General features: G+C 36.7%; 4 protein-coding genes and 1 long non-coding RNA gene across 5 annotated transcripts; 4 read left to right on the top strand and 1 right to left on the bottom strand.

Annotated features, from left to right (window-relative positions):
* The first annotated feature begins 492 nt into the window (after positions 1–492).
* On the top strand, positions 493–1,572 carry LOC142174348 (uncharacterized). The gene is made up of 2 exons (XM_075240130.1): positions 493–1,153; positions 1,223–1,572. Exons 1-2 carry the CDS (start codon positions 493–495, stop codon positions 1,570–1,572), a joined length of 1,011 nt encoding a protein of 336 aa, XP_075096231.1.
* A 751-nt stretch (positions 1,573–2,323) lies between these two features.
* On the top strand, positions 2,324–3,074 carry LOC142174347 (uncharacterized). The gene is made up of 2 exons (XM_075240129.1): positions 2,324–2,408; positions 2,518–3,074. Exons 1-2 carry the CDS (start codon positions 2,324–2,326, stop codon positions 3,072–3,074), a joined length of 642 nt encoding a protein of 213 aa, XP_075096230.1.
* A 434-nt stretch (positions 3,075–3,508) lies between these two features.
* Positions 3,509–23,567, top strand: LOC107790516 (AP-1 complex subunit gamma-2). Its single transcript, XM_075240504.1, has 18 exons — positions 3,509–3,873; positions 10,133–10,435; positions 10,701–10,842; positions 11,261–11,434; positions 11,657–11,836; positions 12,795–12,949; positions 13,609–13,699; positions 13,996–14,159; positions 14,450–14,504; positions 16,023–16,145; positions 16,236–16,331; positions 17,142–17,269; positions 17,868–17,972; positions 18,067–18,326; positions 21,505–21,753; positions 21,833–22,014; positions 22,647–22,751; positions 23,044–23,567. The coding sequence occupies exons 1-18, from the start codon at positions 3,842–3,844 to the stop codon at positions 23,137–23,139; spliced, it is 2,640 nt and encodes an 879-aa protein (XP_075096605.1). The 5' UTR covers positions 3,509–3,841; the 3' UTR covers positions 23,140–23,567.
* A 2,398-nt stretch (positions 23,568–25,965) lies between these two features.
* LOC107790517 (RING-H2 finger protein ATL46-like) lies at positions 25,966–27,824 on the bottom strand. The gene has a single exon (XM_016612450.2). The coding sequence runs from the start codon at positions 27,252–27,254 to the stop codon at positions 26,253–26,255; it is 1,002 nt and encodes a 333-aa protein (XP_016467936.1). The 5' UTR covers positions 27,255–27,824; the 3' UTR covers positions 25,966–26,252.
* Positions 27,825–59,093: 31,269 nt separating this feature from the next.
* On the top strand, positions 59,094–59,786 carry LOC142174153 (uncharacterized). Its single transcript, XR_012703489.1, has 4 exons — positions 59,094–59,201; positions 59,290–59,370; positions 59,502–59,567; positions 59,641–59,786. It is a non-coding gene; the product is annotated as an uncharacterized LOC142174153 (long non-coding RNA).
* The last annotated feature ends 1,162 nt before the right edge of the window (positions 59,787–60,948 follow it).

Genomic DNA, 60,948 nt, shown 5'->3' with positions numbered 1-60,948 from the left:
AAGAATTCAAGAAAGGGAAGATGCTAGTTTGGCATCAAAAGAAGAAATAGTACCTTTGGTTCACCCCCCATGATTATTAGTTCATGGAATATTAGAGGGCTTAATAAGCCCTATAAGCAGAAAGAACTCAAGGCTTTTCTACTTAAGAATAAAATCACAGTGTTATGGTGCCTTGAGACTAGAAAAAATGGAATGAAAAAAAGTTAGAAAGAAGATTGAGACTGAATGGGAAGTGTTCTCAAACTATTCATATGCTTCCAATGGGAGAATATGGGTACTGTGGAAGGCTCAGCAAATAGATATTAATATAATTCAAGCTGGAACTCAATTGGTGCACTGTGAGATCAAGGACAGGAATTTAATTTTTAAGTGCTGGCTTACTTTTGTATATGGTTATAATACTGTTGCAGAGCGACAGAAAATATGGAATCAAATAAGATAGATAATAGCACTATGATGGAGGCCTGAATGATCCTGGGAGACTTCAATACTATGCTATCTGTTAATGACAGAATTAATGGTAATCCAGTTCATCAGAGTGAAGTGGTTGATTTTCAAACTTGTGTTGATGATACTAGTTTGGGATTGTTGAACAGAAAAGGATGTCAGTGGTCTTGGTGCAACAAAAGAGAGGGTACTGATAGAATATACAGTAATATTGACTGGTCATTGGGAAACTCTTACTGGTTCATACAGTATGGTTATACAGAGGCAATATATGAGAACTATGGGGTCTCTGATCATTCACCCATAGTATTATGTACTGAGATTATTAGAAACCACTTACTAAAGCCATTTAGGCTTCTTAATGTGCTTTTGCAGGAAGAGGAATTCAACAAGCTAGTACAAGAGGTGTGGGATCAAAATATAACTAGATACACTATGTATTCAGTTTGGCAAAAACTGCAGAGACTGGGAAGCAGGGCAAAAGGAATGAATAGAGTCTATAATTCAATAGACAAAAAGGTTGAAATGCTAAAAGATCAGCTGCAGGAAATTCAGAAGAGGATAAATAATGATCTATTCAACAATACCTTGATTTTGGAGGAGAAAGAACTACTGATGCAAGTAGAAAATTGGCAAGTTATACAAGAGAAAGTATACAGGCTATACAAGAGAAAATATACAGGCAGAAACATAATTTCTACTATCTGTAATGAGCTTGGACAAAAACTGACTGATCCTTTATTAGTTGAATAAGAGTTCACAACTTTCTTTGAAGGTCTTCTAGGAACAAGGGTTTCAGAATTGCCCTGCCTTGATGTAAACATAGCTAGGAATGGTCCTTACTTGAATAGAGAGCAGAATTTGAACAAGATCAAGAGTGTATCTGATACTAAGATCCTACAAGGGCTTAAGGAATTACCAAGTGACAAAGCACCTGGCATTGGTGGATTTCCAATAGAATTCTTTAAGAAATACTGGAATATAGTTGGAGAAGAGATGATAAAGGTAGTCAAGGAGTTCTTTGAATCGGGGAAGCTATTGAAGAGTGTATGCAGTGCAACTATTACATTAGTGCCAGAAATGGCTAGTCCTTATTTTGTCAAAGAATTTCGGCCTATAGCATGATGTACCACCGTCTTATAAACTCATTGCCAGAATTCTCACTTCAAGACTAAAAACAATGGTGGACTTCATTGTTGGACTAGCTCAGTCAGCATTCATAGAAGGAAGAAATATTCTAGACAATGTTATCCTTGCTCATGAATTGGTGAAAGGGTATAACAAAAAAGGGATTTCACCTAGATGCATTATCAAAGTGGATATAAGAAAGGCCTATGATTTTGTTGAATGGTCCTTCTTACAAATGGTACTGTTGGAGTATGGGATACCTACTAAGATAGTGCAGTGTATTATGGAATGTCTAACTAATGCAAACTATTCTATATTGATCAATGGTGGACTCACAAAAAGAATTCAAGCAAAAGGGGTTGAGACAAGGGGATCCTATGCCCCCGTACTTATTTGTTTTAGTGATGGAGTATTTGAGCAGAACTTTGAAGACTCTCAAAGATATTCCTGATTTCAATTTCCATCCAAGATGTGCCAAAATGAATCTCACTCATATCTGTTTTGCAGATGATCTGATCATGTGTTGTAGAGCTAACAAGATCTCTATTCAACTACTACTAGACAATTTTAACCATTTTTCAAAGGTGACATGGCTCATGGCTAATTTAGATAAAAGCTCTATCTATGTAGCTGGAGTTAACCCGGGGTTTAAAGAAATGATATGCTCTGACTATCAATTCAAGCTGGAATCATTGCCATTCAAGTACTTGGGAGTTCCTTTATCCTTAAGGAAACTATCTATTCAGCAATGTATGCCATTAGTGGAGAAGATTACAAACAGAATAAAGTGCTGGACATCAAAACTCCTATCATACAGTGGCAGACTACAACTGGTAAGAAGTGTTTTATTTGAAATGCAGACCTACTGGGGGGAGGTGTTTTTGATACCAAAGAAGATTATACAACTAGTAAACTCTGTCTGTAGAATTTTCCTATGGACAGGAAGCTATAGTCCTTCAAAGAGAGCTTTGATCTTTTGGGACAGAATATACATGCCTGTATCAGCTGGAGGTTTAAATGTTATAAACTTTGAATGGTGGAACAAAACAGCACTGTGTAAGCTAGTATGGGCAGTACATTCAAAGAAGGATGCTCTCTGGATCAAATGGATACACTCAGTGTATATAAAGAAGAATGATTTCAATATTATGCAGACTCCTAATCAAGCTTGCTGGCTGGTAAGGAAGGTATTTGATATTAGAGACTGGTACAAAAATATTGAATCCTTTGCAAATATTAACAAGTTTTGCAGAAGGGGACAATTCAGTATTCAGAAGATGTACACTCTATCAAGACCTCGGTATCCAAAGGTTGGGTGGAAAGCCTTACTACTGGGTACAAGTGTCCCTAGACACAACTTTATACTATGGCTAGCTCTAAATCGCAGATTTACTACTATGGATAGACTAGTGGCATGGGGCATACAAGTTGATCTTGGATGTGTTCTATGTAAGAATGGGAAAAATGAAACTATGACTCACTTGTACTTTGAATGTTAATACTCAAGGAACATATGAGACACTCTGCTTAACTGGATAGGAGAGAAGCATCAGATTGGTTCATGGGAAGAGCAAGTTAAATGGCTGAGTGCAAGAACAAAAAATAGTCGAGCTTATGGTAGTATTCTGGCATTTCTGTTTGCAACACTAATATACCATACTTGGATAGAAAGGAACATGCACACATTATAGGGAAAGGAGACGATATGAAGAAGAAAGACACGTGACATTGTCCTAATTACACATCAAAAGACAACATAAAGCAAAATGGAAGATGTACTTAGAAAGAGTGAATATATTACTGGTTAAATAAAATTTGATATTTGACAAAAAAAAAATGACTCAAAATTTATTTTTTCCTAAAAAGAAAAACATAGAACTAAACTTAATTAATTTGTATATACATATATATATATATATATATATATATATATATATATATATATATATGTATTTCCACTCTGTAATACGTTCTTTCTGTCTCCCTCCCTCCCGTTCTTGTTCTTATTTTTCCATTTCCAGATCCAAACCTCTGCCAAGAACCCCACTGAATTCCTTCTCAGATCCTTCAATTTTCATCTCCAATCCAAAAATTTTCCTTTCATCTCACTGAATTTTTTTCAATTTTATTGAGCTGTAATGGCGGGAGCCTAAAAACTCCATTTATTATTGCGGGGTTGATCAAGTTGGAGAGAAAACAAAACAGTTAAAAGAATCTATACACTTTCTGGATCTGATCCATATATTTCTCTGCAATTTCACCAATCATGAATCCCTTTTCCTCCGGCACGCGTCTTAGGTACCAACACCCCCCCCCCCGAACACCCCACATTCAAACTCCCTATTCTTGTATTTGTTATTGGATTAAGTTTGCACATTTTTATCTGGTTCATTGTTATTTTGATGAATTAAGATGATTTAAATAGAGTAACATGGTCAGTGAGGATTCATATAGCTGACCCAAACTTGTTTTAGACTAATATTTAATTGTTGTTGTTGTTATTATAATAGTGTTGATATTTGTCTGTTTTTATTTTTGTTTTTGAGTTTCGTCGAAAGTTGCTTTTGAGTATTGGAATGAAAGGGGTTCAAATGGAGGGAAATGGGTATTGAGGATTCATATTGTATAATTCTAGCTAGTGTGGGATTGCAGGATGGTTGCTGTGTAAAAGTATTGGTTTGTTAGTAATGGTTGATAGATATTTTCGGGTTTGATGGTCTCACCTAGCTATAGATATTGGTGAGAATATGTTTTAGACTTTGCACTTTTATGGTCTTATGCTTTCTAGGAGTGCTTTAACCTTTTCCGAGATATTTACGATTAGAAAATATACATAACTTCTAGTACTTAATATTTGTATGTGCTTATTATTGGCATGAGATGATTTAAATGGAGTAACATGGTCAGTGAGGATTCAAATAGCCGAACCGAACTTGTTTGGGACTGCAACAATTGCTCATCAGGAAAGGTCTCATTGATCACACCTCCCTCAGTCACATGATTCTGAGTTTCCGACCTAGACATTGGATCAACCACTTGATTCTCTATTCCTTTACGGTCTCAGATCTCCAAGTCAATTTCATGCAGGAGTAAAACCAACAAATTAGCCTCGGTTTAGCATCTTTTTTTTTCTCCAAATAAATACACGATTGCTAAATAGTATGTGTAGACGATGACTTTGGTGCCAACCAAGTAAGCTCGAAATTTATCAAATGCCTAAACTACAACAAGCAACTCCTTTTCGGTCACAGTATAATTGATTTGTGCAGAAGTAAGAGTTTTGCTTGCGTAGTAAATGGAGTGAAACACTTCGTTCCTCATTTGGCCCAACACGATTCCAATTGCACCACCGTTGGCATCACACATTAGCTCAAATGACTCATTCCAGTCCGGAGCCACTATAATTGGTGCACTCACTAACTTCTGTTTCAGCTCCTCGAATGCCTTCAGACAAGCATCGTCGAACTTGAGAGACACATCCTTTTCTAACAACTTGCACAATGGGGATGAAATTTTTGAGAAATCCTTAATGAATCGACGATAGAAACCTGCATGTCCTAGAAAATTTCGGACTCCTTTCATGGAAATTGGTGGTGGCAACTTTTCAATTGCTTCCACCTTAGCCTTGTCAACTTCCAACCCGTCTTTGGACACCTTGTGCCCCAACACTATGCCTTCGCACCATAAAATGACACTTCTCCCAGTTCAACACAAGATTAGTCTCCTCACACCTAGCAAACACTTTAACAAGATTGGTTAAACATTCATAAAAAAAAGGGACCAAACATAGAAAAATCATCGATAGAGACCTCAATAAATCGTTCCACAATATCGGTGAAAATTGCCATCATACACCTTTGAAAAGTCCGAGGTGCATTGCATAACGCGACTGGGTATTCTCTTAAATGCACAAGTGCCATGCAAGCATGTAAAAGTGGTGTTCTCTTGATTCTCCGGGGCAATAGCAATTTGATTATACTCCGAGTAGCCATCGAGGAAACAATAGTATTCCTGTCAGGCTAACCTGTCAAGCATTTGATTAAAAAAGGGAAGGGGGAAGTGATCTTTACGTGTAGCATTATTCAACTTTCTGTAGTCTATGCATATTTGCTAACCAATTGCTGTTCTAGTTGGGATTAATTCATTTTGTCCTTTCATTACAACAGTCATACCTCTCTTTTTAAGTACACATTGGACAAAGCTTACCCACTTATGTTGGAGATAAGAAATACAACACCTGCGTCGAGCCACTAATCACATATTTTCTTACCACCTGTTTCATGATCGAACTTAGGCGGCGCTGATGTTCCACGCTAGGCTTATGTCCTTCTTCCATGAATATTTTGTGCATGCGGGGCTAATACCCTTTATGTCAAACATTGTCCATCCAATGGGGTGTTTGTGCTCCCTTAGCACCCTCAACAACATCTCTTCCTGCAAGTTAGACAACAACAACAACAACAAACCTAGCTTAATCTCATATGTGGGATCTGGGGAGGATAGAGTGTACGCAGCCTTACCCCTACCCTATAAAGGCTGAAAGGTTGTTTCCGATATACCCTCGGCTTAAGGAACAAAAATAAAGCAACAAGCAATATCAGCAGTAATGTAATAAGGTAATGGAAGCGAGTGATATAACAAGTAATAAAGAACTAAGAATAAAAGAATACAAGAATAGTACTAGTACTACTGGTAAGCCTAGGAGAAACTCACAACTACCTGTCAACCTATCACCTTAATCCTCGACCTCCACACCTTCCTATTGTGACTTGCGAGTCATGTCCCCGATTAGGTGAAGCAATAACATGTCCTGCCTAATCATCTTTCCCCAATACTTCTTTGGCCTACCCCTGCCCTTCCTCAAGCCCGCCATAGTCAACCTCTCTCACCTCCTGAAAGGGACATCTATGTCTCTCTTTTTCACATGTCCAAACCATCGCAACCTCGATTCCCATAGCTTGTCTTCCACAGAGGCCACTCCTACCTTATCCCTAATAACTTCATTCCTAATCTCGTCTTTCCTGGTATGTCCGCTCATCCATCTCAACATTCTCATTTCAACTACTTTCATCTTCTGGACATGAGACTTCTTGACGGGCCAACACTCAGCTCTATACAACATAGTTGGTCTAGTAGAAGTAAAATGCAGTAACATATATACATTTATTGGACTTTGCAAAACTATCCTGTTTAAAGAGTGATGAATTAAGAAAATATGAAAGATGGCCAGAGTATAGATTTATTAACTATTCTACAACAACTTAAAAGAAACTAAGTAGAGACAAAGAAAATATAAATCACACGAGTGAAAAGATATTAACCAAGTTGGGACTGAAGAATAAAGTCTATAGAAGATTAAATATTCAAAATGATAAATCTAAATCATACGAAAGGAAACATATTCAATACATTATAGTTTGCTACTCATAATCGTTAGAGTACTTTGTGTCTTTCTAGTGAATATGCTAAAAATAATTTAGTTTCAGTAGGAGCAGCATAATAGGTATGAGAATTAGGATTTTGAGTTTAATTACTTGTTGGCTTGTAACCGTTTTCATAATTCTAAAGGCCAAAAGAAAAATTTAATGCTTTATTATTTTTAAACTTATATATATATATATATATATATATATATATATATATTTTCCACATGTAAATTTATTCGGTACGGTTTAGTATTTTTTCGATTTATTTTAATAAAATAAAAAACCAACTCTAATTATTGGTACGGTTATAAATTTATATAATACACCCTTAGATCTAACCACCATCCTGTAGAATTTGCCTTTTAAGTCTAGGCGGCGCATTCTTATCGCATAACACCCCCGAACCTAGCCTCCATCTCATCCACCCCACTTTAATGCGGTGAGTAACATCCTCATCAATGTCCCTGTCGCCTTGGATTATAGACCCAAGATACTTGATACTATCTCTTTTGGGAATGACTTGAGTATCACTCTTCACTTCCCAAATATGCATAATGAGATGAGAGGGTAAGGGTTTAAGATCCAATTTCGGAGCCTCCTCAACGGAAGGCTTGGGTGGGGCACCACTCAACCTATCTAGAGGCTCAAATTTTGGTTCATCTCTAATGTACTCACATAATGCATCCAGAATGTGTATCATCTCCTCAACCTGTTCTTTTCCATGTGATTGAACAATATCAGTTTTTTTTCTAGTGCATCATCTTTAAATGCACTCATCTAGGGCTGTGCATAATTTGGTAAATACCGAATTACTGTACTGAAACAAAATATTTTGGTATTTGGCATTCGATATTTTGATATTCGGTATGGTATTTGGTTTAAGTTTTAAAAAAAAATGGTATTAGGTATGATATTTGGTATTTTAAAATGAAATACCGAAATACCGATATCATACCGAAATATATATTATATTACACAAAAACACATATTATTAATTATAACATAAATATAAAAAATCTAAAATTTTACTTTCCTTTATTCTCTAAGTTCATCAGTTAACTCTAAGCAAGTAACAAGACATTTCTAAGCAAGTAACAAGACATTTCTCTAAGTTTTCTCTCGCTAGGTTGGTATTTGTTGGTTTTGGATAAAACTTTTGTTAACAAACATTTTTAGTTTTGTACTTTTGAGTACTTTAATTAAGAATATTACCGTCTATGACTCTATGCACTAGTTAGTATTCAAACCGAATAAACCGAAGTTACCGAACCGAATAAACTGAAACCGAAAGGAGAAAAATCGAACCATACCGAATTTAATTAGGTACGGTATTGGTATAGCATTTTAAGAAACCGAATACCGAACCGAAATGTCTAAATACCGTACCGTACCGACCGACGAACACCCCTAACTCATCCCCAGGGCTGGCTCGTCTACTTTCACTACAGAAATTATAGCAAGAAAAGCCATTGACTTCAATTGCTTACTACTCCAAGCCTCCATTAACTACTTCAATTGCTTACTACTCCAAGCCTCCATTAACTTTGCCTCTTTAGCAGATGCATCTCTCTGTAAGGCATTGAGTTGATCTCTGTGTTCCCTCTCCATCCTTTGAAGAAAAGCCATTTCCTTCACGTAAACACCTCATCGTTTCTTCTATTTCCTTCATTTCCCTCCTTTTTCTGCCCTTCTCTGACTCTAGTTGTTGCTCCAGCCGGTTCAGCCTCCATGCTTTGCCTCCTTCTTATGCTGTACCCAGTTTTGTTTTCCTTCTTACAGCTCTTTGCAATACTGGATTAAGGTACCCAGTTGCTGAATCGAATAGAATCAATCTTGTCAAACCCAAATCCGAGTGAACCACCTCATCCAAATGTAACACCGATTCAAAGTGTGCAAGGGCGAGAGTAACAGAAGGGGATAAATCAGAAGATGATGAAGTTAAAGATGATATCCACAGTGGAGAACAGATGAAGGTGGTGAAGTAGTGGTGGAATTCACCGGTTCATTCACAGCCACTGGACTTGAAGATAGAGCTGGTGGCAGTTCAAGATTTGGCATGATATATGGATGGCAAAAGCAAGGGGGGTTGAAATTTGAAAAGCAAAGATCTCTGGCTGCACGTATTTCTCTGCAAAAGTCTCCAATATGTGATTGTACTTCCCTCAGATTCCTCCTTGCAGTGACCCACTACCGAAGACAGCAGGAACAGAAGGCGGGTCAGTGTATTCTTGAGTCTTGACGTTGCGGGGATTTCTGAAGCTGTTTAATCAGTTTTTCTTTGAGAACTTCAATCACTTGCCTAATTTTTAGCAGTATGACAAGGGACTTCAGTGGAAATTTTCTTACTTGTTGTCCTGCTTTGCTTGAAGGCAGATGACAAGATTTTGTTCTTCGGGATTTAAAGATCCCTTCTTGATCCCAGGTTTCAAGTAGTTTTTCCAGTGTTCAAGGCAAGATTTTGGCTCCCTGTCAGGAGTTTTTCTCATATTTAGAAATGATATTCCGTTCTTTGGGTTAATATTGCTTCATGTAGGCACGAAGTAGTGCAGCTTCTTCTGGCCGCCACCTTTGACTCTCCTTCATCTCCAAGCCGTAACAATGTCTGCTAGTGCTACAGTCTTCCACAACCCCAAATGGCTTAATACATAATTTATTGTTTATGCATTTACTTCTAAAGCTAAGGTTCATGTATAGTTTCAGTTAAAGAGTGGCACTTGTGACACTTTTATACCCCTGAAGCAGCATTGGTGCTTTGCAAATTATCTGTACCAGAATATTTTTTTTTCTTTTTTTTTTCTGTTGCATAAGATAAAAAATTTTAAAGGGCGAGGTGGTTCAACCATATAAAACATCTTAAGCTCTTCCAGAGGGAGCATTCACAGGTTGTGAACTGCCTCAATTACTCTATTTGTCTGCTTTGAGAAGTTTGATATTTTTCGTTTCTGACAATCCCATTTGAATCCCTTTTAAACTCACTACCACAGAAAGAAATGTGGTGTGGTTAACAAGTTTCCCTGTCAGACTTTAATTATGTCAACTTATGATGTCATGAGATAATAAGAGCTTATAATAGAAGATTCCTGAAAAAAGCCTACAATAGAAAATTATATGCGCTTATTGGTCTAATGCAGGGACATGATTCGGGCTATCCGTGCTTGCAAAACTGCAGCAGAGGAGCGTGGTGTAGTAAGAAAAGATTGTGCTGCTATTAGAGCTGCAATCAGTGAAAATGATCAAGATTATAGACATCGTAATATTGCGAAGCTAATGTTCATTCACATGCTGGGTTACCCCACACACTTTGGTCAAATGGAATGCTTGAAGCTGATTGCTTCTCCAGGATTTCCAGAGAAAAGAATAGGATATCTTGGCCTAATGTTGTTGCTTGACGAAAGACAAGAAGTTCTAATGTTGGTTACCAATTCTATAAAGCAGTATCCTTTTCTTGTGTTTCACTATTTCCTCTTCAAAAGATGTCTCTTTATATGTGCACTCGAACCAGATTAAAGGGCATAATTAAGAAAGAGATACTGGTGAAGGTCTTTTTCTTTTACCTTTTCTTTTTCTTTTTTCCCCAAAGCACTTTCAGTTGATTAGGCTATTGCTCTTTGATTTGTACAACTTTTAAAGGTAATAGCTATTGTCGCTCAGTTTATTCCAAATTCTCAGTTACATTCAGATACCTTAACTTTTGAATAGAGATCTTAACCACACTAACCAATATATTGTTGGACTTGCTCTTTGTGCCCTGGGGAATATTGGTTCTGCAGAAATGGCTCGTGACCTTGCACCAGAAGTTGAAAGGTTGTTAAAGTTTAGAGATCCTAATATCCGAAAGAAGGTAAGTCTCTTAAGAAAAGGAGCTGCTTATTAGCATTTCTTCTCCTTATATCATTGTGCATTTATGTATTTCTTTCCACAATCAACTTATTTAAGGTTTTCATGTGAACTCTATACTTGGACCCTCATTGTTGTTGTTGGCTCTGTCATTTTCTCTATGGGTATTCACTTAATCATGCATTTGTTGTTTACACCAAACGCACTTCCAAATACCCTTTTTCAACTTTAGCTTCCGATACTCTTTCAGTCTTTCTTTTCTACTTCAACCAACCAAATATTGCCCAAATGCCTCTTTAAAGTCTTTTGATTTTTCTCATGACATGAGTATTTGACTCAGTAGAAATTTGATGTTTCTTTTGTGCTCTCTCGCAAATGGTTGCTTTTTATCAGTGTATTCACTCTACTTTGCTCTACTGTAGGCAGCGCTTTGCTCTATAAGAATTATAAGGAAGGTCCCCGATCTCGCTGAAAATTTTATAAACCCTGCAGCAGCCTTGTTAAGTGAGAAACACCATGGAGTTCTCATTACAGGCGTCCAGCTTTGTATAGATCTATGTAAAATTAGTACGGAGGCTCTTGAATATTTCAGAAAGGTAAGTCGACCGTTCATTTAAAGGATGTAATCAAAGAGCTTCATTCCTATTGTACTTCTTCCAGCCTCCTTTTAACTAAAACAGGATTAGTGTAAGCTGCACCTACACATGCTGGAGTAGATATTTGAAATTTGATAAAGTCAAGAATCAAAAACTTTACCTTCTATTTGATGTGGCATTCATATTGTTTTTAATTTTTCTTTTTTCCATGTGTGGTTCTAGAAATGCACAGATGGTTTAGTCAAAATTCTGAAGGATCTCACAAACAGTCCATATGCGCCTGAGTATGACGTTTCTGGCATTACAGATCCTTTCCTCCATATAAGATTGCTTAGGCTCTTGTGTGCTTTGGGACAAGATGATGCCAATGCCAGTGATGCTATGAATGATATTCTCGCTCAGGTTGTGCCTCTTTGCGTCTTGATGTGTATCATATCATGGAGTTGTTAGATCTTGAAGTTTTCTAAATGCTTTCCTGCTAGTGATTTTTGTCAATGCTTTGGCAGTGCATCACTTAACTCTTGCCCTTAGCATAGATGAAATTTAATTAACAGTTTACTCTATGATTACAGAAGCAAGAGTATGGTTAGTTTGTGCACTGTGTAGTTTAGGTTTGGAATTGTCTTTTTTGGTAAATAAATCTAGTCTTTTTTGTTTATCTTTTCGTATTCTTCTACGTGCAATATTGACTGGCAGAATTATACTCCTCTCAGTTTGGGCTTAGCTTCACTTCTTTTGAAACTTTGCCACGGCAAAGGCTTCATGTGGTCCTTGGCCCGGAAATATCTGAATACATTTAGGTGCCGTTTGCTTCAAAATTTTGAAAAACTTGTTTTGAATCCCCTGCCCCCCCCTTCCCCCCCCCCCCCCAAAAAAAAAAAAAAAAAAAATTGTTAAAACTTAAAACTGTGTTTCAACCAAACACCAAGAAGGCAAAAAATTGTAATTTATGCAAAAACTGTAAAACTTTTCTTTTTGGTCTTTGGTTGAAAACAACTTTTGCAAAAAAATGTTTTGGTTGAAACTCTTCAAATTTTTGAAGCAAACGCCTTACTTGCTTGTTGTGGAGATCTAATGAAGTTTTCTCAAAGAGGCTTGTATTTAAAACATGCAACAAAGTGAGAATATTCACAACAATAAGTGTGTGCCTGAATGGGTCTACGAGCTTATGCAACACAGTAAGGAGAATCTTTTTTTTTTCCACTTCAAGTGCTTGTTCTCTGCTTACTATCACGGTACAATCATATCAATTGTATTTTATGAGTAAGTAGCAGTTTCTCTGGTCGTATTTCAACCCTTAAGAAGGTTATACTGTATGATGAAATATAGATTTTCCTAACAAGTCTGAAATCTTCTCTAGGTGGCAACAAAAACCGAATCAAACAAAAATGCAGGCAATGCTATTCTTTATGAATGTGTTGCAACCATTATGAGCGTTGAAGATAATGGCGGTTTGAGGGTACTTGCTATTAATATTCTGGGAAGATTTTTGTCCAACCGTGATAACAATATCAGGTTATTCTCAATCTTCTATTTTTGCATATTTCACCGGCAATATGTTGGGGTTATCTTATCTGGTGACTTTGTCTTTTGGGTCCTGGTGTGATGACCAGTGGTGTCATACACTTGAGAAATTGCTTAACCAAAGAAAAATTCAGTTATAAACAGCCTCTACATTCAATATGCACTTCTGTGTCCAAACTCTATTAATCTCGTATGTATTTAGCAATTAAGTGGTTTATACTATGCTTCTACTTGTTGTGTGCCTTCAATCTATTGGGTATTCTTATACTATAGTTGTCCAGGTGTTAATGGTTATTAGAAATTCTATTGTCTCTTTGAACCCCTTGTTTATTGTGATTGTGATATACAGGTTTTTCTTTTGGGTGAGAAAATACATGTGGCTGTTCACTGCTTATATTTGCAGAATTTGGTGCCGTGACAGATCTTTGGCATGCCCCTAAGTCTGCACCACATGCTAAATACAGTCGCCTGTTTATTTCTTTGCTTTTGCCCTTTTCTTTTGAGGCTATAGAAAGGAGGGGATTCTTTCCTAGTCACTTCTCTGTATGATTCTTGTACTGTTAGATATATCTGTGTGATAGTCTGTTGCTATTTGTCTTGTTAGCATGGGTTCTTTTTTAATCTTAGTGAGTGAGGTCCAATTATTTCAGATATGTTGCACTGAACATGTTGATGAAAGCTCTGGCTGTAGATAGTCAAGCAGTGCAGAGGCATCGGGCAACAATTTTGGAATGTGTGAAGGTATTTGACCTTTACCATCTATTCTTTCTAATAGTTTTTCCACTTCGTCGTACTCATTGTTCTTTCCCTTTGACATGTGAACTACCTCTGTTCAAATATTTCTAGAGCATAAGCTGTAAATGATACCCCGACTAGCCGGATCATGTAATAGCTTGTGCTTCCACAGATTGATAATGGCATTTCTACTTGTCAGATTATGTGGCTTCTTCAGTTAAACTAGCATATTAGGAAATACTATTCGCTGATGTTCCACTTATATCAAACATACAGCAACTTGTGCCTTGTTCAATTTTCAGGATACCGATCCATCGATTCGTAAAAGAGCCGTTGAACTTGTGTATCTCTTAGTAAACGAGAGCAATGTGAAGCCTATGACGAAGGAGTTAATTGAATATCTAGAAGCAAGTGATCCGGAGTTTAGGGGAGATCTCACTGCCAAAATCTGTTCGATTGTGGAGAAGTAAGTGAACACTGAAAATGTTTGTGGGAACTATGATTTTGATTCTGAGAATTCACAGAGTGCATCTGCTTTTACTGTTAGTGAGGGAGGATAGATGTGTTTTTTTGTCCCTTCATTTGTTATTTTCATGTTTTTGTTTCTCTTGATTGTTCTGGTTGCGTCCCCAGGAGAAGCGGGGATTCATGTGTTGTAATATTATTAGATAACTTTCCCAAACAACTGCATTGTTTGTTCTCTTCCAAGGCATCTTCAAATGCATCTCCAACTTACAACTGCTTATGGTACTCCAGGTTCTCACCAGAGAAAATTTGGTACATCGATCAGATGCTTAAGGTTCTCCCTGAGGTATGCATACTTTGATAGATTTCATTGTATTATGATCTTTCTGTTTGAGTTTAAGACTATTAGTAGGCCATATGGTCTTTCTGTTAATTAGGAAACATAAGTTTTATTTAAAACTCTACAACTCCCACTCACATGAGGGCCTAATCTTTTCTTGGGGCAAGCACTGGAAATACCTTTTACATGGGTGGCATCAACTAGACTTGAATTCAGATATATACTTACTTGAATCACATGTTGAATAGTCACTGCCTCGTCTAAAAGCTTGAGTTGTTATTTGTGGGTTTGGGGGGGGGGGAGCATTTTTTGGGTTCTCTGCAACATCCTCTAGATCATGATTCTATGTAATCAAATATCATGTAATGTTACTTGAAATGCTTATTAGCTGTATCCTCACACCTAGATCCAACATTTTATGTTTATCCCTATACCTTAATTTTAAAGGATTTGAGAAATACAACAACAATAACAAGCCTAGTATAATCCCACATAGTGGGGTCTGAAAATCTGACTAACAATTCAAAGAAGAAAAAAAGGAAGAAGTTTTCAGAAAATATGACTAACCATTCAATTCAATTTAAGAAACATCGGAAAATCTGACTGACCATCCCAAGAAAAAGGCTTTGGAAAATCTGACCTTATACACACCCATGCCTTACACTATGTCCTGGTAGCGTAGGAGAAGCTTACACTTCTAGAAATGTTTATAGTTGTACTAGTATTCATTCCAAGTGTAGACGATTATGTGCAAGGTGATCTATTCTTTTCCTTTTTATTTATGAAATTTTCAATCTTTTCTGCACAAATCTGCAATCTTTGCACAGAGGTATGTCGAAATTATGTTACTGTAAAGTGAAAAGGTTGCGTGTTGTCTTGGTGCTTGGTAGTTATCCAGGTAATCTGTTTGGTTGGTAGACTGTCTTCATTTAAAATGTGTGAGTAATCTTTTTGGTTGGTAAACCGTATTCACATAAAATGCATCAGTATCCTTTTGGTTGGTAGACTGCCTTCACATAAAATGCCTCAATATGTAGGAATAGTAATTCATCAGTATATAGGTTATGTTGCATTACAGTTAGGATATTTCTCATGGAAGGGTAATGTTTAAGATACTCTTTATAAATGCATATCTTTATTGTGGAGGAACCATAGTAGTTACAATTGTTAATCAGTTACAGCCTAAATCAAATACCCACATATGGCCAAGGTGTTTCTTTCACTTAAATTAGTACTTGAAGAGAAATATCATCTTGGTCCTAATGGCTATAATCATTCTGCATTAAGCTTTTATAGAACCAAACTCAAAATCAAAGGGATGTAAATATGATTGCTCATGTATGTGTTTATACTCCTAGCTGTAGTTTGGTCACAACATGTTTGGAGATTTCTCATTGTAAAAGTTTGTGATGTATCAGACTATGCGTGTCAAAGAGCCACATTTGATCCCTGTTCCTGTTTTGATGGATGTATTCTTTCTTTTGTTTTTTCTTAAAGAGTACTAATATGTCTTCTATCCAATAGGCTGGAAATTATGTGAAGGATGAGGTGTGGCATTCTCTGATTGTGGTGATAACAAATGCTTCTAACCTCCATGGTTATGCAGTACGGTCGTTATACAGAGCAGTGCAAGCAGCAGGGGAACAGGTACTTCAAGAATTGCCTAGATCTCCTATTTCCTTTTTTCCCCTTTTGTTCCTTATTGTTTCTTACAATTTGATGATCTTTTCTTGTTAGGAAACTCTCGTTCGAGTTGCGGTTTGGTGCATTGGAGAATATGGTGACATGTTAGTAAATAACGCTGGAAGGCTTGATATTGAAGAACCACTGACAGTGAGTTCATGCTTTCGAAGAATTACTCTTTTAAGTACTAATTTTGATCTCTGTATTTCCATTACATTTTTGTCCTTAATAATTCTGCATCATATTCCTTGGGTTGCCAGCCTCTGATTTATTTTCTTGCATAATCTAAATGAAGTGTCTCACATTATGAGATGTGTGGTAGGCACGCGTTATGAGTTCAATTCTTGACGGATGAGCCAAATTTGGTTTATCTACCAAGTATTGAAGTCGGAACAACAAACTTCTTGGTTATGGAAAGAAAAAAAGTATTATGCGAAGCTTCCTTCTCCTACAAACCCTCAAACCTAACATTTGTTCATTTGCTTAAGGTGTTTCTTCGGGATTCTACAACTTCCACAAATTCCAGTATTGTTTCATTCTCTTAATGAACTATAACACATAAATTCTTATCGTATATCTATATAATGTGGTGCTATTAATGCAATTATAAATCTTGGAAAAACTCGACTCCACGCATGTTGACGCGAAGCTAAGGTTGATTAACTATGAAGAATAATTTTTGTTATGTGCAGATTCAGATGCACTCAACAAAGTAAAGAAGTGATACTAGTTTATAGTTTGATTTGAACTGTAAACAACAATATTATCACCTCAATCCCATAGCAGTTGGGGTCAGCTACATGAATCCTCATGGTCCATTTTGCTCCTGACTTGAACTATGTTTCATTAAAAGAAAACCATGAAGATTATTGGAGTTTGCCACATGCCATCATCAGTTTTAATCATTTCTGCATAGAAATTGTTTACTTCTAGGTTCTCTGATATAGTTCTTTGGAGCAGGTAACAGAATCTGATGCAGTGGATGTTGTGGAGACTTCCATTAAGAGCCATTCATTTGATCTCACTACTCGGGCGATGTGTTTGATTGCTTTGTTAAAGCTGTCGAGTCGCTTTCCATCTTGTTCACAGTATGTGTTCTTAGGCGCTTGGTTACTCCGTCCATGCATTCACAGTTACTTATACGTAGCTGACAAACTACTGTCGAATTAATACTACACATATTCAGTTATTCAGTTGAATATCGTTTTGCATGTTGACTCTATTGTATTTTCTGTCATGTTACACTTTATGAAATTCTCTTTCCATTACGGGACATAACACCAAGTTTGACACACTTCTAATAATAGAAAAAACTGCTAGCGTAGCTAAAGGAAAAGGCTATGGTGATAGATCCCGAAGAAGATACCCTTGCTCACACCTTAGCTGAACTCAAAACGAAAAGTCATTGCACCTTTAGCCGTTTGGAAGGACTCCCTAGTCATTCCTTGTTTAGAGAAAGCTGTACAATCATTGAAAACATCGGGAAATACGATTACTAAAAGTGAGCAGTCTAACATATGCAGTCCACAAGATCACAACTTGCTCTACCATTATCCCACATGTCTCCATTTTTACCTGTTTAATCTGTTTTTAAGATGATGCATTAAGCCTCTCAAAGAGTAAGAAACTGATAAAATGAGTTCTTCAGGATAAGTGAGTAATCTGTAAATATCTGATTTGGTGTAGGCGGATAAATGACATCATTGTTCAGTACAAAGGCAGCTTTGTGCTTGAACTGCAGCAGAGAGCTATTGAATTTAACTCAGTAATTGAGAGGCATCAGAATATCAGGTTTGTTTGATTCCATTTAAAAGGTTGCTCGATGCCTCTACTTTTGTTATAGCTCTCTCATAGGGGTTTCTGGATCATGGATGTATTTTTTCAGGCCTTCACTTGTTGAAAGAATGCCAGTTCTTGATGAAGCAACCTACAGTGGAAGGAAGGCTGGCTCTTTGCCAGCAGCTGGATCAACATCTCAAGGAGTATCAGTTAATCTTCCAAATGGAGTTGCCAAGCCTAGTGCTGCCCCTCTTGTTGACTTACTTGATCTTAGTTCAGATGATGTCCCTGCACCTAGTTCTTCTGGTGGAGACTTTCTTCAGGATCTTCTTGGTGTTGATCTGGCGCCAGTGTCTTCACAATCAGGTTAGTGTTGCTATGTTCCATTGCATGAATATGTTTGCCTGATTTGTTATTCTGATTTTCCTCATATTCTCATCTTTCCCCTGTATAGCATTTAAATGTGTATCCTTTGACCATTCTTACCACAAAAAGAACCATTGTTTAAGGAAGCTGTTCCGACACCACCGTCACTTTTTTTTTTTTAAAAAAAAAAGAAAAACCATTGTTTAGCCACTTGAATCAGCATGTCTATGAAGACAAATATTGAAAATAAAGTTATTTAATACTCTCTCCGTTTCAATTTAGATGAGTTAGTTTGACTTGGCACAAAGTTTATGAAAAAATAAGAAGAAGACTTTTGAAACATGTGGTCCTAAAAGCTTAAGGGGCAAAAGCTTGATGGGGCCATAGCATTTGTGTGGCTATAAAAGCTTCTCATTAAGGGTAAAGTGGGTAAATGAAAAGTTTAAAGTTAAATTATTTCCAAATATAAAAGTGTATCATTTTTTGGAACGTACTAATAAGGAAAGTGTGTCATTTAAATTGAAACGGAGGGAGTATTTTTTATTTGAGCAGGCGGAGATCTTGGAACCACAATCCATTGCTAAAAAGAATTTCCACGTGTTTGGTCCTATAAAAAGAGTTGGGTCTACATGTGAGAGGGCGTGTTGAAGACCTAGTATAAATAAATAGAAGTGTTCCCCCTCACACAATTTAAGATTTCGGATGAGGTGGTCAAACAATTCAAAAGGAACATGTGAGGGTTACAAATCGGCTTTTTTTGGAGAACAGAATAAAGAAAAAGTTGGGTGAAGAAAAAGAGGGCCTAACCTGAATATTTACTTATTATAATTAACATAAAATTTACTAAAAGTTGCTTTCAAGGGAAGTGGACAATATTTGGGATTGACCGAAAAGGAAAGTCGGAGTTCTTTCAGGAACAAGGGACTAACTAGCTTTTCTCAGATAGATCCTGTTGTTATCTTTTAGTTGACTCAAGTTCTAGCAAGTCAAGCCCGCTAGTTTTATGTGTGAAATTTGCAATTGGCATGAACTTATCCATTTTACTTTCCCTTTTTCATTTACTTTGTTGTGCTCTGGTAAGTGGCTGCCAACCGCTAGCTTTTTGGTCCACTTGGGCTGGCTTAGTAGTGGTTTAACATCCAAATGCTATCTCTCCTTGGCTTCTTTTGCAAATACTTGGTGCCTCATTAAGTAGGCAAGTTAGAGTTGGAAACTGCACATGATTCGTGATAGATTCACCATTTACTTAGGGTTGTTGGTTGACATGTTTGTTATGTGGGAATTATACAGGCGGCATTGTTTATGCGTGAATAATGAAAGAATTATTATTATCTTTTTTTTAATAACCGAGAAATTACTTAGGGTTGCTGGGTTCACATGTTAGTTATGCGGGGATTATAGTGCAGGCATTGTTTATGCGTGAGTAATGAAGGAATTATTATTATTATCTTTCTTTAATGACCGAGAAATCTGTAGCCTTCGAAACTCGGGGATGATAGGCATGCGCCTCTATCTTTCTCCATTTAAATACCTTAGTTAGTTCACTTGGAGCTAGGGGTTGTTCTAGCAGTTCAGATTGGATATGAAAATTTATGTTTGGATTTTCAGTTTTCCGGTCCAAGAAATTACAATCCAAGTTCTATCCAAATAAGTTCGGATTGGATCGGTTTTTTTATGTTCGATTTTGGATTAATCGGTTTAGTTATTTCAGATTTTCGGTTTTGAGCCTATAAGTTGAGCTTCTTCTTGTTACAAAAATGAACATTCAAATAAAGTATTCATTTTAAGTTGCCTTAACAATTCCTCATTTCCACCACAATCATACATATTAAATATTTATGCAAGCAATAATACAATTATCAAGGAAATTCCTGGTAATACAATTATCAAGCAATATTACTAATTCTCAAGCCTTAATGCTTCTATTTTGAGAATGAAAATAGAAGCATTAAGGTTTGAGAATTAGTAGGATATTGAACTTAGCATTGGGTAGGGGCTAAATATTCGGATTTTTGGATCCCAAATCCAAAATCCGAAGTTTTCAAAAATTAAATCCGAATTCCAATCGTAATCCAAAAATCCAAAATATTCGGATTTCAGTTATGCCCAAACTTCCTACCCCTACTTGGCGCAATGCTCAAACACGTGACCGAAGACACAAGTCCCTCAATCTTTGCCAACCCCCAGGGGCTATAATGAAGGGATTATTGTGCGGTGATTAATATTATGGGGGTTGTTATTTGGTAATTAATAATGAAGTGATTGTTATGCAAGGATTACTTACTTTAAGGACATTTTTGTCTTTAATGAATTTAATCCCCACTTTGCTAATAAACGTATTCTTATTCCACATTCTATTCCATATTAAATTATACATAGATTCGCACCTGCATAACTTAATGCAGTATTATTTAATACAAAAACTGCATATAATTATGCAGGAACTATTTTTTCTTATACAACCAACCAAACGCTGCATAAGTTATGTGGAGATTATTCTTATCCTTTTAACCAAACCTACTATTATCTTATGGAGGATTTTATGTTGGTATTATTTTTTATTTCCTTCCAAACAAGCAACCTCTTAATGTTTCTTATAAATTTATATCTTGGACTTGTGGGAACTAGAAAAATATTTCTGTCCTTGGGAACTAGAAAAAAGATTTTTGGTCCTTCCTCATGTACTAGTGATTTTCATGTAAGATCTGAAGGGCATAGATGTAAATGTTTAATGAACATATAAGAATAACAAGCACTTGGAATTATTGTTTACGAAGTCAAATTGTGTCGTGGAAAAGCTTTGCTAGTAACTTGTAGGACAGAGCACAATAATTTGGATCACTGAATGTTAATGTTTAGCAAGTTGATTTGTGTGAGAAAAAATTTTGCTAGTAAATTGTGGAAACAGGAGCACAATTCCTGAGTTTAGATTCCAGATTTGGGATGCTTTGTGTTTCAGACTGTACTTCCTACGCGATATCTTTGATCAAAAGTTAGGGTAGTATTAAAGTTCTACTTTAAATTTTTTATTCTACCCTAAAACTAGATTTAGGCAATCCCACCAACTTGTTTTGCCCAAGAACATCACCAGTAAAAAAGGAAAGAGAAGGGGAGAACGGAAAGGTGAATGGATTTGCACGAGCTTGAAATTATTCTCATTCTGCTCTTTGAATTTCAGGTACAAATCAGGCTCAAAAGAGTGGCACCGATGTTTTACTGGATCTTCTGTCAATTGGAACACCACCTGCTAATAGCAGACCATCTACAACTCAGGTGTCGCCCTCCAATGTTGACATTAGAAGTCCGTTGGATCTATTAGATAGATTGTCTTCACCTTCGGCTCCTTCAGTGCAAGTCTCGCCTACAGCTGGAAGTTCTCCTATGTTGGATTTATTGAATGGGTTCCCTTCCAGTCCATCAATTCCTGGTATGGTCTCTATTCTATGCTTTAAACTTGGGTACAGTCTAAAGCTTCTTCAAAGTTGACACTTTTTTACTTTTCTCAGTTACAGAAGGCAATGGTCCAGCGTATCCATCAATAGTTGCATTTGATAGTAGCTCGTTAAAATTAACGTTCAACTTCTCAAAGCAGCCTGGAAACCCTCATACAACACTTATTGAAGCTAGTTTTACAAACAAGTCACAAGAAGTTCTCACAAACTTTATTTTCCAAGCAGCAGTACCAAAGGTAATTGTATTTTTTTTATTTAAAAATTCTTTCTTTTACTCGGAAAGGGGAGTTGGCATAGAAGGATTGGTTTGTGATTAGCCCATTAATTTCCCCTCTTGAGCCTTGCATCTTCTGTGATGATTCTAAATCATTTGTTTGGCAAAAATCATTTTAATAGCCTGTTTGGCCAAAAGTGTTTTTTTTTTCTTTTCTCAAAGTTAAGATATTTGGCCAAGCTTTTAGAAAGTGCTTTTGAGTAGAAGCAGAAATATTGTGACTTATTCCCAAAAGCACTTTTTTGAAAAGCACTTTTAAGAAAAATACATTTAGAAGCACTTTTTGAAAGCTTGACCAAACAATAATTGCTACTCAAAAATATTTTTTCAAATTAATTAGCCAAACACAAACTGCTTCTCACCAAAAATACTTTTTTGGAAAAGTACTTTTCAAAATAAGCTGATCTTAGAAGCTTGTCCAAACAGGCTTTGTCATTCATAGAGTAATTTTTTCATTTTTGCTTACCTATTGCTTCATCTATTGCAACTGTCACATATAATTATTTACTTGGATTAACTTTACTCGGTCTAATTTGAAGTCATGTACCATGTTCATCATCTGTCAACTATGCTTATTTCGTCATTTTGGTGCAGTTTCTTCAACTGCACTTGGATCCAGCAAGTGGTAATACGCTACCTGCAAATGGTAATGGATCAATCACGCAAAAGTTGAAAATCACAAACAGCCAACATGGCAAGGTATGTGATCTCTGATTCCTTTTAATGGATATCTTTCATACATTTGATGTCTGATCACCTTCTAGCAATTTGCACGATCATTCTTTTCCAAACCTGACTGTAAAATAAGCACTTTTTCCACATGCTCTATTATTATTGCAATATGTATGCACATCCGTCATCCACGGCTTTTTGGAGCACTGTAATACATTTTTCAAGTGCAGGTTTATAGCTGACCTTACTATTTATAGCCTGTGAACATTGTCAACCTTACTGCAGTTTTGGTTTTTCTAATATTTTCCTGTTTCCCCAGAAATCCCTTGTCATGCGCATACGGATAGCTTATAAGGTGAATAATAAAGATGTATTAGAGGAAGGCCAAGTCAACAATTTTCCTCGTGATTTGTGAGGTTGAATGGCCCTAGAAGAGGATGATTTGCGAGAGCTTACATTATTAATCAGTACGCGGAGGCTTCAGCTCATTGTTTGTATTGTTCTGGGAGATGTAGCATGTGCTAGTCGGATTTCAAGTAGCTTCGCTCCTCAAAGTCCTCCTCCTTTCCTTCCTTCAAAGATAGCCAGTGTACATTATGATCTGATAAACCCAAGTATGCCATTGTGGAAGTCGAATTTTGCCTTTGAGGCACATACACAGGAGACCTTGTTGGACTCCTTGTTAAAAGTTTTGATATATGTAAGTCTCATTTTTTTTCTAGATTTTTGAGTAATCACATTCAAGAATTGTAATATAGGTTGAGTTGGGACCTTGGCTATATTTTAGACATTTCTTTTTTGAGTTATATAAAATGCGTTGTTTTTACTTTATCCATCATCAAAGATATGCTGCTCCACATGTAACTGGGATACATTTTGTTTTTGGTGTGAGGTTTCTCAATTTGTCGTACCTTCTTATTCTCTTCTTTATATTCTTGGTTCTACTTGGTTTCAGTTACGTCTCGCTTACCACCCTTATTATACGTAAACAACAGAGTTTACCTATGGAGTTTCGTGGCAAACTGTGTTGCTTGGGCAAAAAATATATTGCACATGTGTAGGATGCTCCAAATATTATGAAAATTTAAAATTCCACACGTACACGGTGGCACTTTTAGAAGATCCGAGCAATATAGGTGAAAAATGGGAGTAGGAAAGGTAGAGTGAAAGTCTATCCAGTTATTATGTTGGAGAAGTTTCAATTGAGAATGATGCAACAATCTCAGGAAAAAAAAGCATATCAATTATTGATTCCACTATCTGGTGGGCACAATAACATAAAGTGAGTTACCATATTGGATGTTTAAACCGTGGAAATGACAGCAGATAGTCATTTTTAAGCATGTTGTTTAAAATATATCCATCGTTTACAAATGTATTTAAAGATTAGTCAATTTTTCTCAAACTTAAAGACACGATATCCTAAAGTTTAAACTTCAAAGTTCAAACTTCAGGACCGTGTCCTAAAATTCGAAAATTGTGTCTAGAAGTTCAAATTATATGTCCTTAATATTCAGGATACTTAGTCCTAAAGTTTGGGTATAATCTTTAAATACATTGTAAATTGTAAATATATTTTAAATAGCGGATTTAAAAGTGATTATTGTTGTACTTCACCAAACCAATAGGTGTTTACAAAACAAAAAGAAATGAAGGTCCAAGAAGCTAGCGATTAGGATTCGAACTCGTGCAATACAGTTAGATTTGTAATATATTGGTCAGTGAACTGCACCCTTTAGACAAATAGAGTGCCATTTTATGCTTATTTATAACTTTCTTCATTATTTGGAACAGTTTGTTGTAATCTTTCATTTGGTTTCTTTCTTTAATTTAATATCCTAATGAACTGTCCATAAAGAACAGTTAGTTGTTCCATTCGTCATATTGTAGTTTATGATCTGTCCTACCTACAATTATTTGTAAGTTCAAAACACTGTTAAGTTGTCAACTTTGAACTTATATGTGTTAAAATACAACCCTGACCTATTAAAAACAGTGGAGTGGGTAGCTTAATGGACAAAATAATTAGGACTTAGGAGTGTGTTCATGTTTTTCAATAGGTCAGCACCCCACATAGTTTTCTTGTAATTTAGTGCAACAGCAATATAAGGAAGACTTGAATGTCCCCACAGCTTGGAAACCATCCAATTCATAACTAAAGTCTCCCACATCACTTTTCACTGCTCCCACCATTATCAGAAGCTCCATCATGTGCCTTGCTGAAGAAAATATTTTGTGGGGCTACTACCAATTTCTATAAATTTAATCAATTGGGAGAGGAAAATTGTCATTTACTAGAGCATTAGTAGGTCCTGCTACTGCTTTTGTATTCCTACTTTTTTGTTTTTTTTGGGGTTGGGGTTGGGTGGGGGGTGGTGGGGGGTTAGGGGAGGCAGGATTATATCACAAGATTTATAAGTTAATATTACATGATACGAGCGAGGCTTGCTCAAATAGTAAAAATCTTGCTCAAATGGTAAAATGCCTCGCTCATCAATCGATATGTTGAGGATTGAACTATGCTGATAATAAGTGAGAATATTACTGATCTCTCGAGGTAGGGTGATGAATTAATTAAAAAAAACAAGATAAGTGTACACCAATCTTGATTACTAGTGGGTGTAAGAATTGATTATAGATCAAGAATCATACACTTCAACCATGTTTTAAGTAGGAGGAGCTTGACATTAATAGAGTATATGCTCTTCACATTTTCAGCCATAGGTTAAAAGAAATAGAATTTATTAGCCTAAGGGTCAGATTTAATCAGCAATTGTTGTCCTTGTGGCATTATTCAAATACCATAGAGCTTCAAATGAGACAAAAAAGGATAATACCGGCAATTGGATTTGAAACTGTGGAGAATCTTTTGGGAGACACAAACAGGATTATTAAAATAGGAAGGAAGAGTCCCAAGAGTTGATCTAGGTTTATTTTTTCTTGAGATTGCAGCATTTAAATGAGTTTGAAAAATGTCACTGCAGGAATTATATTAATCAAATATTTAAACTTTTTAGCAACCCCAAGTGGTCCCTTGAAGCATAAGAAGTCTAGAGGTAATATTTTCAAACCATGAGTTAGCAGGAAAAGAACTTTCTCAAATCTTGGGTGAATTTTATGGGATTCTAATAGAAAAAAGATAAAGTGGAACATGTTATCCTTCTTCCACAAAAGTGGAAATTGGAAAGAAGCATCATTCAAAGCAGAAAAGCAGAAAAGTGGAAAAAAGGAAAAAGCAAAAGCACCAAAAGAACTTATGACAACTGAATAATCAAATAAATTTAATTAACCAAACTACAAGGCAATTGAAGAAAGGAAAAAGAAAAAGATTGTATACTATTTTCAAATAGAAGGGAGCCTTGGCGACACGCTAAAAGTTGTACGTTGAACAAGAGATTACAGGTTCAAGATGCGGAAAAAGTCTCTTGTATGAATTTGGGGTGTACATCAAACCCAATGCAGTCCGGCCCTTCCCCGAACCCCTTCATAGTGGGAGCCTAGTCGTCGGGCTACCTCTTTATACTATCTTCAAACAGGTTGAGATCTATGATGATCAGACCATGGCAAACTTACATTGTCAACAGAATTATGAAATTTATCCTTCTTGGACCAAAGCCAGATCTTGGAAACAGAAAAACTCTCCCCTCTATTTCCAAGATTTAACCTTTTCCCATAATTATCCCCATCATTTGCAGAATTTCCATTTTGTCCACTTTTCCCTTTCACAATTCCCCTCAGTTGATGACCACCACCATCTACACCATGATTTTTAGCACTATTGGGACACAATGCAACTTGCAATTCTGAATCAGCCACCACATACTGAAAAGATCCCATTGAAAAACACCTTCTTGAATCCAAATTACTATTACTAGTCTCTCCCATTTCCCTTTTCCCAATTTCAAGAATACCATTATTTGTATTCTTGAATTTTCCAAGTCTAACAGAAAACACCCTTCTTGAACTGATCTTACTATCAATATCCTCATGTAATTTTGGACCAGGAGAAACACCAACACCAACAACACTTCCATTTTCATCTCTTGTTGTATCATCAAAGTAAAAGATTGGATTTTCAATACAAAAACCAGGTGTAAAAAGACTCCCTCTACAAAGTGGACAAGTGGAATTTGACAAAAGCCATGTATCTATACAACTTATATGAAAAGCATGACTACATAAAGGGAGCAGCCTTAACTTATCTTGTTCTGAGAATTCACAAAGACAAACAGCACAATCAAATGGTTCTTTTAAACCCATTATATCTTTATATAAAAACACAGGGAGTGCATCAATAAAGGACTGATCTAAACCTGAATCATGTAGATTAAAAAGCTGTTGTAATTGCCTTTGATAGGAACCAGAATCAGACATTTCAGGGTCTCTAGTAGATTGTGAAGAAAACCTATGTTTCATTAAATACCTAACTAGCAAATGTAAAATACCAGAAATAAAGAATATGATAGCTAATATTACTATGATAAAAAGAACAGCTGGGCTAATTTTATTTCCAGATGAAGATGATGACATTTTTTTTGGCACTTGAACATAGGAACTAAAAAGACAGTATTTTGCTCATACCTTATTTCATTTGTTGAAGAAAAGCATATAGTAGTACTGATGGCACAAAGACAAAGCCAGCTAATATATTTGAGGAGTACAAGAAATAGACCCACCCCACATTTCTTTACATTTATAGGAAACCCAATACCCAAAAATGCTCAAGAAAGAGAGAAAATGATAAAATCTTGAGCTGGATTTGTTTGGAAACAGACCACTTTGCAGAAATTGAATTGAAGAGGAATTGATATTTTTTTTACGTTACCTTATTGTTCTAGTAGCAGAAGCTAATTTGTTAATTTTGTCAGATGGCCAGATGCTGCAAAAAGGAAAAAGAAACTGGAGTAATTAAATGGGATGATGGTACTTTGAGAGTACTAAGTAGCTTCCAAAAATAGGTCAAAAGCTTCAAAGAACACCCTAGACTAGACCCCTTAGGGGATTTATTTAATTTTGAACAAATTAAATAAAACAGAGAAGCAAAAGATTTAGAGTATCCTTTTCTGAAAATACGCTTTTACCCTCCCTATTAGGTTTTTGGGCTAGGGGGGAATCTGTTGTATTTCTTCTTCTCAATGAATGTTGTTTGGCAATTAAGCTTGAAAACTGGCTTAGTTATGCAATAGTTGGGTGGGTGCTACATGGCCCAATAAGGAATTGTAGAATTAACTTCAGCACAGGGAACGAATCAAAGACTTTGGAATTACATACACACACACCCCATGCACGCCTCATCACCAATGACAATGTTAGAGTTGTACATCGACCTACTAATGCTAAAATAAACTCATGTACTGGTATGAGGTATAAGTGGATATAGTGCTGGTATAAAATTTAATATCATCTTAATATTTCGTTTGGTTAGTAAACCTGGTATATGTTATTCCGAAATTAAAATTAGTACCGGAATAACTTATACCTTTAGAGGGTGGGGTAATTAGTGCCGGGATAGCTAATACCTTCTTTTTAGAAATTATGCAATTGTCATTTTTAATACAACATACCAAATAATGGATAAAATACAATACAAGTATAACTAATCCCAACATAACTTATCCCAACATAAGCCGTATCCAAACCAAACGACCCCTAAATTATTTGCAATAACATTGTAACGATCAAACCAGTACTGTAGTCGTTGAGGGCCAATGGTCTACAGTAGCGAAGCCAAGATTTTCACTAAGGGGTGTCAAAATTTAAAGAAATAAATACACAAAAAGTCAAAGAGATATAATACATAGTATATATACATAAAAGAATAATTTTACTTACCTAAACAATGTACTTTTTCAGCGAAGGAGTATCAGTTGAAACTCTTTAGAGCTATGTAACTTCGCCACCGGTGACGGAGGTAAAATGGTGACTGATTATAAGTATCATGAGAATAAGAACTGGTAATGAAGTGAAGGTGGCTTTCAAGTGGTAGTTTTTAGAGTGAAAAATCAATTGCCATGGTGGTGATCAATTTAAAGACATGGGGATGATACAACAACAACAACAACAATAACTATCCAGTATAATCTCACAAGTGGAGTCTGGGGAGGGTAGGATATACACAACCTTACCCCTATTCTGGAAGGGCAAAAGGACTGTTTCCGATAGACCCTCGGCTAACAGTCTATGGGGATGATTGAGAAAAATGATTGTAAATCTGGATTACTTCGCAAATTTTAGGGCAAATCTAGACCATTTCACACAGCTAAGGGGAGATTTAATTATTTTCCTAGTGAAAATGTGTACGTGTTGAAACGCAACAACAACAATAATAACAACAACAAAAAACCTAGTTTAATCTCATAAATGGGGTCTGGGGAGGGTAGTGTGTATGCAGACCTTACCCCTACCTCATAGAGATAGATATGCTATTTTCGATAGATCCTCGGCTCAAGAAATAACAACAACAATAACTACCCAGTAAAATCCCACATAGTGGGGTCTGGGGAGAGTAATGTGTACGCAGACCTTACCCCTGCCCCGATAGGGCAGAGAGGCTGTTTCCGATAGACCCTAGGCTGGCTCAAGAAACAATGGATATAAATTAAGCAACCAAGTAGCAAAGAATAGAAACAACAATGTAATATGGTAATGGGCTCGAATGTCACAACATGTAATAATAAAGAACTATGAATAAGAAATTACAAAAATAGTCCTGGTATTACTAGTCAGCTTAGGAGGAACACACAACCTACAACCCTAATCCTCGACCTCTATGTTGATACCCAATTTTTCCCCAACATATCTTTAAAATGCATATATGTCTTCAAAATTATGCATTAGCATCAGCTGATATTTTTTCACAATTTTTACATCTTTAGTTAATTTGCCTAGTATTTTATTTCTGATAAATAATTATAAAATTACATCACGAATGATTTTAAAATATTTATTGATTTAATATTACTATTTATGGTCCTATTAAGTCCAAATTATTTCATAAGTAACCAAATTGACGCCTTTTGCTATAACTGTAATAACTTTGCAATTATAGCCCATGCATACATTTTTGCATCATTTCAATCAAAATTAGCCCATTGTATTTTTAAATACTAAATAATTATTTTTAAAACATTTTCATGCAGGAAACATGGTTTTTTTATAATTAGTAATTATTTTACAAATTATTTTTAACCAATTATTTGGGGTATTTAACAAACAACCTTTTAATTTCAATTTTAGCCTAAATCTACGAGCCCAATACCTTATAAAATCAGCCCAATAGACCCAGGCCCAATAACTTACCTGCCCGACCCAACCCTTTGGCTAATCTTGGTCGTTGATCATTTTGATCAACGGCCCATGATCCCCTTACCTTAATTAAACCATATACCCCCTCTAACCCTAACCATTCTCACCCTTCCCTTGCCGTCACTCTCCTCTCCGTCTCTCAAACGCTCTCTAACTCTAACCCTAATTTTCCTCGCCATCACTCATCTGTTGCCGTTCATGGTGGTTCTTTACCACCTTAGGCCTCTAATGGCCTCCCTTATGCTTGATACCTCTATCTCCAGGGCCGTTGAGGAGATTCTCGAGAAACCACGGCTAGTCTGTTTACACCTTTGGGTTTTTCTCGCCTATTTCAGGCCATTTGGCTCGATTTTTGAGTAAGAACTTCTTATTTTCGTCTTAAATCCATGGCTTCCTAAGTCTATGCTCGTCTCTGTTGCCTTTCTAAAAAACCCCAATTTTTATCCTTTGACCTTCTCAGATCTGTCCAGATCTGAGATGAGTCGAACCTATTCTACATGTCTTCACGAAAGTCTTATGGTTTTTCAATTGATTCTCCATTTCCCCCCCTAAAACTAGGGTTTACTAAACTCACCTTCTCAAAGCTTTTCTTATTTTCGAGTGTTTAATTATTTCTTAAGTGTTACTGATTGATTCATGTTAAGATTGTTTGGACCCTAGTTGATTTACGCTAAAGCCCTAAGTTTCTTATAGTTTGCTTTGACTCTGAGCCTGTCCGTGTTACTTGTTATATTATTTTGTTTAATGTCTTATAAGTTTTCACCCTAGTTCATCTCTATATGGTTTCTGGTTCGACTTCTCAACTGACTTCTGTGTGTTTATGAAATTGTATTTTAGCCTATTTGTCTATTTGTGGAAACCTATATTTTTCTCCCTTAAATTAGTACTGTTTTGAATTTTTAATTAACTGATTTGCTCTGTTAAAACCTATGTGCTGATTCTTGATTATTTCCTTTATTTGCGACCTTATTTAGTTTTATTACCTTATTTGATTAACTATGATATTTACTGATTCTTCACTAATTATTTCTTTAATTGAACTCCTGTCTGTTTACCCCTAATTGCTCACTTGATTTTCTTTCCTTAAAAGCGTCCTGCCCTTTACCGTTGGGTAATTACCCTTAATTAAGGGAAGACTACACTGATTTGGCGTGTGAATTGATTCAGTAATTTCCTTAATTGTTGAGCAATTGATCTCCTTTACCTTATTCTTTTTGCTCTTAACTACTATATATACTCTTCTCTATTTTCACTTCTGAGACACAAATATTAGTTCACCACTATACTTACACTCTTAAAGCTCTTTGTTTCTCTCTGCTACTTGTGATATTCATTGTCCTAGCCAGCTGAAATCCAAGGCTAACCATCGCACAACCTTTGCTCTACATTCTGTTTTCTTCTTCCTAACTGGTATGTCCCTGATTAATTTTTGAAATCTAAACTTTATGTGCCCTAGTTCATCAATTGTGAGTTCCATTCTTATTCTTGTTTACTGCTTTGCTTAATATGCCTAATCCTGTCTTGTTCAATATGTGAAAATTGCATGCTGTGAGCATGTGATTTTTGCCTCATAAAAACTACTCCAAAATAAATCAAAAATAAAATAAATTTCTTTTACTGTGCAATTTTTTGAATTTGCGTGGTGTTAAATATTTGTGTTATGTCCGTAAATGTTTACTTTGTCATAATAAAATGAAAATAAAAATAAAAATATATGTTTCATGCATATCTAGGATTTAATTATGCATTTAATAATTGATTCAAAATAAAATCACAAAAAATATGCACTGGTTCTATTTCAAATGTTTCACTGTGTAATTAATGTTTATCTATGTGTTAATGGTTATTAAAAGGTAATTAGTATTTTTGTAATGATAATTTTGTTTTTATAATTTTGATTAGGATTTTATTAACTAAGAATAAAATTGAGAAATAGAAAATAGGCTTCAAGTATAAAATAATCGGACCTGGATTGAAATCCAGGCCCAAATAAAACAATTGTCCCTCAGCCCAGTCCAAACAAACCTGTCCGGTCCAATTTACACGAGCCAAAATGACAGCGTTTGGTCACGCTTCATCAAGGACCGTTGGATTGAATCAATCCAACGACGGAGATCTCACCCCCTTATCCGTAACCCGTAACCCGACCCTTTGACCCGATCCAGCCTGACCCCGAATTTCAACCAAACGACAACGTTTGGTTAAGTGGATTGATCTCAACCGTGCATCTTAATTGATCCAACGGATGAGATCAATCCACCCCACCCCTATATAAGGCCCAAACCCCTACCCCGGCCCCTAACTGAACACCCCCCTCCTCTCTACTGTTCATCATCCCTTCCGAAACCAAACCCCTAACCCTAGCCGCCCTTATTCCCCACCGCCTGAAACCCGGCGGCATCAACGCCGCCGGTCACCACCTTAACACCCCAGAACCCCCTGAACACCCTCTATCCGAATATGTTAGCCGTTTGGCTCGAATCTTCCTGAAGGTTCTCGAATCTTCATTTGAAGATTCGAGCCAAACTCAGATCTAAACCAAACAGCCCCTAGTTAACACCATAGCACCCCCTAGCCTGCCTCGTTATGGATCCGGTGTTTGTTTGGCTCGAATCACCTTAGAGCTTCTCGAATCTTCATTTGAAGATTCGAGCCAAACAAGAACTCACCCAGATCTGTTCTAAACTAACACCAAATCACCCCTAGGCTTCCCTCACCCTTGTGTCATCTTTGGTTCCCCTCGAATCTAACCAGAAATGGTTAAGCCCCAAATCGAACCTTCAGGAACCCTAGAAATACCAAACTTGTGGATTCTGCCCAAATTAAATAGAATATTGAGGTTTAATCGACCTTAGTCGAAGTATTTTCAGTGGAAAATACTTCGACTAAGGTCTGTTTGATTTCAAAAAGTCCGAATCCAAGTGGAGTTCTAGTCTGAATAAATTTGAAGGTTCAGAGGTATTTTTTTTGTGTATTCTACGTGTATTTTTGTTTGTTTTAATAACCTGTTAATTTTTCATATTTTTGTTTGATTAATTCTGTCATTTTTGTCTCATACCCGTATGTCTGATCAAATAAATGAATTGTTTCTGTTGGTTATGTTTGTTCACAATGTGTGTAATCGACTCGATTAAATTCGTCGATTAGTTACATTATGAATTCCCATTTGTGATAATACTGATTGAAATAATCTGTTTCTATAGACTGTTTGTTGACAATTGTTGTAGATAATCAGCTTAAGTTAATACTCATCAGTGAAATCACCCTTGTTTGTAAATCAATAAGTCTGTCAGAATAATTGTTGTATGTATATTGTTTCCTGAACATTAAATTTCAGGGCATTGTCAGTATATTGACAATGCTCCTGTTTATTTGATCTTAGTTCAAAAGCTGAAGTTCAGTTTGAATTATTGTACTGAGTTCAGTGTAATGTTATTGTGATGCTAGGTTTAAACTCCATTTCACAAGTATTGACTAGATACCATTGTATTAGAAAGAGTATATTCTCAGTTAAGATTCAATTCAGAACTTAAGAGAATTAGTTGTAGCTGTCTTAAATCAGATTAATAATCAGGTTTAAACAGATTTTAAAATCTGTATTGTTAGATTCTGATTTTAAGTTTGAAAGCAGTAATAACAGTAATTACAGTAGGATTTCTGGGGGCATTTCTGGGACAGAACAGTAAGGGTAATGTGATAGTATAGTGGGCTGAAAGTGGAATGTTAATGGCTATAGTTTAATATGATAATGGGAAACAAAGGGTAATGGGGCTGCTTAAAATCAGGATAAGATCACTTAAAGTATTTAAAAGCAGATTTTAATGGAACTTTTATGTTTTTTTTTTAAAAAAAGAAAAGGGTCCAGGCATCACTTAAAAAGAAAGGGGCAGGCCTGTATAAATACAGGGAGCTGGACAGAGATTGAGAAAAGAGAAAAGAAAAAAAAGGAGGAGATATTAGGAGAAAAATCTGATTTGAAGGAAAGATTTTAAAAGGGACTGAAGATCAGTTTTCAGAGAGAGTTTTTAAGAGAGGGAGAGAGATTTTGAGAGTCTGATTTTAAGGCATTAGAGATATACACAGAAATACATATACATATAGAGAAATATGGATAGAAGAAGAAAAGAAAACAGAAACAGAAAATCAGAAATAGGAATCCGAAACAGGAAGAAACTGAAATCTGAAAAAAAAAATGTTATTCTTCTAAAATCTATCCGTTGTTTGTTTGTGGATATTTTTCAGTTTGAATTTGAAATCTTTCTCTCAAGTTTCTGTCACTGTTCATCTGGGTTAACGGGTCTTGTTCAAAACTTGCTGTGTTATTGGTATATCATGCCGGTATTTTGTTACTGCTGAAACTGCTGAAATTTACTCCTTCTATCTTCATTTCCAGGTACATATCTTTTAAATTCTATGTTGGAAAGAGATTCAACATGACAAATAAATGAAGCTTGAATTGCAATTCTATTTTTATTCTATTTTTATTTTGTCTAAGTTCATTATTTTAAAAAGTTCAGTCTTGTTTCATGTTTGGTTAATATAGTAGTATGTTTGACATGATAATTAGTAGTTGATCATTCTCTTTTAAAACTCATATAAGTGCTGTAATAGTATTATCTATGCCAGAATTTCTCATTAGTATAGTCATATTTGAGTTGTCAAAACAGGGAATATGACATAAAAATGGGCCATTGATTACATCCCGTAATACCTTTAGCTAAATGTAAAGTAGAATGGAAGTATTAAGAAGTTACATTATTAGCATATCTTGTAAAAATATGATTTTGTTTAGATTGATATAAGTTATATGTTCATATATGACATGATGACAGGTATATTTATAATCATATGAGCAAGGTGAGTTGGTATAGCTCGTTACGATGTTAAGAATATTATGAATGTTTAGGCGCACAACTATGTTGCATGTAATACAATTTTATTGAATCAATTCGAATAATAACCCCTTTCTCATCAATTTGATTATTTATCGTTATAAATAAATTAACTAAGCAATTATAATTTTGGATTAAAAACAAGCATGTGAGAATGAGATGATATGTACATGCACAAATTGCAACACTTTATATCAATGGTAATTAGAAATAGAATTTGCACTAAATAAAAATAATGAAAATTCTTCAAAAAATATTTCTTCCCTTCATAAATTATTTTTTAGTTTCATATGCAATTCATCCTTTGGTATATGTATATATGTTGTATTTGTGAAGAATAGTATTAATCATATTTTTATTCTTTACTTTGAATTTGAATAGTCTGGATGAACATAAATTATACGCGGAAATTATAATCGACGGTCAACATTTAATAAACTGTGAATTCTTTTAAAAGAATTTAAAGGCATCCCTTGAGTGTGAATTTCTCAGGATTTTTATATAAAATGTGTAGTTATAATAAATAATTTTGTGGAAAATCCATAATATTATTACAAAGATTTTGCGCAATTAGGGATGCGTTCGCGTACCCTGATTATATTTTTAAAAGAAAATTCGGATTATGCGTACGCGCAATTTCGAGCGAATATTTAATAAAAAGGATTCCTCCAAAAATGTTAAAATAATTTCATATAACCCGGGATGTGCAGTTCATTGTTTAAATATAAGGGTGATGACGTTCATAATTTTATTTTAAATCACGAACATATGAATTTGTAATAAAGGACATAATATGGTCAATTATATTGTGTACACGTATGCGTGACATGATCCCCTGTAATTATGAAAGTATATAATACGAATATACGTACGCGTAATTCGTTTATATAATTGTAAACAATAAGTAAAAGCGGTAGTAAAATCATGCAATAAAAAACGTATTTAGTAAAATCGAGATAATTAAGCCAATAAAAATAGTTGAGCGACCGTGCTAGAACCACGGAATTCGGAAATGCCTAATACCTTCTTCCGGATTAACAGAATTCCTTACTCAGGATTTCTGGTTCGCAGAATAACAAACAGAGTCATATTCTCCTCGAATCAGGGATTAGAAATTGATGACTTGGGATGCCTTTAAAATTCCCAGGTGGCGACTCTGAAACATTTAAATAAATCCCGTTTCGACTGTCCTTCAATTGGAGAAAATTCCCTACGCGCCCCGCGGGCGCGGAAAAGGAGGTGTGACAGCTCTGGCGACTCTGCTGGGGACAAAAGTTTAACCCAAGACCACTGGTTCAGGGTTTAAAGAATTCAAGCTTAAAATAACTGTTATAATTGGCTTTATTTATTGTCCGATTTTTACATGATATATGCTCAATATGCTAAATGAAATTTTTACTGCTTTAATATTATTTGAATTGTGCATATACAATTGCCACGAAACCTCCTTCTTTCTGAGTCTTCTGAATTTATGGTGCACACGTGCGCGTGGCCCACCTTTCTGTTAAAGTCATACCAAATAAGACGAAGTTGGGACAAGTAACTAGGCCGGGTAGACTTTCGTGCTCCCGGTACGTTGCCCCCGCTTCGGCTCAAACTGTCCGTTTGGGTAAGCCAGGTTTAGAACAATCAACCTCAGGTTTTTACCTAGAATAACTCAGCCATGAACCGGATCCCTAGTAGGAACGTCTATTTGCATCATGTACATTTGGCCTTGGAGACTCAACACAGGGGTTGGGTCTGTCTAGGACAGGTGAACCCGAAACAAAAAGACCATCCTGATGCATCCTACTTGCTACCTGTGCATTCATTTGCCTCGAACATGCTTGTTGACCAGCTTAAATGAAATCATGGTGAGAACCGAGGAATAAAATGGGTTGTTTTAAAAATTCCCAAAAATAGTTTTAAATCTTGAAATAAAGGTATTTAATAAATAAAAAATTGGAAATTTTTTTAGTGTATATTTTCAAAATGAGTTTTGACTTTATTAAAATTAAATTTCAGATACAAAATGAGCACCACGCAAAACCCCCCATCCACGAATACAGAAGAGTTTCTATTTCAGCTTCAAATGTGGTGGTATGATTGAGGCGAAGATGGTCAAAAATGGGTCGTCAAGCATTTGGGAAATCTCACGGATATTATGAAAGTTAAACCCCGTAATGATCTGATTGCAGCGTTAGTAACTTTTTGGGACCCTGGTCACAATGTCTTTTGTTTCTCTGACTTCGAGCTTACTCCTACATTAGAGGAGATAGCTGGATATGCTGGTTTTGATGGAAGCCTAAGAAATCAAAGCCTGATATTCACAAAGGCTCCCTCGGTACATCGATTCTTCGGTCTTCTGAACATCAGCAGTCAAATCAGGAAAAGCAATGTCATCAATGGATGTTGTTCCTTCAACTTTTTGTATTCAAGGTTCGGAAAGTCAGATGGGTTCGAAATTCATGAGAAAGGCCTTACTAACAGGCAAAACAAAGACACTTGGCAGATTCACCGTCGCTTTGCCTTCATGGTGGCTTTTCTAGGAATCATGGTCTTCCCAAACAAAGAGCGAACAATTGATATTCGCACCGCGAAAGTTGTGCAAATCCTCACCACCAAAGAAAATTACACCCTTGTCCCATCATTCTATCAGACATTTATCGGGCTTTGACTTTATGTAAATCAGGAGCAAAAGTCTTCGAAAGATGCAAAATTTTGTTGCAAATGTGGGTGATTGAACATCTCCAACAACAACCCAAGATCATACAGTATAGGCCAAACAATGATAATTACATCGAGAGTTATGAGGAAAGAATAAAAAATTATCAGGCTCCAGAAGGGATAGAAGCATGGGTATCTCATCTAAGGGCTTTAACGGCAAATCAAATTGAATGGACTTTGGGATGGCTCCCGATATGGGAAGTGATACACATGTCAACCTCAAATAGTTATCTGCTACTATTGGGATTGAGAAGCATCCAGCCGTATGCGCCACTAAAAGTCCTAAGACAACTAGGGAGATATCAAGTAGTTCCTGATGATGAAGATTTGAGTATGCAAGTAATTGAATTACACCCAGAAGCCACTATTCCTGAGGCTCTACTTCAGCAGATGTGGAATGGATGTCGATACTTGAAAAGTGATACTCAAGTCCCAGACACTACAAAGGGTGAGATAAATCCTGGATATGCAAGGTGGTTTGAGAAACGGTCTTGCGTGGATGATGTACCAGAGCCTGAGCTAAGAAGGCCAACAAAAAGACCCCATGTTCAAAACTTCAATGATAAAATCCAAGAGCGGTTGATCTGGGGAGAAAAGGAAAAAGGGTACAAAGCAACTATCCATGCCCTAAAAGAAAATCTGAGAAGCCTCAGTTTGGAGAAAGATTTGCAAGCACAAGAAGCCGAAGGCGAGAAGAAGAGTCTAGCTTGTGAGAATGAAAATCTTCATGCTCGATTCCAAAAAATGAAAAGAGTTTCTGAAACACCAAAGAGGAGCTGGAAGGATCAAAAAACCATCGCCAATCTTTTCGAAAGAATGCAAGATTATGATTCCATTCTTGCGGAAAACGAAAGGGCGTTGAGCAAAGCAAAAGAAAGGATCCAACAATTAAACGAAGAGGCCAGATCTAATAAGGAACGCCAAGTAAGGCAATCCGAAGAAGACAGGGCACAATTCAAGAAGGAAAAAGACCATTGGATACGATCAGAAGATCAGCTTCGTGCACAACTAGAAGAGGCAAGAAGATGCAACAGAGAACATCAACAAGCAGACATCGACAGGGAAAGAGCGCATGCAAGATTAGAGCAGGCCAAACTCCAAGCTCTATTAGAGTCAGCTCTAGATCGTGAAAACCGTGTCAGAGATATAGCCACCACTCGCCAGCAGCGATTGCAGGACCAAGACCAACGTCTCCAAGATTTCAGGGCACAAATCCACGACCTGGCGGTCTACACCTCTCAAAGTTACATAAACTGCCAAGGAATGGATTATGAAAGGTTTACAGAGCATGCACCCATTTTTGCCCGTCATCTAGCAATGGAGTTGGAAAGGATGTATCGTACGCTGGGAGGTCATCCAGGTCAAGCCCCACATTGAGCAAATAATCTATTAATTTACAACACAAGTGGAAAGTGGGGCACGTTGTGAGATGTTAAGAATTGTATCTTTTATTTTAATTTAAGTGTGTGTGTTTCAAGCCATTTTCTTACAAAGTTTTCAAATGTAATGTCTGTTCATCTTTGTATAATGAATAAAAGTGTTTGCCTCATGTCCGAACTACGCAAGGTCTGATTCATACGGGGACATGATACGTAGGCAATCTTTATAAGATTCGACCACCACAATAAGGAATATAATAAATAAAATAAAAGTGAGTAACAATAAAAATTTCAAGAAAGCTGGGACGACACAAGCAGCCGAGCAAATGCATAATAGAAAGGGGATATTTGTCTAAGAGCATTGCATCTCAACGTGTAATTATATATGTGTTAAACTCTCAAGACTAACAAGTTTGTTCATTTCCAGAATTCAAGCAGTTAGTTTCTCTAAAGAGTATGCTGGCATATTACCATTATCACACGAGATCAAAAGGACCAATACCCGAAAGTATGTCTATCCCAGATGTTGACACAGGTATTGAGCTAGAGGAGATGGATGTCGGGAAAATGAAAGAAGAGATGTTTAAACTCAAGCAGCAAATGGCTGAGATGTACCAAGCCTGGTCTACAGGACAGTTACCCCCATTTTACCCAACTAACCCTACTCCATCAATGACCCAAACTCAGGATAATATTACCACTGAATTATCCCCAAATTTCCCCATTTACCAGCACTACCGAGGCACCACCTCTCAGACACCGCAGTCTCCACCTCTGAAACCAGTTCCATATTTTCCTCCACCTATGACTCCTGTTTTCGTAGCACCTCCCCCGGCTACATTCCACAAATCTCATAGTGAGCCTACATTCCAGGCCCAGGACAACCAATATTACCCCCCAGAGCCCATCCTCAAAGCCTCCGAAATCCATTCAACTGCTCCTCGTTTTGATCTCCCAACCGAAATTGACAAGCCAGCCAAAAATGCTGAACAAGAAGAGATGTTCAGGAAGGTCAAGAGTCTAGAACAATCGTTCAGAGACATGCGAGGATTAGGTGGGCAAGTCAGTGTAGCATACAAAGATTTATGCTTATTCCCAAATGTACAATTACCAGTTGGCTTCAAGATGCCCAAATTTGACCTATACAACGGGCACGACGATCCAGTAGCCCACTTAAGGGGTTTCTGTAGCAAGATGCGAGGAGCTGGGGGAAAGGATGAATTATTGATGGCTTACTTCAGTCAAAGTTTAAGCGGATCAGCTTTGGAGTGGTATACACGCTAGGACCATGGGAGATGGTACACCTGGGATGACCTGGCACATGCATTCACATACCATTTCCAATACAATCTGGAAATCATCCCAGATCGACTATCTTTGACAAAATTTGAGAATAAACACAATGAAAGTTTTAGAGAGTATGGTTTCCGATGGAGAGAACAGGCAGCAAGAGTGGATCCTCCTATGAAGGAGAGTGAAATGGTAGACTACTTCCTCCAAGACTTGGAACCAACTTACTATTCCCATTTGGTTTCAGCGATTGGGAAATCATTCAACGAAGTGGTGAAGATGGGAGGTATGGTGGAAGAAGGCCTCAAGACCAATAAAATCATGAGCTATTCAGCGATTAAGGCGACTACTCAAGCTATTCAAGGCGGGGTAGGAGGAATCAGAAGAAAGAAGAGGGAGGAAGCAGCGGTAGTTGATTCAGGAATTTGGTCAGGACCCAGAGGTTCACCGCCTTACTATAATCAACAATGACCTCACCAATCAACTTACCACCACGATTCATCCCAACACTACTATCACCCTTCGGAGCCTCATTTTTCCATTAACCATGCACAAGCATACAATCAGCCACCTGTTCACACTAATTGGCGTGCTCCTGCTATACCAAGTACTTACCCACGAGCCTATCCCGGACCAGGTTTCAGGCCTAGGCCAGCATTCAGGGGAGAAAGGGAACAGAAAAAGAAAACCTACACTCCATTGGGAGAGTCTTACACTAGTCTGTTCCACAGGCTGAGACAGCTGGACATGCTAAGACCAATACAATCCAAGCTACCCAATCCTCCTCCAAAGAATCTGGATTACACCATTAGCTGTGAGTATTGCTCTGGTACACCAGGCCAGATACGGAGAAATGCTGGCATTTGAAAAATGCAATACAAGAGCTGATTGATACTAATAAAATCGAGGTTCAAACCCCCGAAGCTCCCAACATCAATAGAAATCCAATGCCAGCCCATCAGGAGGCCAATATGATAGAAATCATACAAGCTGATGGGGAGACAAAGAAGCCGTCACAAACTGTCATGATGATCAGGTCTCATGAAGCCGAGCCAGATAAGCAGTTAACAGAGGAGAAGCCGGTACCTAAGCAGGACAAAAATGGCGATGAACCATTTATGGTAGTCGAGAAGGGACCATCAAGCAAAGTTTCCACAAAACAAGAAAGGACGAAAGTGATAGTACCAGGGGTTGCCAACAAAGCCATTGTATTCGTGGAAGGAGCCCGTACAGATCGGGTTATTATCGCACCTATAACCCAGCTGCCAGTGATCAACAACAAAGCCATCCCATGGAACTATGAACGGGTGACTGTAATGTACAAGGGAAAAGAAGTCAAGGAAGAAGTGTGTGAGGTGCAAGGCTTGACTCGTTCGGGAAGATGTTTTACTCCCGAAGAGTTAAGAAAAACTAAAAATAATCCAACACCAATAAAGAAAGCCGTGACAGAAGAAGAAGCGGAAGAATTCTTAAGAAAAATGAAGCTCCATGACTATTCTATTGTTGATCAACTGAAGAAGACGCCCGCTCAAATTTCATTATTATCATTACTGATCCATTCAGAGGAGCACCGTCTGGCTTTGATGAAAATCCTTAATGAGGCTCACGTTCCCGATAAAATCTCTGTAAATCATTTGGGAAGAATAGCCAACAGAATCTTTGAGGCGAACAGAATTACGTTTTCTGATGATGAATTGCCTGTGGAAGGGACTGAGCACAACAAAGCTCTTTACCTCACCGTAAAATGTGAAAACTCCGTAGTAACCCGGGTATTGATTGACAACGGGTCAAGTGCAAACATCTGCCCTCTCTCTACTTTAAGCAAATTGAAAATCAAAGAGGAGAGGATCCAGAAGAATAGTATTTGCGTACGAGGTTTTGACAGTGGAAGCAAAGATTCATTTGGTGACATAGTGTTGGAACTAACAATAGGGCCAGTTGAATTCACAATGGAATTTCAAGTGTTGGACATAACTGTTTCTTACAACTTGTTGTTGGGTCGACCATGGATCCATGCTGCTAAAGCAGTCCCGTCAACACTACATCAGGCTGTCAAGTTTGAATGGGATCATCAAGAAATAGTTGTGCATGGAGAAGAAAGTGTAAATGCTCACAGCAGGGCCATTGTACCGGTCGAGGGAATAGAAAATGACCAGGGACCATGGGTATACCAAGTATCCGACACAGTGTCGGTAGAGAAAATTCCAGAGGGGAAGTACCTTCCGAATCCAAAGATATCCTCTGCATCAGTCATGGTAGCTTATGAAATGTTAAAAAATGGTTTTATACCCGGCAAAGGTCTGGGCTCATCTTTTCAAGGAATTATACAACCAGTATCTCTCCTCGAGAACTGGGGAACCTTTGGTTTGGGATTCGTACCCGCTATCAATGACGTAAAAAAGGCCAGAAAGCTGAAACAAAAGGCATGGGTTCTGCCAAAACCAGTCCCACATCTATCAAAGTCTTTTGTCAAGACCGGTGTTAAAAATCGCCCGATAACAACAATTCCTAAATCCCTGGTCAATCCTGAGGAGGAATTAATTGAAAGATTCGAGAAATTGTTTGACGATGTGAATATGTTGGAAAGCGGGGAAGGGTGTAGCAACGCAGAAGTTCAATTCGTTGGGCCAGAAACAAAGCTTAATAATTGGAAAGCCACTCCTATCCCCATTCGAAAGGAGTCTTGGTAGTTTATTTTGATTTTCTTTCAGTTTGTTTGGGTTACTTCAGGGTTGTAATCCCAAAGCTTATCTTACAGTTTGTTTAAAGTGTGCAAAACCTTGTTATCTTTCATTATCCAATAAAAAGCAGTTTCCTTTTTATTATCATACCTGATAGTTTTCTTTTCTTTTTCTTCTTTCCTGTACAGTTCTTTTTACGCTGGCTCTAGTGATATGGCATACATGAGGAATCCTCAGCCCAGTCTTAAAAATCAATCTGGTTCCGAAATATTAATTCAAGAAATATATTGTGATTATGAATCAGAATATGATGAAGATGAGGTTTTTGAAGAGATTAGTAAAGAGTTAATTCACTTTGAGGAAAAAATCAAACCTAACTTGAGTGATACCGAGGACATCGATATAGGGGACACGAGTAATATCCGGAAAACTAAAATAAGTGTCCATCTCGAACCAAAGATCCGAGAAAAGTTAATTAAAGCACTCATAGAATTCAAAGATGTTTTTGCATGGTCATATGACGACATGCCGGGCCTGAGCACCGATTTAGTGGTTCACAAATTGCCCACCGATCCAACGGTGCCTCCTGTCAAGCAGAGGCTGAGAAAATTCAAGCCTGATATGAGTGTGAGAATTAAGGAAGAAATCACCAAACAGTTGGAAGCAAAGGTCATTCGAGTCACTCGATATCCTATTTGGTTAGCTAATATCGTTCCTGTACCAAAGAAAGACGGCAAAATTAGAGTATGCGTCGACTACCACAATCTCAACAAAGCAAGTCCGAAGGATAATTTCCCATTACCCAATATACATATTTTGATCGATAATTGTGCCAAGCATGATATAGGATCTTTCGTGGATTGTTATGCCGGGTATCATCAAATTCTAATGGATGAAGAAGATGCAGAAAAGACGGCATTCATCACACCATGGGGAATTTATTGCTACCGGGTAATGCCATTCGGTTTGAAGAACGCCGGAGCAACCTATATGAGAGCGATGACCACAGTGTTTCATGATATGATACACAAGGAGATTGATGTATACGTGGACGATGTGATCATAAAATCAAAGCATCAGTCCGACCACGTTGGGGACTTGAGGAAATTCTTCTTAAGACTTCGTAGGTACAACCTCAAGCTTAACCCTACCAAATGCGCATTTGGAGTTCCATCTGGAAAGTTGCTGGGATTCATAGTCAGTCGACGAGGTATCGAGCTAGACCCATCAAAAATCAAAGCCATTTAAGAATTGCCACCTCCAAAGAACAAAACTGAAGTAATGAGTTTGTTGGGATGGTTGAATTACATCAGCAGGTTTATTGCTCAGCTTACAACAACCTGTGAGCCTATTTTCAAATTGTTGAAAAAAGATGCTGCGGTCGAATGGACCGACAAGTGTCAGGAGGCGTTTGACAAGATAAAAGGATACCTGTCAAACCCACCCGTGATGGTCCCGCCAGAGCCAGGAAGACCTCTGATTCTTTACTTGACGGTCTTGGAAAATTCATTTGGTTGTGTATTGGGGCAACATGACCTCACTGGCAGAAAAGAACAGGCCATCTACTACCTTAGCAAAAAGTTCACAGTTTACGAGGTTAAGTATACTCATCTGGAAAAGACATGTTGCGCCCTAACATGGGTACCTCTAAAATTGAAACACTATTTGTCGTCCTACACCACTTACCTCATTTCGCGTCTGGATCCATTGAAATATATTTTTCAAAAGCCTATGCCAACGGGAAGACTTGCAAAGTGGCAGATATTGCTCACAGAATTTGACATCATCTATGTGACTCGAACTGCAATAAAAGCCCAAGCATTGGCTGATCATTTAGCTGAAAACCCGGTCGACGAAGAGTACGAGCCGTTGAAAACCTATTTTCCTAATGAAGAAATAATGCATATCGACGAGATGGAGTAAAATTGAAAAACCTAGTTGGAAACTTTTCTTTGATGGGGCCGCTAACATGAAAGGAGTCGGGGTAGGAGCTGTAATCATTTCTGAAACAGGGCATCACTATCCTGTTACGGCTCAACTGCGATTTTATTGCACCAATAATATGGCTGAATATGAAGCTTGTATTATGGGGTTAAGGCTAGCCGCAAACATGGGTATCCAAGAAATCTTAGTCATGGGAGATTCGGATCTTCTGGTACATCAAATTCAAGGAGAATGGGAAACCCGAGACTTAAAGCTCATACCATACCGACAATGTCTACATGATCTTTGTCAGCGGTTTCAATCAGTGGAGTTCCGGCATATTCCAAGGATCCATAATGAGGTCGCCGATGCATTGGCTACCTTGGCATCAATGTTGCACCATCCAGACAAAGCTTATGTGGATCCACTACATATTTGAGTCCACGATCAGCACGCTTAGTGCAATATGGTTGAAGAAGAATTTGATGGTGAACCATGGTTCCACGACATCAAGGAGTATATCAGGATGGGGATGTATCCCGCACAAGCCACAAGAGATCAAAAGAGGACCATTAGGCGATTGGCAAATGGATTCTTCTTGAGCGGAGGAATTTTGTATAAAAGAACACCAGACCTTGGATTATTAAGATGCATAGATGCCAGACAAGCTACAACTGTCATGTCTGAAGTACATTCTGGAGTTTGTGGACCCCACATGAGTGGATATGTGTTGGCAAAGAAAATCCTCCGAGCTGGTTACTATTGGCTTACCATGGAGCGAGATTGTATCAATTTTGTGCGCAAGTGTCATCAATGCCAGATACACGGAGATTTGATTCATTCTCCACCATACGAGTTGCACACAATGTCGGCACCATGGCCCTTCGTTGCCTGGGGCATGGATGTGATTGGACCAATTGAGCCGGCAACATCCAATGGGCACAGGTTCATTCTGGTAGCCATTGATTATTTTACCAAATGGGTTGAGGCCAAGACATTCAAATCGGTGACCAAGAAAGCTGTGGTCGATTTTGTCCACTCAAATATCATATGTCGATTCGGAATCCCAAAGGTGATCATCACAGATAACGGTGCTAATCTTAACAGCAACTTAATGAAGGAAGTATGTCAACAGTTTAAGATTACACATCGCAACTCTACCCCATATCGGCCCAAGGCGAATGGAGCAGTCGAGGCAGCCAACAAAAACATAAAGAAGATACTTCAGAAAATGGTAGAAGGTTCAAGACAATGGCATGAAAAATTACCATTTGCATTATTGGGATACCGCACTACTGTTCGCATTTCAGTAGGAGCAACTCCTTATTTGTTGGTATATGGCACTGAAGCAGTAATTCCTACAGAAGTTGAGATTCCTTCCCTTCGGATCATCGCCAAAGCAAAGATTGATGATGATGAGTGGGTCAAAACCCGTCTGGAACAGTTAAACTTGATTGATGAAAAACGATTGGCCGCAATATGTCATGGTCAATTATATCAAAGAAGAATAGCAAGAGCATATAACAAAAAGGTGCGTCCACGGAAGTTCGAAGTGGGTCAACATGTGCTGAAACATATTCTTCCACATCAGGTTTAGGCAAAAGGCAAATTTGCCCCGAATTGGCAAGGACCATTCATTGTGACCAGAGTATTATCGAATGGAGCACTATGCTTAACAGACATTGAAGGCAAATGCATAGACATGGCGATCAATTCTGACGCGTTAAAGAGATATTATGCATAATTTCTTTTTATGTTTGTATTTAGCATTATTTCGAAGATTGGAATGACAAAGGCAATTTATTCTGCTATCCAAACACTATACCATTTGCTTCCCCTTCGAGCCATATTTGTTTCTTTCTTACCCTCTCTTGGAATCAATGAAAATCAAATATGAAATAAAAAAAAAATCACTATTATTTAGTGAACTACATTTGACCTGATTTCTCAAAGAAGGATACGTAGACGCCTCACGGCTCGGTCATAGCGTGCACAATATGCATAATGTGCACAAAAGAAACATCAAGAGACCCCAATCAAGAAAACTGGGGCAGGAGTTGTATTGGAAATAAGAAAAAGATTCCAAGAGTTGTAATTTTAAACCCATACCAAAACTGTTTAGTTTTTGATACCTTTCCATTTCCCACCACATACCAAAAAGACCTTTCGACCAATCTTAGAAAAATGCTGAGTAAAACAAATGAAGATGGTTCATAACACTCTGCTACAAACAAGAAAAGAAAGTAAAAATGAGAGAGTCTTATAGGTGAAAACCCACACGGGCACCATAAGGCGACGGAAGTTGAGAGAAAGTAAAATGAGAGAGTCTTATTAGTGAAAACCTCCATAGGCACCATAAGGCGAAAATGAAGTAAGAAATGAACAAATGAGGAAGGTTTATCGATGAAAACTCTTTGAGATATTGCAAGTCCAACAGGTCTGTAAAATGAAAAATGAAGTTGGATTACGGAAATTTTGGGGAAAACAAAAATGAGACAATTGAAAGGAGATTGATTAAAAGACTGGGTTGATTAATCCAAATTGCATACCTTGATCATTGGCGCCAGTGACTCCAATCAGATAAGTCCTTTATTCCTTCGTCAACGATCATCCAAATTTGGATTTTTCTTTTCATTCTATAATTGTCAAAATCAGCATGTTTCGTCACTAATAATCTTACTTTTCTAAAGCTTTGAGATAAGTTTTATCCAAACAAATAAGAAGGAATGTCAAGGTATACTACCAAGATTCAAGGTTACATGATGCAAAATACGGCCATGAAAGGCGGGAGATAGAAATAATAAGATATGAGTGTAAGAAAAATGAAATCAAAAGCGGATCAACAATGTCAGGAGAACATATGATTACGGTTAAAAGGGTTTTAAAGAAAACATACAGAGGGGAATCCTATAGTTAAGGATCAATTACAAGGACAAACAATCTTTCAACCATTTCAAGGCAACAAAACAAGACAGAGAAGCCCCACCGTCGGCGAGAATGCCCAGTTAACCCTCATGTTTTAAAACTAACAAAGTTTTCTTTGATTTTAAAACAGGGGCAAAAACAACATTTGTGTCAGGAAAAACCCGATGAAAAGAATTAAAAAGAAGTCAGGCGTCCACCTGGAGAATGAGGACAAAGAATTGAAGAAGTCAGGCGTCCACCTGGAGAATGAGGATGAAGGAGAAAAGAAGAAATCAGGCGTCCACCTGGAGAACGAGGATGAAGAATTAAAAAAGGAATCAGGCGTCCACCTGGAGAATGAGAATTAAAGAAGTCAGGCGTCCACCTGGAGAATGAGGATGAAGAAGTTAAAAAGAAATCAGGCGTCCACCTGGAGAATGAGGATGAGAGTTAAAGAAATCAGGCGTCCACCTGGAGAATGAGGACAAAGAATTGAAGAAGTCAGGCGTCCACCTGGAGAATGAGGAAGAATTGAAGAAATCAGGCGTCCACCTGGAGAACGAGGATGAAGAATAAAGGAAGGAATCAGGCGTCCACCTGGAGAATGAGGATGAGAATTAAAGAAGTCAGGCATCCACCTGGAGAATGAGGATGAAGAAGTTAAAAAGAAATCAGGCGTCCACCTGGAGAATGAGGATGAGAGTTGAAGAAATCAGGCGTCCACCTGGAGAATGAGGATGAGAATTGAAGAAGTCAGGCGTCCACCTGGAGAATGAGGACAAAGAATTGAAGAAGTCAGGCGTCCACCTGGAGAATGAGGATGAGAGTTGAAGAAATCAGGCGTCCACCTGGAGAATGAGGATGCGAATTGAAGAAGTCAGGCGTCCACCTGGAGAATGAGGACAAAGAATAGAAGAAGTCAGGCGTCCACATGGAGAACGAGGATGAAGAATTAAAGAAAGAATCAGGCGTTCACCTGGAGAACGAGGATGACAATTAAAGAATTCAGGCGTCCACCTGGAGAATGAGGATGAGAATTAAAGAAGTCAGGCGTCCACCTGGAGAATGAGGATGAGAATTAAAGAAATCAGGCGTCCACCTGGAGAATGAGGATGAGAGTTGAAGAAATCAGGCTTCCACCTGGAGAATGAGGATGAGAATTGAAGAAGTCAGGCGTCCACCTGGAGAATGAGGACAAAGAATTGAAGAAGTCAGGCGTCCACCTGGAGAATTAGGATGAGAATTAAAGAAGTCAGGCGTCCACCTGGAGAATGAGGATGAGAATTAAAGAAATCAGGCGTCCACCTGGAGAATGAGGATGAGAGTTGAAGAAATCAGGCGTCCACCTGGAGAATGAGGATGAGAATTGAAGAAGTCAGGCGTCCACCTGGAGAATGAGGACAAAGAATTGAAGAAGTCAGGCATCCACCTGGAGAATGAGGATGAGAATTAAAGAAGTCATGCGTCCACCTGGAGAATGAGGATGAGAATTAAAGAAGTCAGGCGTCCACCTGGAGAATGAGGATGAGAATTGAAGAAGTCAGGCGTCCACCTGGAGAATGAGGATAAGAATTAAAGAAGTCAGGCGTCCACCTGGAGAATGAGGATGAGAATTAAAGGAATCAGGCGTCCACCTGGAGAATGAGGATGAGAATTAAGGAAGTCAGGCGTCCACCTGGAGAATGAGGATGAGAATTAAAGAAATCAGGTGTCCACCTGGAGAACGAGGATGAAGAATTGAAGAAGTCAGGCGTCCACCTGGAGAATGAGGATAAGAATTAAAGAAGGAATCAGGCGTCCACCTGGAGAATGAGGACAAAGAATTGAAGAAATTAGGCGTCCACCTGGAGAACAAGGGAATACAATTAAAACAGACAGAAGTCAGGCACCCACCTGGAGAACAAGGGAATACAATTGAAGTGTTGAAATCAAAAACCCGCTCATATAAGAAAGGAGCACATTTAGAGTCAATAAAGCAGAGGAGTCCAACAAAGCCCCCAGCAGGAAACAACAAGAATCCCAAACAGATAAAGAAAATACGGGACACAATGAAAAGGAATACAGGAATAAGACAAATGCCCAAGAGTCACCAAGATATCAAGACAACAAGAAACGCAAGGGCATGATCTAGATAAGATTTTATAATTCATGTACCATAGTCTAGTTTAGCTTTTTGTATTACCTTTGAAATAAGGTGTAATAAGGAGGTCAGCAAGCAGTACAAAACAGCACGAAGCAGCAGTAACATCACAGTCCCACGGTAGTCCCAGCTACCCAAAACTTCCCGAACTACATTGACCTGATTCCTTTATAGCCAATGATATGTAGGAAACCTTTGAAGCAGAGGTTCGGTCAAATCTTTCAAAAAATGCTTCCCACGGAGTATTTGAACGGGCAAAAATCGCTCGTATCCGCTCACTTTATCTTTGCACGAAAACTCTTCGAGTTTCCGCACAAAGAGGGGCAGCTGTGAGCACGTGATTTTTGCCTCACAAAAACTACTCCAAAATAACACAAAAATAAAATAAATTTCTTTTAGTGTGCAATTTTTTGAATTTGCGTGGTGTTAAATATTTGTGTTATGTCCGTAAATGTTTACTTTGTCATAATAAAATGAAAATAAAAATAAAAATATATGTTTCATGCATATCTAGGATTTAATTATGCATTTAATAATTGATTCAAAATAAAATCACAAAAAATATGCACTGGTTCTATTTCAAATGTTTCACTGTGTAATTAATGTTTTATCTATGTGTTAATGGTTATTAAAAGGTAATTAGTATTTTTGTAATGATAATTTTGTTTTTATAATTTTGATTAGGATTTTATTAATTAAGAATAAAATTGAGAAATAGAAAATAGGCTTCAAGTATAAAATAATCGGACCTGGATTGAAATCCAGGCCCAAATAAAACAATTGTCCCTCAGCCCAGTCCAAACAAACCTGTCCGGTCCAATTTACACGAGCCAAAACGACAGCGTTTGGTCACGCTTCATCAAGGACCGTTGGATCGAATCAATCCAACGGCGGAGATCTCACCCCTTACCCGTAACCTGTAACCCGACCCTTTGACCCGATCCAGCCTGACCTCGAATTTCAACCAAACGACAACATTTGGTTAAGTGGATTGATCTCAACCGTGCATCTTAATTGATCCAACGGATGAGATCAATCCACCCCACCCCTATATAAGGCCCAAACCCCTACCCCGGCCCCTAACTGAACACCCCCCTCTTCTCTACTGTTCATCATCCCTTCCGAAATCAAACCCCTAACCCTAGCTGCCCTTATTCCCCACCACCTGAAACCCGGCGGCATCAACGCCGCCGGTCACCACCTTAACACCCCAGAACCCCCTGAACACCCTCTATCCGAATATGTTAGCCGCTTGGCTCGAATCTTCCTGAAGGTTCTCGAATATTCATTTGAAGATTCGAGCCAAACTCAGATCTAAACCAAACAGCCCCTAGTTAACACCATAGCACCCCCTAGCCTGCCTCGTTATGGATCCGGTGTTTGTTTGGCTCGAATCACCTTAGAGCTTCTCGAATCTTCATTTGAAGATTCGAGCCAAACAAGAACTCACCCAGATCTGTTCTAAACTAACACCAAATCACCCCTAGGCTTCCCTCACCCTTGTGTCATCTTTGGTTCCCCTCGAATCTAACCAGAAATGGTTAAGCCCCAAATCGAACCTTCAGGAACCCTAGAAATACCAAACTTGTGGATTCTGCCCAAATTAAATAGAAGATTGAGGTTTAATCGACCTTAGTCGATGTATTTTCAGTGGAAAATACTTCGACTAAGGTCTGTTTGATTTCAAAAAGTCCGAATCCAAGTGGAGTTCTAGTCTGAATAAATTTGAAGGTTCAGAGGTATTTTTTTTGTGTATTCTACGTGTATTTTTGTTTGTTTTAATAACCTGTTAATTTTTCATATTTTTGTTTGATTAATTCTGTCATTTTTGTCTCATACCCGTATGTCTGATCAAATAAATGAATTGTTTCTGTTGGTTATGTTTGTTCACAATGTGTATAATCGACTCGATTAAATTCGTCGATTAGTTACATTATGAATTCCCATTTGTGATAATACTGATTGAAATAATATGTTTCTATAGACTGTTTGTTGACAATTGTTGTAGATAATCAGCTTAAGTTAATACTCATCAGTGAAATCACCCTTGTTTGTAAATCAATAAGTCTGTCAGAATAATTGTTGTATGTATATTGTTTCCTGAACATTAAGTTTCAGGGCATTGTCAGTATATTGACAATGCTCCTGTTTGTTTGATCTTAGTTCAAAAGCTGAAGTTCAGTTTGAATTATTGTACTGAGTTCAGTGTAATGTTATTGTGATGCTAGGTTTAAACTCCATTTCACAAGTATTGACTAGATACTATTGTATTAGAAAGAGTATATTCTCAGTTAAGATTCAATTAAGAACTTAAGAGAATTAGTTGTAGCTGTCTTAAATCAGATTAATAATCAGGTTTGAACAGATTTCAAAATCTGTATTGTTAGATTCTGATTTTAAGTTTGAAAGCAGTAATAACAGTAATTACAGTAGGATTTCTGGGGGGCATTTCTGGGACAGAACAGTAAGGGTAATGTGATAGTATAGTGGGCTGAAAGTGGAATGTTAATGGCTATAGTTTAATATGATAATGGGAAACAAAGGGTAATGGGGCTGCTTAAAATCAGGATAAGATCACTTAAAGTATTTAAAAGCAGATTTTAATGGAACTTTCTGTTTTTTTTTTTAAAAAAAGAAAAGGGTCCAGGCAGCACTTAAAAAGAAAGGGGCAGGCCTGTATAAATACAGGGAGCTGGACAGAGATTGAGAAAAGAGAAAAGAAAAAAAAGGAGGAGATATTAGGAGAAAAATCTGATTTGAAGGACAGATTTTAAAAGGGACTGAAGATCAGTTTTCAGAGAGAGTTTTTAAGAGAGGGAGAGAGATTTTGAGAGTCTGATTTTAAGGCATTAGAGATATACACAGAAATACATATACATAGAGAGAAATCTGGATAGAAGAAGAAAAGAAAACAGAAACAGAAAATCAGAAATAGGAATCCGAAACAGGAAGAAACTGAAATCTGAAAAAAAAATGTTATTCTTCTAAAATCTATCCGTTGATTGTTTGTGGATATTGTTCAGTTTGAATTTGAAATCTTTATCTCAAGTTTCTGTCACTGTTCATCTGGGTTAACGGGTCTTGTTCAAGACTTGCTGTGTTATTGGTATATCCTGCCGGTATTTTGTTACTGCTGAAACTGCTGAAATTTACTCCTTCTATCTTCATTTCCAGGTACATATCTTTTAAATTCTATGTTGGAAAGAGATTCAGCATGACAAATCAATGAAGCTTGAATTGCAATTCTATTTTTATTCTATTTTTATTTTGTCTAAGTTCATTATTTTAAAAAGTTCAGTCTTGTTTCATGTTTGGTTAATATAGTAGTATGTTTGACATGATAATTAGTAGTTGATCATTCTCTTTTAAAACTCATATAAGTGCTGTAATAGTATTATCTATGCCAGAATTTCTCATTAGTATAGTCATATTTGAGTTGTCAAAACAGGGAATATGGCATAAAAATGGGCCATTGATTACATCCCGTAATACCTTTAGCTAAATGTAAAGTAGAATGGAAGTATTAAGAAGTTACATTATTAGTATATCTTGTAAAAATATGATTTTGTTTAGATTGATGTAAGTTATATGTTCATATATGACATGATGACAGGTATATTTATAATCATATGAGTAAGGTGAGTTGGTATAGCTCGTTACGATGTTAAGAATATTATGAATGTTTAGGCGCACAACTATGTTGCATGTAATACAATTTTATTGAATCAATTCGAATAATAACCCCTTTCTCATCAATTTGATTATTTATCGTTATAAATAAATTAACTAAGCAATTATAATTTTGGATTAAAAACAAGCATGTGAGAATGAGATGATATGTACATGCACAAATTGTAACACTTTATATCAATGGTAATTAGAAATAGAATTTGCACTAAATAAAAATAATGAAAATTCTTCAAAAAATATTTCTTCCCTTCATAAATTATTTTTTAGTTTCATATGCAATTCATCCTTTGGTATATGTATATATGTTGTATTTGTGAAGAATAGTATTAATCATATTTTTATTCTTTACTTTGAATTTGAATAGTCTGGATGAACATAAATTATACGCGGAAATTATAATCGATGGTCAACATTTAATAAATTGTGAATTCTTTTAAAAGAATTTAAAGGCATCCCTTGAGTGTGAATTTCTCAGGATTTTTATATAAAATGTGTAGTTATAATAAACAATTTTGTGGAAAATCCATAATATTATTACAAAGATTTTGCGCAATTAGGGATGCATTCGCGTACCCTGATTATATTTTTAAAAGCAAATTCGGATTATGCGTACACGCAATTTCGAGCGAATATTTAATAAAAAGGATTCCTCCAAAAATGTTAAAATAATTTCATATAACCCGGGATGTGCAGTTCACTGTTTAAATATAAGGGTGATGACGTTCATAATTTTATTTTAAATCACGAACATATGAATTTGTAATAAAGGACATAATATGGTCAATTATATTGTGTACACGTATGCGTGACATGATCCCCCGTAATTATGAAAGGTATATAATACGAATATACGTACGCGTAATTCGTTTATATAATTGTAAACAATAAGTAAAAGCGGTAGTAAAATCATGCAATAAAAAATGTATTTAGTAAAATCGAGATAATTAAGCCAATAAAAATAGTTGAGCGACCGTGCTAGAACCACGTATTCGGAAATGCCTAATACTTTCTTCCGGATTAACAAAATTCCTTACTCAGGATTTCTGGTTCGCAGAATAACAAACAGAGTCATATTCTCCTCGAATCAGGGATTAGAAATTGGTGACTTGGGACGCTTTTAAAATTCCCAGGTGGCGACTCTGAAACATTTAAATAAATCCCGTTTCGACTGTCCTTCAATTGGAGAAAACTCCCTACGCGCCCCGCGGGCGCGGAAAAAGGAGGTGTGACACATGCCATAGCATGTCTCAATCTTGTTGCTCGATATGTAATTAGCATGTCTAAACTACATTGCCTGTTTATTGTTTCACCTAGCATGTCTGAACCTTGTTCTGTTCAATCTGTGATTAGTATGTCTAATCTATAATGACATGTCTACTACTTTATATAGAATGCCTCAACCTGTTTTGTTCTATATGTGATTATCATGTCTAAACTATGAGTGTTTGTGTGGTGTTTGCCTAGTCTATTCATTTAAGTCCTTGCCTACTCTGTTTTACTGATGAGATTATGCTAAGTCATCTAGTCTCTCAAGGCAACTCTAGTTGTGTGTTTGGTCATGTCCAGGGTTTATGTATTTTCAACTTGTCTTTACTGTAATCTTTGCTCCATGTCTCAATCACCTACCCTTGTAACTAACTTATTAATTCTACAAACTTTTGAGAATTCCATGCATCTTGTTGCTTATGTGCTCCACTATACACAGAGGTGTATTCTATGTGTCCCCAATCCCTCTCTCCCTATGTGAAATCTGTTTGCCAAATATTTTTGAATCTGGTTGTTCTGTGTGTGAGCACCTAATTTTTGTCCTACATGAAAATAACTCTTAAAAATATACCAAAAATAATTTTTAAGGGATTTTAGAAGTTTCTCTTTATTTAGTTGCATTTCATGCATTTTTAATAATTTAAAATCATAGAAAAATTATAAAAATTGTCACGTTTTAATTTCATGCCATCTTAGGTTCAATTTGCATGTAGGAATTAATTTTATTAAGCAAAAAATCACAAAAAATTGTCATTTTTACATATTTAGATTTTAGCCTTTAAAATTAGCATTTTTCTTTAGTTTTAAGTTAATTAGTCGTCTTAATGTTAAAAATAAATAAATAATTTTAATTTCTAAAAAATTAGATTAATTTAGGATTTAATTAATTTAATTTTGATTTTTAAAATTAAAGAAAAAATGAAAAACAACAAAGAAAGAAAAGGGGAATTAAGCTATTTTGGGTCTAATTTCGGATATGGGCCAAATTTGCATGGCCCAATTCCCTAAAAAATGTACAGCCCACTTCTCTAACTTACCCAAATCCCCTACCCTTTAATAAAAGGTATTTTTACCTATCTATACCATATATCAAAACTTATTACCCTCAATGTTTAAGGTTTGTGTTTATTACATTTAAGCATACCAAATTACCATTTCTATACCATAATTCAAATTAGGGATATAATTAAGGGTTCATTTTTATTAGGCATAATTATAGGACTGTATCTTCACGTTATTTGGTTTACCCGCCCCTCTCTCCTCCCCCCCCCCACACCCCCTACGATTTACCTTCAGTTCCCCACCCCCACGATTTACCTTCAGTTTTTCCTCCATTCTCGTACAATCTCTTCTCACCCACAATTACCATCACTTTCTTCTCCACTTAATTACCTTCAGTTGATAGTATCCCCCACGATTTGAATTCACTTCCATCTTTGTCTTCAACTCCTAAATCATGAAAAAAACCAACACTCCCCAAAAAAAATCATCAAAAACTATATTAGCTGATATTCCAACCTTTGATTTGGGTGTTTTAACACCAAAATCACCACCAAAAAACCCACAAACGACGCATGCAAGTGAACAAACTACTGGTATTTCATCTCCTAGACAAATTCGTGCGGAAATGAGAAGCAAGCATTTGCACGATGTTGATGTTGGTGGAGTTGATAAACTAGTCGACAATCAACTGAAACGCAAGGGGAAAGAGTTGAGTGTAGATGACGATTTTGTAGATGATTCTCCCAAAGTTCCATCTGTGAAAAAACACAAGGTCTCTCCTTCTTCATCAAAACCAAAGAAGAAGAAACCCTAAAAAAAAGTACCAAAATTGGTTAAGGAAAAAATTTCAATAAAGGTAAACACTATTTATGTTTCCTCACTGTTTTGTAGTTTGATTTTGGTTGTAAAAATCTGTTGTTCAAGTGTTAATTTAGTATTCAAGTGTTTTTTGGCCAAATGTGGTATTGTCCTAATTTTGTAGATTATTTTTCGCAATTTTGTAGGTTTAATGGAACTGTGATTATTAGACAGTGTATACTGTAGTTAGTTTGTAGTTGATTTGTAGTCTGATCGTTAAATTGTAGAGATGGTATTTTTCATTGTAACCTGTATTGCTGCTACATTTAACTTCATTCTAAATACAATTTATCTACATGTTGTGAGTTACTTGAAGTAACTGTTACATTCTGTAGATAATGTTTACAAGTGCATTGTTCTTCTTTGATTGTTCAAGTGTATTTTGGTAAAATGTGGTGTTGTCCTAATTTTGTAGATTCTTTGTCTCAATTTTGTAGTCTAATTGGAACTGTGACTCTTAGACAGTGTATAAATGTAGTTAGTTTGTAGTTGATGTGTAGTCTGATGGTTAAATTGTAGATATGATATTTTTTATTGTAACCTGTATAGCTCATATATTTAACTTCATTCTAACTACAGTTAATCTACATTTATGTGAGATACTTGAAGTAACTGTTACATCCTGTAGATAATGTTTACACGTGCATTGTTCTTCTGTTATTGTTTTGTAGTTATAGGTGTGGGTAGGCTATTCTTCTTCTAGTTATATTTTGTATTTGTCATGTAGTTATATGTAGATTACTGTTTCCTTTTTATGCAAACTACTAATGTTCATTAATTTTATATTTTCTACAGAATGGACCTTACTTTGCACAATAAAATGTTGATTATGGTGTGTTTAGATTCCACAGTTTGTGTGATCCTAGCATACCTAGCCAGATACAAGCTTTACTCTCTCCGAATGCTTTAAGGGTTTTTAGAAAAACTTGTTTTGGTTACTTATTAGGTCTCCCCAAAATCTGTATGCAAAACCAATCACTTCATCTTCTGATGAAGTATAAATTGACAAAGTCTACTGACTCATATTTTTCAGTACTATTTAAGGGTGAAAAATTGAATTTTTCCTTGAGATAATTTGGGTTGATAACTGGTCTTATTTGTGTGAATAAGTTTTCAGACTATGGTTACACTTCCACCTATATTAGCCCTTTAATGAATACATATTTTCCGAACAAAGAAAGGGTTGAGAAATGGCATTTGAAAAAAGTAGTGACTAATAAAGCATGGGCAAACGATGTGGATGCGGTGAAGTTGTGCATTCTTTATATGTTGGAATTTTTTGTTTGTCCTTCTGATAAAGACCATGTGACTTTCATAGACAAGTTTATGTTCTTTCTAATAGAGTCTGGTAATTTTGAGTCATACCCATGGGGTATCAAATCCTTCAAGCAGGTTATTGAATCTGTCCGACATCGTCTTAATCCCCATGTACATTCTTATATGATACGAGGATGCTCATTAGCCTTGCAAGTGTGGCTATATGAGTGTTGCTCGTCCGTCAGCACCGAGCTTGCTACGAGATGTTCTGAATCTATACCTCGCATTTTAAAATGGTCAGCTACAAAGGGGCAGATTTGGTTAACTGCAATTGAAAAGAAGATGATCAAGCCTGAGTGGATCAAGGTATTTTTTTTCCACTTTTGTATGATGCTACAATTACATTCATAATAACTACATTGAATCTACATTTTTTTGTCACTTGAATTAACTGTTATTTTCATCATTCAGTTCACAAACATGATTGAATCTGGAGAAGAGCTTGGAGTGCTTAATCTGCCAGACAAGATTCAATATGAAGATGAACATGGTGCTCAACCATCACATGTTCCAACTGCTGCTTCTCCATCATTTGAACCCAAATATACAGATTTTCAAGAGGACATTGAATCTGTCAGTAGCAAGCTCATGAAGTTGGAAAAGGGGATTGTGCAGGTATTATGAATAACTACAATATATTGACATAATTTGCTACATTTTGACTTCATTACATAACAATTATAGTATGTTATACATTGTAGTTAATTTGTGGTATAAATCTATAACAATTATAGTTTGTTGAATTGTAGTGTAACTGTAGCAGTTAGAATAAGATTACCAACTAATTATATATTTAATTTTTAGGTTGATGTAAAGTTAGATGCCTATAGGAAGGATGTTTTTGAGGAACTCTCAAGCCTTCGAGAGTTCATAGATCAATCTTTGAAGGGTGTTATGAATGTGATAAACAAGAGGTTTGATTTGGATGAGTCAAAGGTAAGAATTTACATATAATTTTGTACTAAGACTAATTAAGACATATGAATAAAGTAGTCTCAAATATTCCCCAAAATTGTAGTTTGCTGGTAGTTCAACAAAAAATAATTACCAACATCAAGGAGATAACAACCAGCAATTCCAGTTCAATGCTGGTGATCAACTGCATGGAAGCACAAGCAATACAGGTATCTACAAAATTCCTGCATACATATCTACAAATTTCAAGACAACATTATTAAATTATACTAATCATTTTTTTACTATGTGTTGCAGCTACAATTTCTCCAGAACATTTTCAACCACATGTTGACTTATATCCTGACTTCCAAGAAGCAGCTGAGGCATATAAAGCAGGTACAGAACCATTCCTTCATTACAATAAGGTTTTTATGCAAAATTTTAATAATTTACACCTTAACTACATATTCCTACATATATCTACAATTCTCATTCCCAATTATTCATTCAAGCTGATGTTTCACCAGAACATCTACAAGGAAATATTGAGGAAGAACCAGTAATTGATGAAGTGGCTGAGCCACAACAAGCAGGTAATATATTCTCTATATTCTCTATAACTCCATAATACTGTTCATATCTACATAGATCTACACTTATCTACAGAAGGTGAAGTTCCACAGTCGCCAATTCACGGTGTGACTGTGACTGAAGTTGTTCCTGAAGGCATTGATAAAAAAGTTGTTCCTGAAGGCATTGAAAACAAAGGTTTGACATTGGATGACTTTGAGCTGCCAGAAAACTTATCACAGTTGGTCATGTATGGCAAGCCCATACGAGATGAATCAACCCCTGTTCATCCCGGTAGAACAAGGCAACCGGGAAAACATGCACGATCACCTTTCACATCTTTGTATAGTTCTGGAGGCAGCACATCTGTTGGACCTAAATTTTTTTACCTCAAGCACCCCTTCACAAGTGTCATAGGTGAAAATGTAGATCCTGAATTGACAGAAAGGTTCACCAACTGGTTATACATTCGTAGTGATAAAGTATCTAGGAGGTATGAATGCTTCATTTTACACTGTCTGTTCACCATTTTTATACTTTAAAATTGTAATTCATTTTGTAAATTTTTTGTATTTGATCATCTTTTTTTTGTTATTACAGGAGGAAATATTACTTTTCCAAGAAGGATAACCAAATCAAGCCTTAGTTGGATTTTGGTTGTGAAAAGATTGATAAGAAGGACTGGTTTTATGACCTTGCTCACCCCGGACAAGTCATCAATAACATAGTAAGTATAAAGAACATAATCATTCACAATATCTGTTTTGTCTTCAGCTGTGTAGTGTAATTGTAGTTTATTTTTCAGCTATGATGTGTAATTGTAGTAATATTGTAGACAACATATATATGTTACTATATTTATGTCTCAGCTGTGAAATTTTGCTTTTTATGGACCTTATGTATCATATGTGATGATGATTGTATGTACAAACTGGAATTTTGGTACTTTTGACTGACTTGGAATCTCCGTGTACCACAACTGTAGTTACCTTGTAGTAATATTGTAGAGCTTGTGATTGTGCCTATTAATATTAACTGTAGGTTGAACTTGCTGATTATTGGGAGCTTAAGTTAGGTGGTATATTTCATTTGTTCCTCTGTATAGTGAATAGATGTAGACAGTGCATAAATATAGTTAATGTGTAGTTGTTTTGTAGTATGATGGGTCAATTGTACATATAGTACTTGTTCACTATGGTTCATACAAACTACAATTAAACTACATTTTGTGAGGAACTTGGACTAACTGTTATATTTCTGTAGTTATAGTGTAGCTAATTTGCAGCAATCTGTTAGAGTTTTTAATAAATTCAAATTGTAGTTAATCTGTAGCTGTCTTGTAGACAAGTGTGGTTACACCGTACTTTATTGTATATGTTTATTCTATTTTGGCAGCACATTGAT

Source organism: Nicotiana tabacum, chromosome 20 (genome assembly GCF_000715075.1).
Source record: "Nicotiana tabacum cultivar K326 chromosome 20, ASM71507v2, whole genome shotgun sequence".
NCBI classification, from domain to species: Eukaryota; Viridiplantae; Streptophyta; class Magnoliopsida; order Solanales; family Solanaceae; genus Nicotiana; species Nicotiana tabacum.
The sequence above is the reverse complement of the archived record's forward strand: the minus strand, read 5'-3'. Positions and strand labels throughout refer to the sequence as shown.

Excerpts from the sequence above, each read along its gene's own strand:
- LOC142174348 (XM_075240130.1), top strand. The coding sequence starts at position 493 with ATGCTATCTGTTAATGACAGAATTAATGGTAATCCAGTTCATCAGAGT. Across the intron at positions 1,154-1,222 it reads AAACATAATTTCTACTATCT|GTCTTCTAGGAACAAGGGTT; the intron begins GTAATGAGCTTG and ends CTTTCTTTGAAG.
- LOC142174347 (XM_075240129.1), top strand. The coding sequence starts at position 2,324 with ATGTATGCCATTAGTGGAGAAGATTACAAACAGAATAAAGTGCTGGAC. Across the intron at positions 2,409-2,517 it reads ACAGTGGCAGACTACAACTG|GAAGCTATAGTCCTTCAAAG; the intron begins GTAAGAAGTGTT and ends TCCTATGGACAG.
- LOC107790516 (XM_075240504.1), top strand. The coding sequence starts at position 3,842 with ATGAATCCCTTTTCCTCCGGCACGCGTCTTAG. Across the intron at positions 17,270-17,867 it reads CGCTTTCCATCTTGTTCACA|GCGGATAAATGACATCATTG; the intron begins GTATGTGTTCTT and ends GATTTGGTGTAG. Across the intron at positions 18,327-21,504 it reads GCCAGTGTCTTCACAATCAG|GTACAAATCAGGCTCAAAAG; the intron begins GTTAGTGTTGCT and ends TTTGAATTTCAG.
- LOC107790517 (XM_016612450.2), bottom strand. The coding sequence starts at position 27,254 with ATGTCATCATCTTCATCTGGAAATAAAATTAGCCCAGCTGTTCTTTTT.